This window comes from Beta vulgaris, chromosome 5 (genome assembly GCF_026745355.1).
Source record: "Beta vulgaris subsp. vulgaris cultivar EL10 chromosome 5, EL10.2, whole genome shotgun sequence".
Lineage (NCBI taxonomy): Eukaryota > Viridiplantae > Streptophyta > Magnoliopsida > Caryophyllales > Amaranthaceae > Beta > Beta vulgaris.
In genome coordinates, this window is record NC_079206.1 from 23,049,291 (window position 1) to 23,121,379 (window position 72,089).

At 34.3% G+C, this 72,089-nt stretch overlaps 4 protein-coding genes and 1 long non-coding RNA gene across 5 annotated transcripts; 3 read left to right on the forward strand and 2 right to left on the reverse strand.

The window, feature by feature from the left end:
- The first annotated feature begins 17,666 nt into the window (after positions 1-17,666).
- Positions 17,667-19,332, forward strand: LOC104893132 (F-box/kelch-repeat protein SKIP25). Its single transcript, XM_019249281.2, has one exon. It carries the CDS (start codon positions 17,901-17,903, stop codon positions 19,095-19,097), a length of 1,197 nt encoding a protein of 398 aa, XP_019104826.2. The 5' UTR covers positions 17,667-17,900; the 3' UTR covers positions 19,098-19,332.
- Positions 19,333-25,708: 6,376 nt separating this feature from the next.
- LOC104893133 (phytochrome-interacting ankyrin-repeat protein 2) lies at positions 25,709-30,610 on the reverse strand. Its single transcript, XM_010679215.3, has 3 exons — positions 29,804-30,610; positions 26,358-26,529; positions 25,709-26,225 (listed from the first exon to the last, which is right to left on the reverse strand). The coding sequence occupies exons 1-3, from the start codon at positions 29,945-29,947 to the stop codon at positions 26,011-26,013; spliced, it is 531 nt and encodes a 176-aa protein (XP_010677517.1). The 5' UTR covers positions 29,948-30,610; the 3' UTR covers positions 25,709-26,010.
- Positions 30,611-32,323: 1,713 nt separating this feature from the next.
- Positions 32,324-34,643, forward strand: LOC104893135 (trihelix transcription factor GT-3b). Its single transcript, XM_010679216.4, has 2 exons — positions 32,324-32,744; positions 33,771-34,643. Exons 1-2 carry the CDS (start codon positions 32,436-32,438, stop codon positions 34,374-34,376), a joined length of 915 nt encoding a protein of 304 aa, XP_010677518.1. The 5' UTR covers positions 32,324-32,435; the 3' UTR covers positions 34,377-34,643.
- A 1,919-nt stretch (positions 34,644-36,562) lies between these two features.
- LOC104893136 (uncharacterized) lies at positions 36,563-41,664 on the reverse strand. The gene is made up of 2 exons (XR_790032.4): positions 41,452-41,664; positions 36,563-36,772 (listed from the first exon to the last, which is right to left on the reverse strand). It is a non-coding gene; the product is annotated as an uncharacterized LOC104893136 (long non-coding RNA).
- A 9,086-nt stretch (positions 41,665-50,750) lies between these two features.
- Positions 50,751-52,599, forward strand: LOC104893316 (uncharacterized). The gene is made up of 3 exons (XM_010679413.1): positions 50,751-51,570; positions 51,631-51,930; positions 52,013-52,599. Exons 1-3 carry the CDS (start codon positions 50,751-50,753, stop codon positions 52,597-52,599), a joined length of 1,707 nt encoding a protein of 568 aa, XP_010677715.1.
- Positions 52,600-72,089: the final 19,490 nt, after the last annotated feature.

Consider the following 72,089-nt stretch of genomic DNA (forward strand, 5'->3'; position numbering starts at 1 on the left):
TAGAGAATTGCAATTGACAACTCAAAAATTCTTGGAGAACTCTTACTTGAAACGAATAAAAGGGATATTGTTTTGTCTTCTTAAAACGATGACACGAGGAGGGAAAATTGAAAGAATGGGTTTCTTTTCTTTTTAAGCTTAAAATCATTCAGTCAATACCTCTTTTTAGTAAAACCCAAACTAACATAATTGTAGTTAAAATAATAATTCTCAAGTAAGTTCTCATTGATATTAAAGCTTAGTTAGACTAATAAAAATAATTAACTTGAATTAAAACATGCTTAAAAACATGGACTATTATTACTGATGTGTTTTAAAATATACCGCAACTGCACGGTGTCTGTTGGCAGAAACTGGCAAATACGGGTCGATCCACAGGGAGAGGAGTTCTACAGATTTATGTCCAATTATCTAACTACTTCCAGAGAGGAAAAATAATTGAGGAATTAATAACTAAACTAGATTAAACTAAAACGCAGAAAAATGGAAATTTATCAATTAATTAAAAGTCTAGGGCAATCGATCGGTCCACCATGCTTATACCAGTTTAATCAATATAATATAGTTCAACAACACTTGGATTGAGGTTCAAATAAATGAAGTATTTCGTTAATCCTTGGTCAGGCATTAACAACTCCTAGATTAACATATGCCAGTACGGTCGCTCAACATAATCAAATCTACCTATTGTAATAAGCCTCCAATGAATATGATCTTTCGATTCTAATTCTTATTATCTAAACATAACTCATGATATTGCGCAATTACATGAATTAAACAAGTATAACAAATCAATAGAAATTATTCTAATTCAATCCAATTATTGAAGAACATCAAACTACAATAAAAAAAGGTATAAACATGGCTTCCCTCTCTAAACCCTAGAAATAGACTACTCACTCATGATGATATTAAACGCAATAAATATAATCAAAGTAAAAGAATTCATAAAATTAAACTAAGTAGAGAAGAATACCAAATGATTGAAGAACGATGAAAAAGCAAATCGACGATCTATATAATCTTCCAATATAAAAGTTCAACAAAACTAGAGAGAGAAAACTAAGTGTTTTGCTCTAAAAAGCGTAGAAAATAAAGTGGTCTTCACGAAAAAAACTAAAAACCTATTTATACTAATTACAAAACCGGCTAAAAATCCCGAAAAAACGCGTCCCGAGGAACCGTCCGGTCGACCGGGCGAAATCCGCCCGGTCGGGCGACGGTGATTCACAACTTACGACAAAAACGCAAATTCGCCCGGTCGACCGGGCGAGCCCGCCCGGTCGGGCGCGCAAGCGATTTTGGATCTTTTCTCGCCCGGTTGACCGGGCTAACATTCCTTGCATTTTGGTGAAAAATTGATTTCGCCCGGTCGACCGGGCGGAGAAACAGTGATTTTGCGTTAACTTGTGAAGGCTGTATCTCTCGAACCAGATGTCAGATTGGGGCGTGTGACCTATCATTGGAAATCCCTTGAAGTCTAGTTTCCAACCCAACTGGAATTTCTTGATTATCAATTGTATATCAAAAGTTATGGCCAAAATAGTGAACAGGTATCAGGTTTGACACTTCTTTCACCAACTCTTTGCTTCATTCTAACTCGAAATTGCCCGAAATGATGCATTGTGATCCTTGTGCAAGATATCTTCATCTTCAATGATTAATAGGCTTGATCTTAGGTAATCATAATCAATTTGCATCAAAGTAACCTGAAAATGATCAAAACACGCAAACGGGGAGTAGTAGAGCACAACTTACGTAATTCATTCCATTATGCACCTAAATGCTCTAAAGAGAGTTCCAAATGCAATCAAATGCATCTAAAAACTATATATAATTGTGACATATCAAACTCCCCCAAGTTAAACCTTTGCTTGTCCTCAAGCAAACAAGACATGAACATGAATATGATTGCTTCACCCCTTCATATATGAAAACAGAGATCAAAATCTTTTATAAAGCTCATAAATCATTCAAGCAGGCACAATTCAAATTCAACTGTTCAGATTACTCTATTTACCCATCGCCCAAATAAGCAATCAAATGCAGCTGCCTTAGATGACATACAAATCTCGAGAAAGCTCTCACTAGGGTGTCACTCCTCTCGACATTTTTGTGGCAGGCAAAAAATGTGCCCGATCACTCACCATCCCAACCATAATAACCCTTCCCACTCACACTCTCATGTGTTTAGAAAGGTGATAATGTCACTCAACCTAATCATGTCGACTCAAGTAGCGAACGTACTTTTAACCTTGACAAACTGACCACATCAATCCGATAGACAATGTAAGCACAAGCTCAAGAGGACTTTTTCAGGGTTGTAACGAAGCTTAGGTATGAGTATGGATTATGTATGGGAAATGTGGTGGAAAAACCAAGAATAGGGGAGCACAAGTTACTAGAAGTATCAACCTGAATATAGCCGATGACAGTGTCCCAATTCTATAAATCATAAAATTTTCAATAAATCATCTTGAAGCAGTGTGATGAATTTTTTTCTTTGCAAGCACTTGTAAAAGAAAGAATTTTTGACTTTTTGTTTGTTTCTTCTTTTTCAATCTTTCTTTTTCTTTCTCTTTACATTTTTTCTTCAATCTCATAATCACATGTATTTCAATTTGCTCATTCTTTTCTTTTTCTCAACTTTTGTACCTTAATACAATCATCTCCATCCAAAATAACTCATAAAAACTATCTCAGATACTAACTCAAGCATATGCTCCCCCAAGCTAGGTTTGGGATGAATATCAAAACAAGGGCCATGGTCATGTAATGAGGTTTAGTAACATGAAATAGTCATTAGGCTCAGCGGGGTTAAGGAGGATAAAAGTATATCACAAAAATCACTTTGAGGCTCAAAAAGCAGACAAAAGAACGCCTCTATCACAACAATTGCCACAAGTCATCATATCAATGCGTACGATGTCAAAGTCAAGATCAGTCAGCTAATGAGGAACTAACACACAAGAAAACAGAATGGATATAGAAATGAATCCATTGGCAAGAATGAATCCTCACAGTCTAACCAATTCAAGTATGCAGTCAAGATAAGCGCTTTATTATCAAAACTCATTGAGGGTCAAGGCATTTAGAGTTCACATTCCAGCATCACAATCTCAAGTGCCCAACTATCCAGATAAAGAGCCCAAATATACTTTCAAAGAACATCATGGGGCACAGGGAAGCAATCACACCAATCCAGTCAAATCGTATTTTTTGTATTTTTTCAGCAATATTTGTTTTTTTTTTTGTCTGAAAGCAAATAAATCTGGCCTAAGAAAGCAAAAAATCTACACTAAAAGGTAGTAAAAGAGAGAAAATACATACAAAAATCCTCCCCCAAGCTGAATGTGGCAATGTCCTCAGTGCCGCAAGATGAACTATAGGACTATGCTTAGAGGAAAAATTAACGTTAGTACGCTTCCGCTCTCTCACTCTCTAAAAGGGAAAAAATGAAAAAATAATAATAAAAAAAAGATAAGAAAAAAACTACGGGTTGCCTCCCGCTTAACGCTGGTTTATAAAGGTCCCGCACGACCATATTACCTCCTCAATCTCAAATCGGAGGGGCTTGGCAATGAGTGCCCCCCTCATCAAACATTTTCCTCCTGCAGCAATTTTGCTCAAGCCACTAGTGAAAAAATGAAGAAGGGCTGCGCTAAAAAAGGCATGTAGGGCTGCGCTTTTTGACAGCAGCCCTTTCAGTAGCAGCCCTTCACTTTTTAAGTAGGGCTGCGCTAGAAAAGCGCAGCCCTTAAGCTAGAAGGGTTACGCTAGTTAGGAAAAAGCGCAGCCCTTCTAGCCCAGAAGGGCTGCGCTTTTTCCTAACTAGCGCAGCCCTTCTGGGCTAGAAGGGCTGCGCTTTTTCCTAACTAGCGCAGCCCTTCCTACAAAAAAAAAAATTTATTTTGTCATTTTTTACTCATAATCTCACATTTTCTGAAATTAAACAGAGAGAGAAACGAAACGAAAATACTAAACCCAAAACAATAAAAAGAATGAAACGAAAATGAAAAAAAGGAACAAAAACTAATATACAAAGAGAAGTATACAATAAGTATACAAGAAGTATACAAGAACATTAATCAAAATAAACAAAGAGAAGTATACAAGAATAACATTAATCAAAATAAACAAAGAGAAGTATACAAGAATAACATTAATCAAAATAAACAAAGAGAAGTATACAAGAATAACATTAATCAAAATAAACAAAGAGAAGTATACAAGAATAACATTAATCAAAATAAACAAGAGAAGTATACAAGAATAACATTAATCAAAATAAACAAAGAGAAGTATACAAGAATAACATTCAAAACAAAGAGAAGTATACAAGAACATTAATCAAAACAAAGAGAAGTATACAAGCAAGAACATTAATCAAAACAAAAGAAGTATACAAGAACATTAATCAAAATATATAAACAGAGAGAAGTATACAAAACATTATAGATCTAAAAAATACAAGAACTACAACCTAATAATGTTTAAATACATAAAACAAAACCCAAATACATAATTTAAAGGAAAAAAAAATTTCGGAAAAACTTAAAATGGGTATTTGGAGGTTTAAACGAACTCGGATGGCTTTAAAATATACCGCAAGTGCACGGTGTCTGTTGGCAGAAACTGGCAAATACGGGTCGATCCACAGGGAGAGGAGTTCTACAGATTTATGTCCAATTATCTAACTACTTCCAGAGAGAAAAATAATTGAGGAATTAATAACTAAACTAGATAAACTAAACGCAGAAAAATGGAAATTTATCAAATAATTAAAAGCTAGGGCAATCGATCGGTCCACCATGCTTATACCAGTTTAATCAATATAATATAGTTCAACAACACTTGGATTGAGGTTAAATAAATAAGTATTTCGTTAATCCTTGGTCAGGCATTAACAACTCCTAGATTAACATATGCCAGTACGGTCGCTCAACATAATCAAATCTACCTATTGTAATAAGCCTCTAATGAATATGATCTTTCGATTCTAATTCTTATTAGCTAAACATAACTCATGATATTGCGCAATTACATGAATTAAACAAGTATAACAAATCAATAGGAATTATTCTAATTCAATCCAATTATTGAAGAACATCAAACTACAATAAAAAAGGTATAAACATGGCTTCCCTCTCTAAACCCTAGAAATAGACTACTCACTCATGATGATATTAAACGCAATAAATATAATCAAAGTAAAAGAATTCATAAAATTAAACTAAGTAGAGAAGAATACCAAATGATTGAAGAACGATGAAAAGAAATCGACGATCTATATAATCTTCCAATATAAAAGTTCAACAAAACTAGAGAGAGAAAAACTAAGTGTTTGCTCAAAAAGCGTAGAAATAAAGTGTCTTCACGAAAAACTAAAAACCTATTTATACTAATTAAAAAACCGGCTAAAAATCCCGAAAAAACGCGTCCCGAGGAACCGTCCGGTCGACCGGGCGAAATCCGCCCGGTCGGGCGACGGTGATTCACAACTTACGACAAAAACGCAAATTCGCCCGGCGACGGCCGAGCGCCGCCCCGCACTCGGGGCGGCGCGCGCAAGCGATTTTGGATCTTTTCTCGACCGGTTGACCGGGCTAACATTCCTTGCATTTTGGTGAAAAATTGATTTCGCCCGGTCGACCGGGCGGAGAAACAGTAATTTTGCGTTAACTTGTGAAGGCTTGTATCTCTCGAACCAGATGTCAGATTGGGGCGTGTGACCTATCATTGGAAATCCCTTGAAGTCTAGTTTCCAACCCAACTGGAATTTCTTGATTATCAATTGTATATCAAAAGTTATGGCCAAAATAGTGAACAGGTATCAGGTTTGACACTTCTTTCACCAACTCTTTGCTTCATTCTAACTCGAAATTGCCCCGAAATGATGCATTGTGATCCTTGTGCAAGATATCTTCATCTTCAATGATTAATAGGCTTGATCTTAGGTAATCATAATCAATTTGCATCAAAGTAACCTGAAAATGATCAAAACACGCAAACGGGGAAGTAGAGCACAACTTACGTAATTCATTCCATTATGCACCTAAATGCTCTAAAGAGAGTTCCAAATGCAATCAAATGCATCTAAAAACTATATATAATTGTGACATATCAATTACAAGAAGTCTATGTAGATGACATGATAATTAAGTATAAGGATAAAGAGCGATACCATACCACCCTCGAGAAGTTCTTCATGTGACTTCAAAAATATAACATGAGACTTAACCCACAAAAATGTGCCTTTGGGGTCACTTCGGGAAAACTCCTAGATTATGTCATCAACTCTGGAGGAATTGAGATTGACCCTTTAAAATAAAAGCTATCATGACCATGCCTCCACCTAAAAAGGAAAACACTAGTGGAAAAATAAAGAAGGGATGCGCTAAAAAAGGCCCTTAGGGCTGCGCTTTTTGACAGCAGCCCTTCACTTTTTAAGTAGGGCTGCGCTTTTCAAGCGCAGCCCTTCACAACGAAGGGCTGCACTTTTACCTAAAAAGCGCAACCCTTCTACAAGTGAAGGGCTGCGCTTTTTAACTAAAAACGCAGCCCTTTGACCCAAAAAAAATAAATTTTTTTTTTTTGCATTTTTTTACTCCTAAATATATCTACTCATGTTGATATTGTTTAAACAACACAAATTGTTTTATATTAAATGGTAGTTCAATCTATGTCATATAAGCAAATACTGGTTTGCATAATCCACAAAAAAAAACATCGAAATGGTAGCAAGCATAGATTTGCATAATCCAAAAAAAAAACATCAGAATCATAAACATCGAAATAAAACAGAAAAATACAACAAAGAAATGACAAACCAATAAACAAAAATTAATATCCTGAAAAGAAAAACCGAAAAAAACTGCATCAAAATTACAAAAAAAAACATAGATCTATAACTCGAAAGGGGCAAACGACAGAAATGAATACAACATATATGTATAACAAAAAACATCAGAAATGAATACATCAGAAATGAATACAACATATATGTATTGCTTAATTAATTTCACAATATTAAAGAAAAAAAACATAAATCTATAATCTATTAGCCCTTCACTTAACAACGAACAGAGGAGGAAACGACGGTGGTTGAGGGAGAAGGTGGTTTTTGCGCACGACGGTGATTGAGGGAGAAGGTGGTTTTTGCGCGCGACGGTGGTTGAACGAACGACGAACTCGCGAGCCTCGCACAGATGGACAAGGTGTTTTAAATGTCGGTACATCGACGAACTCCACACACACAACTCGAAAACGAATGAGAGAGTTTGAAGGCTTTCCAGCAGATTATTCTCGAAAAAAAGAGAGGAGAGAAAGAAGAGAATGGGAGAGAGGGAGAATGAGGACGGCTGAGGGAGAGGGAGAGGGAGAATGAGGACGGCTGAGGGAGAGGGGGGAGAGAGAACTTAGGGTTTTGAATAATTGGAGAAGGAAGAGAATTGGTTTGGACTTTGGTGTATTGAGCGCGCGAATTCAAGCGAGTGAAGTTTCTTTTTAATATACAAAAGCCCATAAAGGGCTGCGCCTATTTTACTAGCGCAGCCTACTAAGTCAGAAGGGCTGCGCTTTTTTTTACAATTGCAGCCCTACTAAGTGAAGGGCATCGCTTTTTTACAAAAACGTAGCCCTTCTGTTATGTAGGGCTGCGCTTTTTTAAAAAACGCAGCTCTACAATAAAGAAGGGTTGCATTTTGAAGAAAGCGCAACCCTTCTTGCGCAGTCCTTCCTTTTTTCCCCTAGTGAAAGCAAATAAAACGATTCTTAGGCAAAATTCAATAGCAAAATTCAATGCATTAGTAGGTTTATCTCCAACTGACTCTGGTGTGCAAGCCATTTTTAGAAAGCTTAAAAAGAGTGTTGCTGCTGAATGGGATTAGGTTTGCCAAAAAGCCTTTGAAAAAATTAAGGAATATCTATCCAATCCACTTGTCTTACCACCTGCTTTACCCGACATACCTTTAAGACTATTTGATTGTGATTAAGATCGCGGTTGAGGCCATCTTAGCGCAAGAGGTTGATGGGAAAGAGTGTGCCATTTACTAACTTAGTAAAAAACTCTTGGACTATGAATCCCGTTACACCCCTTAGAGGAGCTATGTCTTGCACTAGTATGGGCCACTAAGAAGCTTAAACACTCTATGCTCACTCATACTATCCACATAGTGCCCCGACTATACCCTCTCAACTTCTTATTCGAAAAGCCAACCCTTAATGGTAGACTCTGGAAGCTTGCATTGATGTATCAGTAGCAATAAACTCATCATCTCCACCACAAACTAAAAAATTATCCTTAGTACTTCCCAAGTACTTAAGGATTTTTTCATTGCCATCCAAAGCACATCTCCTAGATTTGACTGGTATCTGCTGCATATACTCAAAGCATATACAATTTCGGTCCAGTGCATATCATGGCATACATAATGGATCCTACTGCAGAAGCATAGGAAACATTAGTCATACGCTTGACCTCATTAGGACTTAAAGAACACTGAGTCTTGCCAAGTGTTATGCCATGTTGCATGGCACGGAATGAAACCTCTTTTGGAGTTTTTCAGCTTGAACCTTTGCAAGAACCTTATCAATATAAGTCTCTTGACTAAGTCCAATCAGCCTTTTCGATCGATTTTTACAAATCTTTATTCCCAATATGTACTCTGCCTCTCCTATATCTTTCATAGAGAAATAGTTTTTAAGCCATTCTTTATCTGACTCAAGCATGGTTTTATCATTTCTTATGAGAAGTATATCATCCACATACAAGACAAAATAAGTAATACTACTCCCACGTAACTTCTTGTATACATAAGATTCCTCTTCATTTACGAGAAAGCCAAATTTCTTGATAGCCTCATCAAATATGAGGTCCCCACTCCTTGATGCTTACGTTAGTTTTAAATGGATTTCTTAAGCTTACATACCCTCCCTGGATTTTCTAGATCTTCAAAACCTTGAGGTTGTGTCATGTACATAACCTCGTTCAAGAATCCATTCAAGAAAGCAGTTTTGCCATCCATCTGCCATATTTCATAGTCATGAAAGGCAGCAATCACAAGGATTATCCTAATGGATTTCAGCATGGCTACTGGTGAGAAGGTTTCATCATAGTCAATAAAATGAATTTGTTTGAAACCTTTCGCCACCAACCTTGCTTTGAAAACATTAATGTTATCATCATTTTATGTTTTCAACTTGAATATCCATTTGCATCCAATGGGTTTTACCCTATCATGCAAATCATCCCAGTCCCATACTTGATTTCCAGACATGGAATCCATTTCAGATTTCATGGCCTCAAGCCATCTTTCGGAGTCTTGACTACCCAAAGCGTCATCGTAGCTATTAGGTTTTTCAGATTCTAAAATCCTTATTTCAGAAATTTCAGTCAAAAGGAAATTAAGATATCTCTTTGACAGAATGATGGTCCTACTAGACCTATCTTGGGGAACAACTGTAATCCCCCACAATTTTAAAGAATTTTCATAAATATATTAAAGTATTTATGTGGTTATATTTAAATCCAAATGTGTTTGGAAAATGATTTGACTTTTAAAAAGGGTTGACTATTTTAAAAGTCGACTAAAAATATTTTTCATAGCTTAATAAAATTTGTAATATTTTAATTAAGCATGTTTTAATAGGAGTTTAAATTATTAAAAGCATATTTGAAAAGAAAGCTTAATGGAATCGAAAGCCCAAAAGTAATAAAAAGGGAAAGGATTATTTGATGACTAAAGTCCTAATAAGCCCATCTTGTTAGTCATCAAAGTTTTAATTATTGAAATCTCTTTTCCTAAGCCCAAAAGGATTAGCCTATTTAAATATCCTAAAAACCCAAATATTTTACCCTACACTCTACTTTCTCTCTCCTCCCTTACACGTGATACTTTTCTTTCTCTCTCACCCGCCGACTTTTTCTCTCTCTTCTTCCCTTTGTGCGTGAGTTTCATATTTTCCTCTCAAAGATTGTTTCTTCTTCGCTAAGTAACGTTTCTTGTTGAACAAGAAACGTCACAAAACCTTGATTGAACCAAGAAGGCTGTCGTCGTCCTCGTGTTGCTGCTGTCACAGCTGCCGGCACCCTTCCCTCCGCTTGTTTTGGTTGTTTTTCTTTTCTTCTTCTCTAAGATTCCATTAAAGTATTAGTTTTTATATTATTTTATTATTTATTAGCATGTTTATGATTTAAATTATTATTTTATATGGAAAATATATTTCGGTTGTCATATATGTAAAAATAATAAATTTCAGATTTATTATTTTCAGTTTTTATTATGAAAGATATAGTTTTTAGGGTTTTTAACCAGTAGAAACTATATATTTAAAGTATAAATATGAGTTTTGGTTAGAATATGATTTTATATGTATTAAATATATTTTCAGAAGATTTATAAATTTTTATAAGTGCTGGAATTTCAGAAAGTATGTATTTTAAGGGTTTTTAGATGATTTTAATCACTAGAATAGTTGTACTATACTAGGGATTAAAAATAACGAAAGTTTAATACATAAAAACGATTTTAAAGACGTTTAAAAGGGTTTGGGACGTTTTTAAAGTTGCTGTAAATTTTTAGTTCAAAGTATTTATTTTATTATTTTATTTTCTAGGCGGAGAATTCATAGTAGGAGACTTTTAGAGCGTAAAAGTGGCCTACCGATTCGTTTACACAAGGTACGTACATAGTCTACGTGCTATATGGTCTAGAAACATGCTTTAGGGATGTTTTATTTATTAGTATCATGTATAGGACTCTGTTGTTCGTATATATGATTACTGGAATTGTTTTACATGTTATTTTGCCTATGTGCTACATGTGAACTAGAAGTATTTATGAGTTAATTCGTGAGTGAATTAATGTAAGTAAGTTGAATCATGTGTTACATAGATTCATGAGTATTATTTATTTATCTTATAAGAACCGTGGATCTTATTTGGTAAGTATGAGCTATATATATATATAAAGATACAGTTTACTATTGGCTAGGTTCAACAGGCAAGTTAGTAAAGAATAAAGGAACTTAAAGGAGTCTTGGATGATAAGTTGTGAACACTTGTTAATTCTAAGATAAAAAGGAGTTTTGTGATGTTTATATGATTATTAGTTATGTGTTATGTGCTTGGTTGGTGTCAACACAAGTATTAAAATGAATGCAACGTAAAGTGAAACGAGAGTAGGTTATAGACTTTAGACTGGTGCACGTCTAGAGTTGGACACTAAGGGTTGGGATACATAGTCCGCCGTGATATGTATTTTCCTAGGATTGGATTGATCACCTTTCCTTTTTAGCTCAAAGGTTCCTCGATATCGCAGGTCAATTGGAATATGTGGTAGCTCCCATATCTCCTACTTCAGTATAGACAACTCGTCCCATAACTATTGCATTTAAAGAAGAAACAAAAGTTTAGAGTCTAGTTCAGTAACGGCCCGTTTGGTAATCGTTAATAAATTGTGGTAATGGGAATGAATTTCAAGTGTAATTTTATTAGGGAAGCACTCTTAAAATCTCCATGGGGACACATTTTTTCTCCATGGGAAAGCAATCTCACCCCTAAACTTGTGTTTTTGTCTCCAAGGGGAAGCAATTTTCATTACCACCATACAAGGTGGTATTGGATGGGAATGGAAATTCAAGAAGGAAAGTGGACACTTTAGGACAAATTAGCATTACCATGGGAATGGACAATGATATTTTTCACAAATTTACACACAAATTCATTCCCATTACCATCATTTATGACCAACTACCAAACGGGCAGTAAGAGTCGTCTGCAGATTGTTATATGTTTATTATTATCTATTCCTGCAAGTTATGTTTTTGTAGTATCATGTTTAGGGTTATGTATGTTTGATATGTAGTACTCAGCTTTGCTGATTACGTGCTTGTCTGTGTTTGTGATCATGGCTTTGCCTATTGATCCTGTGGTGATCCTTCGGGGGAGCAGAGTCAAGACAGCATTGACATTACAGGTTCGAAGATGCATATCATTGGGGAATCTGGAATGGAGAGGCTCTTGTGACATTAGTTTTATTTAAGTTGTTTTTTAGGAGTTTATATTCTCAGACAATAGTTTAAGTTGGTGTGTTTAATTTTGACATTGTCATTTGGTTTCATAAGTTTTAATAAGTTTTCCGCTGCAAAATTTTGAGTAAGCCGAAACGTTATCACACGGACGATAATGCCTAGGAAATTCTCTAAGGTTTATTATAAAGTTATTTCTAGAAAAAGAGAATTATCGGGGTGTTACAACAACAATAGAAGTTTCTACCTCATTAGGTTGAGGGACTTCGCTTGGAGTATCTTCACGTGGGACGATAGGAGGTACGTCAATTGAATGCACGCCTCCTAAGCATTTTCATGATGGACCGCCTCTAACAAGGTGTTAACGTCATCCAGTTCTTGCTCATCTCGAATTTATCTGAGATATACATTACTCCCACTTGGTTTTCTGGAAATCAAGAAAGACACCATTACGAGCAACAAACACTTTGTTTTCGCTTTGGTTGTAGAAGTAGTATCCCTTAGTCTATTTTGGGTAACCCAGAAAGAGACATTTATCGAATATGGGTGAAAAGCTTATCAGAGAGTAAACGTTTTACATAGGCTACACAACCCCATATCCTTAGAAAAGACAATTTTGAAACGTTTTCAGTCCACTTTCACATGGTGTCTTTTCCACTGCTTTGGATGGTGCTAGTTAAGTGTGAATGTCGTTGTTTCAAGAAATAGGAAGATCAACAAGACTCATCATGGATCGAACCATATCCAGTAGAGTTTGATTCCTTCTTTAATATTCGTCATTTAACTGTGGTGTTCCTAGTGGAGTCGCAATGCCTTAATTTTTCTTCCCATGTTGGTTTGGAACTCCTTGAATTTTTCAAAGGATTCCGACTTTTATCGCATGAGGTAAACATATCCAAATTTGCTTACATGAAAGGTAAAATTTATGGAGTAATTATACCCTCCCCTAGACAAAGTACTCATAGGTCTGCACACATCCATATGTATGAAGGCTAAAAGTTCACTGACCCTTTTAGTTAAACCGATAATTTGTCATTTTCCCCATCAAGAAGAAACTCACAAGTATCAAATGATTCAAAATCAACTGATTTTAGAATTCCATCATTATGAAGTTCTTCAATGTGCTTCGAACTCATGTGGCCTAATCGAGAATGCCATAGGTATGTAGGGTTTGAATCATTTGCTTTATGTTTCTTGTTGTCTATGTTATAGATGTGGGTTTCCAAGTTTAGGATTATATAAACCATTTGATAATTTAGCAGAGACATAGAACATATCATTCAAATATGCAGAACACCAAATTTTCTTTATGGTAAATGAAAAACCATTGCCAAAACAGGAATCGAAATAATGTTCATTGTGATAGCAGGAACATAATAACAATTATTAAGTTTTAAAACTAATCCTGAAGGTAAAAGAAGACTATATAATCTTACTGCCAATATAGCAACTCGTGCTCCATTGCCAACGCAAAGATCTACTTCTCCCTTTCCTAAATGTTCTACTTCTTTTGAGGCCTTGCATATTACAGATAATGCGCGAACCACAAGAGGTATCAAATACCCAAGAAGCAGAAGTTGCTAAGTTAACTTCTATAACATACATATCTGAACTAGAAACTCCTTTCTTTTGATCCTTCAGATACTTGGGGCAATTACTCTTCCAATGACCAACCTTGTTACAGTTGTAATAATAGTGCTCATCATCAACTTTTGGTTTTGGTGTAGTCTTTCGCTTTCCAAAAGTTTCATACTTGGCAACTTGTTTGCTTTCGTCCTTCTTAATAACAATGTCAATCCTATTGAGCAATTTCCCTTTACTAATCGTAAGAACATCCTTATGTTCTTTTCCGGCTTTGTTAGGGATGTTCCGCTCGGTCTTAGTTAGCATTTCATGCGTCTCTTGCATCGTTGCTTCCTCTCCATGTCCCTTTCACTTAGCTCGCAACATAATGTTCAGCATTCAATTTTTCCTTTGAAAGGATGGAGCGCAAATTATAAGTTTATTTGTTGGTGGTGTTGTTATTGTTAATAGACATGATTATTACAACCAATAATAAAGTAAGATTCAATCAATGTTTATCAAGAAAGCACAATTAACCAAATTTTAATTAACTACTACTCTTACTCAAAATGAAAGTCCCATTGAATAATGAAATAACCAAGATCTCCTCCCAATACAATCAAATGGATTTTGGCCCTGCCTTCAATTTATATTAGTTGAGGTAAGTAAACATTTTACTAATTATAACTAATTATAATTCTTGGTAGACAGGTTACTAATTACTTGTTTTTCCTATCTCTTAGCTTCAAAACCCAGAATTTTGCCTTTTAATGATTTTATTGAGTTAAACCAAACATTAACATGTTCAAAAACTACCCTACTATCCCCGGATAAAATGAGCAGCACCTTGCTTTGGCAGGATCAATTATTCATTATCTAAGGTATTATATGTGTTATTTGAAAAAGCAATTAAAATACAATATTAATTTTGAGGACTTAAGTTTACTAATATGGTCAATTAATAGTGAACGCATGAATCAATTAACCACAAACAAACTTCAAATGATCTTTCCTATGGCCCCTAAACTTAGGAAAATAATTAATGTTCATGAATCTTTCCTTGAATCTCCATGGAACACCATCCTTGAAACTCGATCCTTGGATCCTCATGCTTGATTACATAATTTGAATTAAATAAATAAAGAAAATTTAAAGTTGAAAAAATACAAATGATTCGCTGATTGTATTTAATTTACATTCAAATATTACGATTTGCATATCGTACCCTAATTTGGGGTATACTAGTCAAAACATGGAAAATATAATATCATACATATTATATATTAAACATCCACGGATTTATAATATCATAATAAAATAAACACAAACTATTTACTTATTTACAATTAATATGCAAATAAACTTTCCATCATAATTATAAAACTTAACAAATTTAATCTAGAAATTATCTAGAAAACTTTATTATTTTAGTTCAATTACTTATTTAAATATAGCAGTAATCTTTATTTATTTTTTTTGAAATAAACATTAATTCATTGATTCAAAGTCATACGACATCTACAATAGAAGTCAAAACTAAACAAATACAGATCAAAATGAAATAAATACAATTCTAATATGACAAAACCACGCTCGTTGAGTAGATTTAACAATTCTGAAAACCCTCGTCTTTCACATCGTTGTCTGATGCAGCCTTCTGCAAAGGGGTCTGTCGATCTTTTGTAGTTTTGAAGTAGAATCGAATTCAATTCAAGTGATTGCAAACGAAGTCTTGACATCTGTTGCAACTCCGCACAGATTTCGATCAACAAATCAACATCTTGAATTACACAGAAACCCAAAAATAAATTCTCTAGACTCTCACATGGAGAGAGATAAAACCCAATATATGGGTAGATATAACCCAATATATGGGTAGAAAAACTCTCCGTTAGAGAGAGACTAAAGTTTATTAAAAACATAAATATAAAAAACTAGTAATGAAAGGAGAAAAGGGGCTTACCACCGCCCAAAAGGGTGGTGGTGGTAGCCCCTAGATTAAAAATTAGGGTTTTGTGGGAGAAGAGAGAGAAGAGAGAAAGGAGGCGGGCTTGATTTATTTGATAGTAAGTTATAGCAGTAATCTTTATTAATTAATTGATTTGCACTATTGGAAAGTTTTGGAATTATGCTCAACTTTGAAAAATCATATTTTGTCAAAAGTTTTTTAAAAAAAGAAATTTAAAACAGTCTACCCTATCTATGACCATTGACCAACAACATAAGGTTGGCAGTCAACAGCCAAAAAGGCCCAAAATCTCACCAACGAACGCTGGGTTTAACGACACCCCAGCCACGGTAACAATGCCAGTTCGTGGCTAGTATTTCACACACACCACTAACCAACTCCGACAGTCACGCCAGAAGCCGCTGGTCAGGGCAAGCGCCGTCAGCACACGCCAGCAGAAAACCCACTAGCATGCGCCAGAAGCCACGCACGTCATACATGCGCTGCTAGTTGCATTTCAACACCTAAGCAACCCTTGTTCTTTCCCACCCCTCGCCGACGACCCAAGCCCAGATTCAACCCTTCCCTGCCGCATTAGACCGATGGCAAAATCACCTACTCACTAGTTGAGAAAATCACGTCAGGCGAGGAGAAGCGCGCGCTTCTTGCCGCCTTTGAGAGAGGCGCAAGGCGCACTGTGTGGCCGCTTTCAGTATAGAGGCGCAATACAGAGAGGAAAAAGTAGTTCTGAGTTGAGAATTTGGAAAAAGAAACAAAATTTCTTCAAATTCAAACATACTTGGCTTTAATTTACCAATTTCGAGCAAAAGCCTTTTGTTAATTGCATTCAACTTCATCAAATTCAATGAATTCCTAATTTCGGAGGAAACCCTAATTTATGATTTGGTGGCAATTGATCTCACCACATCGCCGGAAGGGACAGAGGAAGCCGGTGGGATATCTACCATAAATTCCGACACCACATCTCTCAATCTTCTTTCACTTCCACAACTGCAGAAGGGACCCACTCCCTTAATTCTTTTTTTTTTCATTTGCTAAACGCCGCCCTAAAATATCCTACTAACGCCCTGTATAAATACATGTATATGTATTTGTGTATTGTAATACCTTCACTCTCATCACCACTCTCCCACTCTCTTTCACCCTCTTCACCCTCTCTGATTTCTAATTAAGATCTCCCGACGACGAGAATTCCGGCGACATGAATTCCGGCGACAAAGATTTCGGCAAGAAGAACTAGGCGCCACACCACCACCAGGGCACCACCCTTTCTCTCCTGATTTTTCTTCACGTTTAATTTTTTTTTTAAAACAGGGAGGCGTCCACCATGGACGCCCCACCACCGGTGGAGGCGCCCATGGCAGGCGCCTCACCATGTGGTGGAGCGCCTGCCATGGGCGCCTCCACCGGTGGTGGGGCGTCCACCATGGACGCCCCCTTAATTTTTTTTTAAAAAAAATTTACTGTAAACTGAAAAAAAAAACAGAAAGGGTTGAAAGAAGGTGAGGGTAATCTTTTTGTCATTGGAGGAGATGCTTGGATTTGATAAAAAAATCAAGTCTTTCTCATCTGCAGAATGGTGGAAATCCAAACATGACTAGATCATATCTGAGTTAGTTGTATATTTGTTGTCTGTTGTGCAAATGCTTTGAGAATGATCCCGCAGTGGTGGTATGTCGGGGTAGGTGTTCCGGCGGTGGTGGTGCAGTGGTGTTCCCGCGGTGGTGATGCGGCGGTGATTGTGTGGTGGCACCGGTGTCTGGTGGTGAGTGGAAGAAGGTGAGAGAGAAAGGGGAGGAAGAAGGGTAAAAAATCTGAAAAAATTAGGAAGTGAGTCAAGGGGAGAGACTAGAGAGAGAAAAAATACAAATATATAAATACGGTATAAAAATACTGTATTTAGGGCGTTACTAGGAAATTTTAGGACGGTGTTTAGCAAATCCTTTTTTAAAAAAAACTTATTAGTTGATACTTGACAGTAGTATACTTTACAACTTCACGTGCTTGGTGATTAAAAAGGTTGCCAAACTAAAAGCTTTTAAAAGCAGCACGCTACATACCAAAAATCATCAACCAGCTTTTTTTTTTTTTTTTTTTCTTGTCTTTAATTAGAAAAAGTATAAAGGGAGTAGGTTGAATAAATTAAGTCCACCACTATCCTTTCGCACCTCCTTCTCAAGTCTCAACTCTAACTCTCAAGTCTAACCACATCCACATGTACATGTACATGTACTCTATAATCTCTATTCAACTTTCAACCCTTTTCTTCCTCTCTCATTTGCCTACCCTTTAAAACATTTGTCCCCCTCAAAAAACCAAAACTCAAACTTTCATATATATGTCCACTAAAAGCTTAAAGCTTTCCTACCATGGAAGCCCCCACCACAATCTCCAACAAGAAAAAAGAACACATATTAATGAGCAGCAGCAACAACAACAACAACAGCAACTAATCCCAGGTCTCCCAGATCACATAGCACACTTAATCCTCTCTAAAATCCCACCTTCAATCCTTTATTCAGTTTCCCCTTCATGGAGAAAATTCATCTATTCTCCTCTTTTTCCTCCATTTTATTCTCTTTTCACACTTTTAATTCCTAACAATGTTATCATCAATTCTTCCCCATCAAACCCACAACAATTCCTCACGCCAATTTCATTCTTTTCATTTGATCCCATTTCATCTCAATGGCATCCCCTCCCTCCCCCGCCTCCTCTCTCTCTCCTCCTTCGCCACCCACCTTTCATTTCCCGCGACCTCCCCGTCCAGTCTGTCACAGTAGGTGACAGACTAGCCGTAGTCGCGGGAACTACTCAGGATCTAGCTCCTGCCCTACCCCGCCCTCTCGTGTTCGATCCCCGAACACGAGACTGGGGATACGGCCCCGCTCTTCCAGTGCCCCGTCGATGGTGCATCGCTGGGGCACTAGACGGGTCATTATATATGGCAAGCGGGGTTGGACCCCACTTTTCCACGGATCTTGCTAGATCCGTGGAGAAATGTGACATGTCCCAATCCCAACTGTGTTGGGATTGGGACAAAGTTAGCTGTCTTCGAGACGGGCGATTCTCCCGAGAAGCAGCTGATGCTGTAGGCTGGCAAGGGTGCCTCTGCATGGTTAACGTAAAGGGGGATGCAGCCAAACAAGGCGCTGTATACAGTGCAGAGAATGATGCGTGGAGTGACATGAAAGATGGAATGGTAGGCGGGTGGCGTGGGCCAGCTGCTTCAATGAATGAACAAGTGATATATGTGGTAGATGAGTCTAAAGGAGTTGTTAGGAAATATAATGAGGAGAGAGATTGTTGGGTGGATGTTTTGGAGAGTGACAAACTACGTGGGGCCCAACAGATGGCGGCGCGTGGTGGAAGACTTTGTGTTGTTTGTAGAGGTGGGACTGAGATTGTGGTGGTAGATGTGGTGGTGTCGCCGCCTAAAATATGGGTGGTTGTGCCGCCGGAAGGATATAATGTTGCCGCAGTTCATATTTTGCCTAGAATCAGTGGGTCCTACTCAAATTTCAACCTTCTTTAATGCCCTTGTAGGCTTCTACTTCTGTACCATACAAAACTTTTGGAAAGATCTTCTGATTTTTATTTTTTTTGATGTATACTTTCGATATGTATTGTTTTTTGGCGGTGGTGTTGAAATTTCGTAGGGGTGGGTTTATTATGAAGATTATAGGAAAGAAAAGATCTGGGATTTTTTGTTGGATGTATGAGAAAAAAATTGCATGAAAAGGAAATATGGAGTTTGATTATCGAAGTCACACGGAAGTTCCTCAAATTTTTATGTAAAGTTTGTCTATAGTTCTCATGTGTATATTGTCATATTTGTCAACTATTAAAAGTCAAAAAAAAATGGAATAGCTTACATTTTGCTTGCAATACTTAGGGTTTGTTCTCCCCAACTTATATTCAATTCATTTCAATTCAGTTCGGTTCAGATCAGTTCAGTTTAGACCATTATTTCAGTTCAGTTCAGCTCTTGACAATACTTTTACTCTCACATATCACTATTCATTTCATTTCAGTTCAGTTCAATTCAATTCAGTTCAGTTCAATTCGGTTCAGATCAGTTCAGTTCAGTTCAGTTCAATTAAGTTGTTTTATGCAGAAGAGAACAAACCCTTAGTTCTCATGACTTATTTTCGATTTAATTCAACTCAACTTAATATGCTAATTATTTTCGTTTTTAATGTTACTATTACTATTGCTATTATTATTAATATTACAATTATTTTTATATTATTGTTATTATGTATTACAATGTTTTTTATCATTATGATTATTATTACTATTATTATTTTTTAGTGTTATTATTACTATCATTATTATTATAAATATTTTTTTATTAACCACCACTAACAACAATCTAATAAAAAATAATAAAAATAAATAATAATTAGTATTGATATTATTATGTTAACAATTATTATTATTTTAGAAAATTGAACATACAGTTCAGCTTATTCAGTTTTATTTCAGTTTCTGATAGTCCAAAAGAATGATGCATAATTAAATTGGATCTTCTATTCTATAATTTGTACAACCTTTTTTGACTATCTCATATTGTATCATTTTCTTTTAGCAATGTATCGAATTGATTAACTGCATGAGGAGAGAATTGAGTTTTAGTTTCATTTTGGGGATCGTTTCTAAAATAATTTGTAGTAATAGATAGAAAGCCCTGGGCAATAAAAATAATAATGGCTCCATTATTAATAGATTAAAAGTATAAATATATCTTAGAATTTTAGTTTTATGCTATAAAATAGAATGATAATTACACATTAACATCATTTTTGTGCAATAGTCTAAGACCAAAAATGAAAAAAAATATTTTATACAATAAGTTAAGAACTAATAATAAAAAAAAATAGCATTTAAGGGCCCTAAATTTTCGAGTCCTGTACGATTAAACGTTCTCAACACCTTCCCTATTTAAAGGTGTTGTTAAGTGTTAAATATCTTACAGTAATGACAATATGTAATAATAAAAATAGACACTTCAATTCAAGTTTACTTTTTGATGATGGAGTAATTATTATTATTTTTTTCTAAAATAAAACTATTGGACTACCCCATCTTAAAATAGACTTCCTATATTCTTTTTATAGGTAGGTCACAAGTAATTTATTTCTTTTTACTTATGAAAAATGTTACCCCATCTTACCAATGTTATGCGTAATGCTCCCTAACTCAAACTCTATTACGTACTCTATCTCCGTATGATATATTATTTGCCAAGAATAATCTAAATGACCTATCTCTATTATATATGTCAAGGGAGAGCTATGGTGTCCCTCTTAAAAAGACTATTTAACCCTTCATTCAATAAAACATATTACCTATTAAGATTTCGATTTTCTCAATCATAACCCTTCATAATTCAAAATATATATATCAAAGGAAGTTCAAAGTAGCTAAAAAAAACTTCTTCATCAAGTAATTTTTATATTTTGTATTTATACTACATGATATTTTGATTGTAAATTACATTCTTCACAATTACATTTAGATGAAATTTAATAATAATCGTAAAAATAATCCACGCATGCATCGCGTGCAAAGAAGGCTAGTTAGAAGTATTTAAATGCGTTTCCAAGCCTCACATAAATTATTTGTTTCTTGAGACTATTTTTTTTCACCTAAGAACATATTTTCTAACCGAGATTGTCAAAATTCATTATAATAAAACTACCTTATTCTCATAACAATAAATTATAATCGCTACATTCCATAAAGTTAAATCTTTTAAAAGTTTGATAATAGGTTCTCACCCTTATATATAAAAGATAATTTTGTGAAATTTTTATTAGATTTGTTTTCATTTTGTCTTTTTACGAAACTTTGTTATAGCACCCATAATTACTTCCGGTTTAGGTGGACTGCTCGGCAAATATATTCAAAATATCAATTTTTATAATTTCTATTGACACGTGATACTAAAAATATCAATAATCAAATTTTTCTTATTACATATTACTTATTATTTACTATTTATTATTTATTATTTATTATTATTTACTATTTATTATTTATTATTTATTTTTTATTATTTATTATTTATTGTTTATTGTTTATTGTTTATTGTTTATTGTTTATTGTTTCTTGTTTATTGTTTCTTGTTTCTTGTTTATTGTTTATTGTCTATTATTTATTGTTTATTATTTATTATTTATTATTTATTATTTATTATTTATTATTTATTATTTATTATTTATTATTTATTATTTATTATTTATTATTTATTATTTATTATTTATTATTTATTATTTATTATTTATTATTTATATATTTATTTTTATTTATTATTTATTATTTATTATTTATTATTTATTATTTATTATTTATTATTTATTATTTATTATTTATTATTTATTATTTATTATTATTTATTATTATTATTTATTAATATTATTTATTATTTATTATTTATTATTTATTATTATTATTTATTATTTATTATTTATTATTTATTATTTATTTTATTATTTATTATTTATTATTTATTATTTATTATTTATTATTTATTATTATTATTTATTATTTATTATTTATTATTTATTTTTTATTTATTATTTATTATTTATTATTTATTATTTATTATTTATTATTTATTATTTATTATTTATTATTTATTATTTATTATTTATTATTTATTATTTATTGTTTATTGTTTATCTTTTATCGTTTATTGTTTATTGTTTATCTTTTATCGTTTATCGTTTGTCGTTTATCTTTTATCGTTTATCGTTTATCGTTTATCGTTTATCATTTATCATTTATCGTTTATCATTTATCATTTATCATTTATCATTTATTATTTATCATTTATCATTTATCATTTATTATTTATTATTTATTACTTACTATTAATTATTTATTACTTATTATTAAGTATTTATTATTTATTATTTATTATCTATAATATATTATTTATTTTTATATTATTTTTATTTTTTATTTATTATTATAAAATTATAAAAAAATAATAAGTATTGATAATATTATGTTAATATTTATTGATTATTATCGATTATTATTATAGTAAGTATTAATAGTATTATTTTAATACAATTCAGTTCAGTTCAGCGTAATTTAGCTCTGTTAAATTCAATCAAAATAAGTTTATTTCAGTCAAAAATCAGAATAAGTTTAAAAAACAGAGCTTGACTATACTTAAGTGCTAATTGCTAAAGAAAGAAGAATCAATTTGATTGGATTGGTAATAGTTTGGTGGTTGAACCAAACCAACATAATTGCTCTTTATGTACGGCTTACTGGAGCTACCACATCCTAGTGGAGTGGTTGCAAAGTTTTGATAGTAACTATGCATGGCCTCATGGGCATGGAACAAATTTGACAGATTCTAAGGTTAGATTAGTTTGCGTTGGGAATAGATTCTTATCCACCATAAATCCAAGATGGCAAAATTCCAATTGCTTACCCGCTTTTGACCATGTTTGTCTAAATTTTCAACCTGTTTTTAATACTATCTCTATTCATATTATTTGTAACAATTTGACATAAAGTGTAAGTAAAAAATATCTAATTGTTGCAAATAATATCAAACGGAAGTAGTAGTATAATTTATTAATCTTCAAACTATCCTTTCAAACAGTAGTCTTCAAACTTATGTGGATAAAGTTAAGGATGAAGGTATAGGCAATATTATTGTTTGTTAAAAATTCTAACTAGTTTTGTAATATGTATGTCTATTATGTTATATTTTCTTTTTTAATCAACATTATTTGAATTTTATGCTTGTCCGTATAGAATTGTACTACTATCATTTTAATTTAAATAAAAAATATATCTATAGCAATATAATCACATTTCTCTTCTTTTCTTTTTTTCTTTTTTTTTTACATCAAGAAATCGTACATTAAATAAAAACGGAATTACAGCCTAATACTAATACAACTACATCTACAACAAGCAAACAAACTTAACAAAACTTTAAGAGTTCTTACAATACATAGAAAACAAAACCAACAAAAAACGAGAAAGAGTCGTATATGACGGAGGGCATCGCTGGTCAAAGTTAGTGATAGTGAAGATAAAACGTGGATCGCTAATGAATGTGGTGAGAGGAACGATTGTCGTTCACGATTCGGACAACAAACAACCATAATCACATTTCTAATGCAATAGACTTAAACCAAACAAGGGAAATTTCCTATTTGCCTTCTTCCACAACATTTCACCCAACATTTTTTTGGCATCGTTTATGGGAAAACATCGAGTATTACTGTATAGTCTGTATTAGAATAGGAACACTCCTTTAATGTTGGTTTACTCAGAACTCTTGTCACCTTCACAATAGACAATAGATCAAAGCCGTAATCACCAACCCCATGAGGTGATCTCACTACTAAATATGACTTAGTAGTATATAGGAAGTCATACTTCCTAGAAAGTTATTTTTTCCATGTATTTAAAATTATTTAACATTTATCATTTGAGATATGACAATATGCTCTTCGTTGACATTTATGAGATGTGAAATTTGTATGTCCAGCTAATACAATCAAACTAGTTATTATGCTCGGGTTATACCTCGGGTAAGAAGAAATTTCATTTATTAATATAATACTTTATGATAATAACACTAAATACAATTTAGTCTAGTGGTTAAGACTTTAATATATGTACTTGAGGTATCGGGATCAAACCCTATATTACGCGATTTCTAAATTTTTTTTATATTGTACATGGATTACATGAACTAAAACTCCCTAGAGAGAGCGCCATGTGGCACAATTTCTTGTTTATACAAGCCTTTTAATATATTTACTAGTTATTAGACCCGGACTATGCTCCGGGTAAGAAAAAATTTCACTTATTAATATAATACTTTATGATAATAACACTAAATACAACTTAATTAGTCGAGTGGTTAGAGCTTTAGTATATGTACTTGAGGTCTCGAGATCAAACCCTATTCTATCCAATTTCTTAATTTTTTTTAGTGTACATGGATTACACGAACTAAAACTCCATAGAAAAAGCGCCACGTGGCACACTTTCTTGTTTTCGCATGTCTTTTAATATATTTGTATAGATTATATAGATGGAAGTGTAAATGTGGAAGTCATATAATAGTCTAGTACTCCCTCCGTCCCGCAATAGACTCTTAATTTTTCCTTTTCACGTTTGCCAATAAAATTTTAGTACTTTTGTATCATTAATATTTAGTTACATATTATTAAAAATAAAAAAAATGATTCTCATAATGTACACCATGAAAAAAGACAAATAAGATCTCGCACGATTATGCTTTTTTCTTATATACTGGAAAAAAATTTAGAAGATTTTCTTTACTTATACATAGTACCAAAATTAGAGACGCAAAATCTATTAAGGGATATAGGAACTTATATAAGATTAGGATTAGCCAAAGTTCATTTAGTAATCATGTTAATGATTTTAGTGTCAATATTAATTCAATTTTTTTTTTTTTTACTATCAGTCATGGCATTAAATTAATGATAAAGATATCTTAAATTATTTTAGTGTTAATAATGGCTTATTATTTCGATTTTTATCTTGATTTATGCTCTTAGTTAGCTAACAAGAGAGTGACAAGAGCTAAATAATTTCAGCTAAATTCTAATTTATGCAAGTTCATGGATAGTTACTTATGCCAAAACACATTCACTGAAATTATTTATGAAACGCATGGGTAGCTCAGTGGAGTACCATTCCACGTTCCAAAACATTGTCCAGGGGTGTGTCCGGTAGGCTAGTACATAACAAAGGTTCAATTTCAAATCAATTATCTTCCCTAATAAAAAAAATATAAAAAAAGACAGTATTTAATTTTCGGACCCAGCCTAAACGTAGGTTGATGGTGAAATCTTCAGTCTTCACATTAAACCGAACTGTTTTATTTAAAAAAAGGATTAAACTGAACTGTTAATGTGTTCATATTCGAAGACTATATCATCCCAACTGCAATTCAGTTGCAACTTGAACTATCAACCCACCACCTTTCAAAAAAAAAACTATCAGCCCACCAAAAACAGGAACTCTTGAATACGGTTTCTGCCAACCTCTTCTGACAAAGACATTCTACTTAACAACAATCCAAAACAAGGAAAATTCTCAGAAGATCTGGAGATAAAAGTTCATTTGAACTATAACGAAATCATCAGATATTTATTCCACATAAAGTTCGTATTTATTTCATAAACATACAAATAACACACACCAGCAACAAATTTTAAAGCATGACACGAAGACTATTATTGTCACAACTTACAACCAAAGCATCGAGCTTAACAGACTGACATATATAGCACACCAGATAGCATAGCACAGTACAGCATCGCATAGCATAGCAAGTTACAATCATCACTGCCAGGCGCCAGCATATAATAGACCTAAAGACAGGCTAAAAAGCTAAACAAGGGTGACAAGAATAAAAGTGGGAGGGAGCTTCAGTTTTCTGAGCTATATGATGTCTCTCCAGAAGATGATAAGCCTTCTTCCAAACGCTTGAGCTCTTCATAAGCCCATTCAAGTCCCGGGCAATAGTGAACTGGTGGGTTGAATCGGCTGTCATTGATATCAGGTGGCAGGAAAGCACCATTCTCAACCAGAAATTTAACTGCTTCCCTATTCCTTTCTTTAGCAGCTAAATGGAGGGGAGTCCCTGTAGCCCAAGAGAAAAAAAGAAAACCACAAGAAGATTAGTATAGGACAAAAAGAAAAAGTTCCCAGGGGAAACTGACTTTAGTAAAAAGTGAAACTAAAGGATAAAGGCATGGCTGAAGAGAATACTTACATCGACAGGGACCCTTAGTTCTGGCGTCAATATTGGCACCCCGCTCAAGCAGCACATCCATGACTTTGAGATGGCCTCCTTCAGCAGCGAGGTGAAGAGGCGTCACCCCATTTAATTTGGTACCCCAGGCAGCCACATTTGCATCCATACCCTCATTGAGCAACCGTTTAACCTGAATTTAGCACCAAGAAATTAAAAAAAAATTGAAAGTACATAGGAAAAAAGTTATTCAACTGAACAGATGCTATGTGAAAACAGAAGCACCATAAACAGTGTATAGTAAAAAAACTGCCTTCCAGTCATAAAGCAAATGTGGGAAGTTCACAATAAAAAGGTCATGATACGCAGCAACAGCTCAAGCATTTTCTAAGGTATTAGCAAAAAAGAGAGGCTACCTAGATTGCATAGCCTATTGATCTCAGCCCTAAATAACATCACGAAGAAGAATGATTCCTCTAAAGGACTTGAAGCCAAAAAATATATCGGAAAGGATCTTTCCTGGTTGGCTGGGATCCGAAGGGGTTGTTCTTCATCAGCAATTAGAGATCATGGACATATCATCACAGTGATGGTCTTAGTTTTAAAAAGTGCGCCCAAGGGCACCAACTCACTAGTTGAGAAAATCGCCTCATCAAACTCAGGCGAGGCGAACCAATAAGAGTATTAAACCACCAAATGCTTGTCACAATACTTCATATGATTACTACCTATGTATTCTCTATATAGTTCTAATCACTTCCATTATAAAAATGGCGGTTGCAACAACAATACCAAAGCCTTACTCCCAATAGAATCGGGTTGGCCGCATAAATTGAGGGATCGCCCACATGGAGAACCAACCTCCATTTTGTTTCGTGAAGTGTTATATACTCCAGCAAACCTAATTATTTCATATCATTCTTAACTCCTTCAAAGCATGTCTGCTTTTGCATCCTAGGACTTCTAAACTTTTCACAATTTCAACTCTCCACTACCATTATGGTAGCATTATCTAGTCGTCATCTCACATGTCTAAACCATCCTCACCGGTTCTCTCCTATCAAATGCCCAATATAAGCAAATCCAACCTTATTCAAGATATCTTCCTTCTAAATCCTATCTCTTAATATGTCCCCACACACCCATCTCAACATACGCGTCTTTGCCACCATCATCCTCTTAATATGAACCTTCTCAAATGCCCAACGGCCAACACTCAAACCCATAATCTATGCTACTCCGACACGGATACGGGTGTTGTATCCGAGTAGGGATTGGAGGATCTGACACTTTACTCCAAAAATTTGGCCGATACTCTGACAAGGTCAAGAGAGTGTGTTGACCAATATTTTCGATACGTCTATCAATTAAAGTGTCGAAAAAAAAATTAGACATTTTTTTTTCATCAAAAAAGGAAAAGAAATTATTATTCTCTGATAAGTATCAAGTTTAGAAGGAAAAAAAGACTAAGAATCAGTTTCTTCTTATAAAATGTAAACAATTTTGAAACATTTATTATTTTCCTTTCTTTGTGACTTTCTTGTTTCTTACCTAGGGACCTACAATTGTACTTTCTTGAAAATCAACCTATAACTTACTGACTAAAGTTAAAGGACTGAATCAAGAAGTCAAAAAAGCAAGAAATAGGAAGTTGAAAAGTGTAACTTTATTTCACAAAAAAAACTTTTATTAAAAAACAATCAACCACCAACTCATTGCTCAATCACTCGAGAAACAGAAAATATAGAGTGAAGACCGAAGATGCATGACCAGTGGCATCGTTGCCACCATATGGAAAAAATTCCTAACTACCCAACACTTAGAAATCACACCAACCGCGCCTTGTCCTCCTCAATAAGCCCCAACAGTTTATCTCTTGATTTGGTGAATTATATATCCAATTTCCAGACCTAGGGTTTACCATTTGAACCCTAGATCTGAAATTTTCTTTCCTCTTTTGCTAAACTCGACCCTTGATTGCCGACACTTTATGGATACGTGTATTGACACCCATTCCTAGGCGTGTCGCGTGTCGTGTCGAGTATACACACGACATACTCGAGGTGAAGAGAGTAACATAGCCCATAATATAACGTTGTTCTATTAACTATCTCATATTTCGTTTAACCTTAGAGGTATGCACCATGGCACAAAACCCGAAGTTGCTCCTCCCTAAATGGTGCCTATGAGTTTTAGGTCTTGGTCAAAAATTCCATTTCTCTATAAAATCAATCCAAGACACTCCATCGTGAACAACTCCTAACAATCAAATGTTACTACATCTAAATTTACCAGATTTGTTTGCTCAATCGCACTAATGTGAATGATCAAGTGGATGAGATAAATCGAGTGGTCTCAATTGGAGATGAGATTACACGTGCTTATGGATTGAAAGAGCGCCTAGAGCGGACGAGACCCGCTTTTATAAGAAATTCTCCACATACAGAGAAAACAGATGTGCCCTTATTAGCACAGCTTGGGGAAGTTCTAGAACGAACTCCTCTGCCGCAATCGTTACACTCAGCTAAAAGGACAAGGTGACATGTGTGCCTCTCAATACTAAGATACCACTCCATGCACTAAGTTTTGCTTTTTGCCTGAACACTAGAAATTCTAATTTGAGACCACTAAGTCAGACCGTACTACTTCATTGGGGCACGGAAGGGAAGAAGGAGCCGACAAGGGCCCCCTTTATAGATTCTCAAGTCCTTTTGTAAACACATCCACTTTCAATGCTTTCTTAAGCCTAGCGCCTTCATTACTCTAATTTCACGTTAACCACATCTATATTCTTGTCTACCAATACATTACAAATCACAAACAACATAACCGTGAAATATCATCCTATATAGATCATGTTATTTCTTCGATTAGGGAAGTTCAATATCCCGCTAAATAAGTTACATTACAAGCTTCATTACGAGCAAAAAATATGATATTACACGCAATTCACAATGCTAAGATCCCAACGATACAATATCTAGAGACTTCTATGCGCACTTGCTTAATTCATCACTTAATTTCTACATAATCGCGACAGTGCCAACCAATTTGATCAACCAAGGTAGCGTAAAGAGACTCCCGGAAAAACAATGGTGTGCAACGGTTAAGTGGAGCAACAAGGCCTCTCTATCCAACACCTAACCCTCTCAATTATTTTCATACAAGTGAATTAACTTACGTCCCTCAGTCCAAAAAAGGTACTAGTGTTGACTGGCAGCTACGTTACTAATACACCATTACTCAGTTTGCAGGCTTCTGTATGTATAACTAAGCAAATCAACTTTGGAAACAAACTACCAATACATCCTAGAATACTATCGAAAAATGTACCAAAGAAGCTGCAATTATCATTCAGTATGAGAAACTTCAACAAGAATGCAACAAACAGCAATTGAAGTATTCATGCAGATTCAGTAAACTCACAATCAAAGACTTCAGCAAAGGGCAGACAAAAAAATAATTACCTCCTTAACGTTGCCCTTCCGAGCATTGATGTGGAGCGGAGTCCAACCCCTATCATCAGTATCCAATGTCGACCTCAGCGACCGCTTCCTCGACAGCCGTCGCCCGGACAACACCAGCTGCTCCCCTTGAGGTGTAATTAGCATGATCACTAATTACTATTACCCTTCAAAAGCAGAATCCCCTGTACTCCGGAAATAAACCGCCAAATAAGAAACCCTAAAACAGACCTTTTTCTCCTTATAACTCAGAAACTCACTTTCAATCAATCAAGAAAAAAAACCAATGATCGAAAATCGATATATCCAGATGACAATATCAACTGCTTTACATGATTTCTTTTTCCCGACAAATTACTACACGAAATCAAATCAAACTTTGAAAAGTGAAATAAGTCAAAAGAAAAACAGGAAGCCGAAATTAGCGAGAAAGAGCGAAGTAATTAGCCATGTTGTATGGAGAAGAAGGATTCAATCCAGGACCAAAAACACGAAGATTGTTAACAAGGATGATTGAAGAAGCCGTGACCCAAGGAAGCTGAGAGAATAAAGAGATTATGAACATGATAATTTTGTGCAAAACCCTAATTTGGGAAAATCGGAAAAATTTAACTAACAAGAAAGTAATTGAGATGAAAATCAAACAAATCCTCGATTCTTTGATGTTTGCATAAGTGATTGGTGGAGAAAGAAACAGAAAAAAGGGAGGTTTACGACTGTGATTAAGGAAGGAGAAACAAGGGTTTGATCTTTCAATGAGATAGATTCTTTTCCGCAGGAGAAGTAACGTGTTTTACGGCTGCTGCGATCTTTATATTATTCTCTAAACTTTAATCTCTATCCTTTAGTTGTGGCCTTGTTTGGGCTTTGGCCTTGGTACGGGGTTTCTAGGATGAGTCCGGCTATTTGGCGCAACTGTTAACTGAATCACTATTAGATTATAGAACTCTTTTTCTTCGTTTTTTAAATACGTTATAAATTGGCAAATAATGGGTAAGATCTAAAACAACGTTTGCATATCTGTACATCAAATACATTCATTATTATGTTTACTCGAAAACTTCATTATAAACTAAAAACAAGCCAGAGAAAGTATTGATACATACCAGATTTTGGATAAGATCACGTAAGGAAACTCACTTCAAAAAACAACAAGAATATCACACAATGAGTTTTTAATGGTGGTTTTAAGTCACCTCTTTTATAATTGATAAATTGCAACTATTATGAGTTTTTCCTATCAATTTCGTATATGTATAGAACTTACAAGAACTTTTCCTATTAGGATTATGCAAACTACCACTAGACTTCTAAAATAATTAGAAAACAATATAATTTAAAAATAAGTTATTTCTTTTCCTAAGTATAATATCCTAGTTATATTAAAATTCTCAAAACACAAAAACCTCTTATTTCAAAACATATCCATAGTAAGTCCTTATTCCAAAAAATAATTAATAGACTACTAATTAATATCGGTTATTTCACCAAATACCCCCGACAAATAAAAAAATTCACAATATACCCTCAATGTTTCAGAGATGCACCGTATACCCTTGAGTTTTCGAAAACGTGCACCAGATACCCTTTTGCCTAACTGTCGTTAACCCATAGTTAGCTTTATTTACAATTTTGCCATCATTAACCCTAATCCTAATTAAACCTAACCTAATCTAACCCTAATCCCACCCCTAAACCCCAGCAGCTCCCCCTCCCCACCCCGCAGCCGCCATCCCCCACGCACCCCGCCACTACCCGCACAACAGTAATCCCTCGCCACCCACGCACATCTCTCTCTCCTAATCAAATTGCGCGAAAATCAACAAGGGTGGGTAGAAAGAGTATGAAAACCGGCAGGGGTGGGGGGAAGGGGTGCGAAAACCGACGAGAGCAGGGGGAATGGGTTCGAAAATCGACGGGGATGAGGGGAAAGGGTGTGAAAACTGACGGGGGTGGGGGGAAGGGGTGCGAAATCCTACAGGGGTGGGGGAAAGGGTGCGAAAGCTGCGTGGGAGTGGGGGGGGGTGGGTGGTTGCGGGGATGGGGTGAGGGGGCAGCTGTGGGGTTACGGGGTGGGGGTGGCGGTAGTAGGGGTGGGGTGGGAGAGGGGGTGGCGGCTGCAGGGGTAGAGGGGTGGTGGGCTGGGTAGGTTAGGGTTTGGGGTGAGGGTTTAGGTTTAAGGGTTAGATAGGGTTAGGGTTAGATTAGAATTAGGATTTAGGATTAATAATGGCAAAATCGTAAATAAAGCTAACGGAGAAATAACGGACGTTAAAAAAGGTATTTGGTGCGCAAAAATGAAATGTCAGGGGTATATGATGAATTGTTGAAACATTGAGGATATATTGTGAATTTTTTGATTTTTCAGGAGTATTTGATGAAATAACCGTTTATTTAGTATATTTATTAAATTGTGTAAAGCAACTACACTCAAAACCTATTCACATAAACAGTAAATTCGCCACGATTAATTTAAAGAATACCTATACAAGAGATGTCCAACTACCGGATATGGTAATTGACTAATGGACAATCAGTAGTGCAAAAATAGTCGCTGAATGAATTGAATGCAGAATTCCAACATTTATTGTTGAAGAAAACAACTTTTAACTTTGAGAGCAGTAAGACAACTAAAATGAGAACCCTAGCTACATTACCATCTTCAAAAACCAGTAGTGATCATTGTGATATGAAACCTCCAACAACAACAACTTCATTACATTCGAGTGGAAGCCAATACCAAGCAAACAACAACACACAATGGGGGAAACAGGAGACACTGGAGTTGATAAACATAAGAGGCCAACTCGAGACAAATTTCAGCACTTCTAAGCGTAATAAAGCGCTTTGGGAAAGCGTCGCTTCTTCCCTCAAACAAAAAGGTTTCTTTCGAACCCCTCATCAGTGTAAATCCAAATGGAAGAACCTCGTCAATCGTTACAAGGTTTCATTTTTTTCTTCATTCTTCAATTAATTTCCCCATATATTCATGTATTTTTATTTGATTAAGTGGGGATTGCTAATAAGTTTGCTGAAATAGAATTAAAGTGTTAATTTGATGATACTTTAAGTATTTTTACATTGGCTTTGCTAAATTTAGTAGTTATATAATCAAACTAACAGTTGTCATTATTCTGGGAGTTTCTTTGTTTGGGGAAAGTTTATGATTTTTTGAAGATTTCACTAGCTAGTGTGAGATACCCTATGTTTGATGGTGTTCACCTTTGGATTTTGTTCTTATTTCATAATAAAGATTGACTGCCAATGTTATCAACGTTGATGATTTTTGGGAATTACGACGAGGGTCTGTTCTCCCCGGCTTATTTTCAGTTCAGTTTAATTCAATTTAGTTCAATTCAGTTCAGCTCAGCTGTGGATAATACTTTTACTCTCACATATCACTATTCATTTCAGTTGAATTTAGTTCAGTTCAATTCAATTCAGTTAGTTCAATTCAGTTCAGTTTAGTTTAGTTCAGCTATTTTATGCCGAAGAGAACAGGCCATGAGACGCAAGCATTTGAGGGTTATTGTATTTTGGTATCTAGGATTATTTTTTCAAGTAAATTTACTGGCTTTCATGATCATATCTGGATACAAATTAGTTTCCGAACTTCGTTTTCCCTTATTTGGTTCCTTGCCTAAAATTGGAGAGCAAGGGGGAGGGATGATGGAGAAGTGTACAACATATGGTGGAAAATCAACACTTTCCTCAAATAAGAATATTAGAATAATATTCTTCACTATCGTTGAAACTAACTTTTGCCCCAAAAATGCAGCCTAACTATATATTTTGTCCAACAAGAGCATGCTTTGGCATTGTTGTTGTTGTTGTTGTTGAGTAACATAGCACAATATGGACTCCCTTCTATTCATAACTTGGCCAAGAGGTCTTGAACCGTCCCTATGTTCTGTTTTATACTATGTTTCAGCAGAATAATGAAAGTGTGCTGGCTGCCTTTTTGGTACAGGGTAAAGATACATCTGATGCTGTAAACGGAAAGCAGTGCCCATTCTTTGAAGAACTGCATGTCGTTTTTTCTGAAAGAGCCCGAAACGTGCAGCAATCTTATATGGAATCCCAACAGGTTGCTTTACAATCAAGGAAGAGAATGAAGAGTTACAGTGGTGATCAGTTTTCGGATGACGTTTCTCAGGATGATGATGATGATGAAGGAGATGATAGCTATCAGGACGGCCTCATCAGAAGCAGTAATGCCCAGAAAAGAAAAACCGACAGAAAAGAACATTTATCTGCCGGTTTGATGTGTAGCAACTCCATAGATATTAGTAGTAGCAGCAGTATTCAGGAGATGCTTAGAGGGTTTTTCCTACAGCAGCAGAGGATAGAGATAGAGTGGAGGGAGTCTATGGCAAGGCACCAGCGTGAGAGAGAATTGTTTGAGCACGAGTCGCAGCACTCAATGGAGAAACTAGAGAGAGAGAGGCTAATGTTGGAGCAAGCATGGATGGAGAGAGAAGAGCAAAGGAAGATAAGAGAAGAGGTTCGAGCGGAGAAAAGGGATGCCCTGCTGACATCTTTGTTGAACAAGCTCATCAGTCAAGAGAATTTATAATGAATTTCTATCATGGATTCATTGTATACTGTATGTTTCTCCTTTCACTTTGTACTAGCAATTGAATTCTGAATAAGGCACTTGCAGTAGATTGGAGGAGTTAGGAAATGATACTTAGCAGCCATAATATAGGAAATTAGGAATGGTAGGATAATGCATGTGTAGAATATATAATCCTTAGGCGTGTTGGAATGACCTATATACACATAATTTGTATACTGAATTTCTGAACGGGTCTAGATAATTCGCATGTGCTATTTCGCCTGATCTGTTTTTGCAAATTCTTGTATTAGACACTTTGACAATTTAGATTAAGAAGACTTAACAATGGAAAAATTATGCAGTAATACTTAAAAGTTGAGCAATGTTCATAAAAAAGAATATGTTTGACCTAAAACCGTTAGATAGAAGACAGTCTATTCCTTAGATTATGCTTCTATATGTCATTTTAGATAATCAAATGGAGACGTGGTTGCAGTCATTGGATGGTGGGGGAACTAGGGGGGGGGGGAATGTTTTGTTCAAAGGAAATGAAAGAGTGATGGCATTGTCGGCCTTTCAAGCGAAAGCGTATACTCTCCTTACTATTCGTTTGGTAAGAGGTCATAAATAGTGGATGTGGGAATGTTAATGTATTATAGTGTAAATTTGTAATAGAAAGTCAAGATATTCATTTTCTTCCTAAAATCTCATTACTATCCATTACCACTTCAGGTGGTATTGGGTGGTAATAGAAATTTATAAAGGAAAACACATGATTTTTGATAAAGTTTCATTTCCATGGTCATTAACATGATGACTTTTTTACAAATTTATACTAAATTTCATTACCATTACCACTATTTATAACCACTAACCAAACAGACTGTTAGAGGAATGCTGGAAGCTAAGAGTACGCATATCACCATAATAAGATCTTGTCACACTCAGCTCAACTCATTCATGCTGCTAACAATCAACAAAGGTTGACACATATTCAAACTATCCTTATAGATATAAATAAGTTGCAGTGCAGTTTCTGGACTGAATTTTGTAAAGTAGGTAGAATGTTGTTCAACAGGCCCATGACTTAGCTACTAAAGGGAGGACTGGATTGTTGACTTAGATGTTTGTGTTTGTGTTCTTATTTCCAAAAATATAGAATTGTAATTTGTAATGTTAAGTTTTCACATTATGCCAAAGCATTCACTAACTCTTGTACCTAAAGATAAACATAAGTCACTCTTTATTAGTGACTATTATAGAAATCTTTATTGGCTCGCTAAAAATAAGTGTTATGCAACTGTTTCAAGTTCGAGATCTATCAAATCAAGTCATTCTATTATTCTTGTCATTTGTCAAGTGGGTTAGATTTGGGTCACGTGACTGAAATATTTAAAATTTATTCTTAAATTGTTCAATAATATGCAAGTTTTATGATTTTATGTTTTCATATGCTCATACCTTGATCGTATGCTTTTTATAATTTGAGTAGAACAATCGGATAAAGGTTTTATTGAAGTTTCATAAACTAATAAAAAGGCGATTTGAATCAGAGTGGATCAATAAAAAATTGAATTAAAATTCATTTGGATTAATAACAAATCGGGTTAAATTTAGGTTGCATTAATAACAAACCGGGTGAAAATCCGGTTGAAAGCAAGTCACATTAAAGTCAAGTCTAGATACATGTATTATGTTCAACCGAATCGTTACCGGGCTTATACAACTTCAACCACATCTCTACTTAAGTCATTTTAAATGTTGTGCTTTTCTCCTATCAAATATGGTTCAAGTTCACATCTTTAATTCTCGGATCATATAGGATGACATCTTCATTTCGAATCAGGTTAGAATAGGGTGATCATTTTTTATGGATCTAATGGGGTCAAATCATACTCGAATTCAAGTTGGTTCCTTAGATTGGGTCAACTTTTGATGTCTCTCAAGTCTCTTAACTTTGATGGAAATATTCTGACTTGATTACACCATTAGTCAACTATTGCTTTTCTTTTTCTTTCTGATAACGACTTCTTTAGAAAAAAAAAATTGGTTTCTAACATGTGTTAATTTATGCTTGATAGAATTCAATGGCATAAATTAACCCCAGCTTATAAAACTTGTAAGTTCTTTCAAAGAAAATCGGCTTTACTTTTACTTTCAGCTACAAGATAAACAGCACTGGCGTCCAGGTTCCCCACAATATATTAAACAGGCAATAACAACCATAATGTAACTGTATATAGATGGAAGCATATTCGGGTACAATTTAAACATTTCACCAGTATCATGAGCAGTTTTCTACACCATGAAAACTGGATTTGACCAATATGTCAACTTGAATTATTTGGTGGCTTTTCCTTGGGATGCTTCGAGCCATAGTGATCAACAAGCTGCTTGTCATTAGCTAGTTGTGCCTGCAAACACCAAAAAAATAAACACACGCGCACGCGCAGTTGAGGACTTGAACAGTTAAATCAACTATAAACATAAATTGCAAACTAAGAACATTAGCTACATCTACTTACATGAGCCAAAGAAAATTAAAAAAGAAAAGAAAATGATGTCCAAACAGTTTAATCAGTCAATAAAGAAACCAAAAGGTTCAATACATCCTGACTCCTTAACAAGACGACAGCTCATAAAAACATTCACAACTTAAATTATAGATATGGGAAAACACCAGATCAAGGTTTGGAGTGCCCCAAAGAAAGTCAGAGATGTAGAGCACTCAAACGATGCAGCTTGTAGTTAAACACCACTGAACCTTAGTTGATTAGTGCTCAAGAAGTGGGCAAGAAAGCAAATTTCACGGTTTGGAAAGGATAGAGAAGGTTAGAGGTGGATCAATTCCAACATCTTTTCTCCATCCTATGAAATCTTAATGGCCTTGTTCCATATTTGAGTCAGGCTGAAAGCATCAGCACCCATGAGAGAAGGAAACCAGACACCAACCAGAAAAACTACAAGTCTCAACCCATCCACCGAGCACTCACTGGTAACCGGTGTCAGCTAGCAAGCTTAGGTAGCACAGGTAGTAAGGTACAGGCTTAGTTTTAAAAGGAGCAAGGAGCACGAATCCCGTAAGCGAGGCGCACCTTTGGTGCCAAGAAAACTTATAAATAAAACATAGAAGCATTGTAATATTTAAAACCACATAAATATCATATAAAGACCCATAAAAGATATAAGAAAACATAGTTCATTGCTAGAGTACCCCACCAAGTCAAAGTACTAAGTAGAAAGAAAGTAAACAAACTTTTCAAGATTCTCCATCAACAAAGCTAGAATTCAAATGATTCGCGAAAAAACTACAATTCAAATGATTCCTAAAAAAACTACAATTCAAATGATATTCCAAAAAACTAATTAATGTAGGAACAATATATAATATAGTAATAAAGAATAAAGTGAGACAGAAGAAAAAATAGGAAGGGAAAAAAAAAAGACGAAATAAATCAAGTGAGAAAAAAGATAGAAAATTGGGAAGAAAAAAAAGAAGACAGAAGAGACGACAATCACGAGATAAATATCTCAAAAAAAGGAAGAAATGAGACAAATCCCTCAAAAAAGAAAAGAGACAAGATAAAGAAAGGAAGAAGAGAACAGACAGAAGAAGAGAACGACAGAAGAAGAAGAAGAGAACGACAGAAGAAGAAGAAGAGAACGACAGAAGAAGAAGAGAAGAAAACCGACACAAAATGTAACTTACCTCGGACAGCCGACCAACATCGAGGAGATGGAGAGAACATTGCAATCACTGGTCAGAAGCAGCACGTATATCTAGGGTTTCCACAGTGGAAAGGCAAAGGAAGGGAGCAATTAAGACCCCTTCAAAATCCTAAAAATGTTGATTTTTTTAGAAAAGAGGTGGTGCACTGCACGCGCGCCTCAGCCCCAAAGGCGAACGCCATCTGCACCTTACGCCTCTTGAAAAGGCGCACAAAGCGCGCGCCTCCTTGCGCCTCTCGTTGCTCGCCTCGCCTGGGTTGGTCGAGGCGTTGTTATCCTTACATAAGCTCGCCTTGGGCGCACTTTTCAAGACTAAGGGTACTCATCATGTATGATGAGAGTTGGCAATAGACCAGCCAACATATCGAGCCCACATTCCTGAATGTGCCGACGATAATAGACCATCCAAATTTCCTTATTTGGTAATATCTTACGTCTATCTATCTCCTATCACATGAGTCCTACTTTTTATCCATCTCTATCTCTCTCCTCTTCACATGGATTTCTTAGAAAATGTGCCAAATGGGATATGTTGCAATTATTATAGAACGGAGGAAGTATAAGTTAAAAAACTAAAGGATAAGGTGACTATAATCGAAATAGTATCTATAATAGCTAATCACAAATAAATGCAAAACTAATACTTCCTCTGTTTAGAAATAGTTGTACCATTTTAATAGTGTTTACCATTCATATCTTACACTTTGATTGTATTCAGTGATTTATATTTTATGAAAAACATACTTATATGAGATTTTGTTAGATTCGTCTCAATGTATATTTTTTGAGCATCAACTTTTTATAATTTTTAGTTATTCATTGTTAAAGATATTAATGTTTGAAATCATGCATCGACAAGCGTAAAACATGAAATGGTGCAACTAACTATGAACGAAGGAAGTAAATATTAAGACCCTCAAAGCTAGACAAAAAAAGGTGGGAGAGAAAATGCATATAAGCGCCTAGAGTAACCACCTTAGAAAGGGGAAAGGAGGAGGATAATCAAAGGCCAACAGCACCTAGAATAAAGGGTAAAATGAGATCTCCTACTTACAATCAGCTTCACAGCAGCAGCACAACTTATCAAGGGACAAACGGGAAGCTCTAAATGGGCCAGCACGGTTTCACTTCCAATTCTTAGGTTTGGCCTTTCTCTTGCAATGACAAAAGATTCTATTCACATTGTCTAGCTGGAGTTTTTGACTTGCCCAAACAGAAACCAAAGACCAAATGGATGAAAGGTATTTTTGTTCATATATAAGATTGGAATTCCCTTTCTATCAAGCTCAATTATGAGGGACTAATTCGATCCACAACCAGGGTCAAGCGATAAAAATATTCTACCTCCAAAATATAGCTCATCATCCCAATACTAAAGGATGCTTTCAACCAATTACATTCCTATTCCAATAACTATGTCTGACCTCTTTGTCCAATGAGTCTGATCATCTAACATCATGAATAGTACACCATCATTGAAGGTAAAATCAATCAACATAACGGTTAGACAACTCCCAACAAAGTTTTGAGGTTCAGATAGATCTCTTAGTCGTTAGACAAAGGGAACCACAAAGTGGGAGAAAGTCAAAATAGTCCATATTGGACCATCTGCCATGACAAATTCTTAATATTAAAAATTCAATGAGATGCAAAAACATAGAAGTCAACCAGCCAATAAAAACATCAATTAAGCACAGTAGTTCACGGCAGTTTGATGTTCCTTATAGAAGAGGATCTTAAGAGGAGAACGTAGCAAATAGTTACCATAAGATATGATGGCATAACCACTGCCTTTGTCAGGAGGACTATTCCATAAGGTTATGAAAGGAGACACAAACAAGATATGAGAAACTTCAAGGTGCGAAACTAAAAATTAATAGAAAATTGGTAAACAATATTAATGGGAAACACCTCTGCCTATCAATTAGGACAAAGAGCCATCAATATCACTCATTAATTCAACAGATATTAGCAACCCTGTCCAGCATCCCATAAATTACAATCTTTTTCTCTATAAGAATGCAGCAGACAGCATATAATATTGATGTCCTATTGGAGAGATAGAAGAACTCAAAATATATTACCACTTACATTTCCCAACCCTTATATTAAACAGGAAATCTCAAAAGATATGCACAGAAAGGAAAGTGAGAACTTCCCACTGCCTAATCCGAATATAAAATCCGCCATGAAACCCATCTAAATTTAACTACTTGATGAGATGTTTTACATAGATCTAAACCTTCGTGCTTTATTTGTGTCTTTTCCCCCTTCTTTTCTTCGTCCTGCCCTTGTGGCCTTGCCTCTAGTCTCGAACAACATTATCCAAACATTACTCCAAAAAAAACCAATCATTAACAGTATACTTCTATCTACAAATATTACATTTCTTAACTATAAATGATACATCTAGTTTTTGCTTAAGGTTGAAGATCAAAATTGACAAGCAATCAATAACATCTCACTCTCACCACTTCAATTAGCCCTCTACCAGACACCTTGTCATCAATCTCTCTCAAAAAAAGAACCAGCCATAACTTTTACATTTCGAAACAGCAGCCCACTGATTCTTTGACTTACCTATATACTCCCTCCATCCGGATATAATAGTTCACAAATACCATTATGAAATCTTCGTAAAACTTGTCACCTCTTCCAAATAATGTTTCTGTTTGAAATGCTGAAGAAGCACTTCCTTTACAAATTTTATCACACCCGGGTGTATCGTGAGCATGGTAAACACAATGCTATTTTTATTCTCATTGCTCATTTGAAATCAACCAGATGAGCAAAATATACTATAGAGAGTTACAAATGAGAAAGTGAACCTAAATTAGTCTTGGGTGTACCATGCACTAATCCACATGGTAAACCCGGTTATATGATGAATGACTCCACTTACTTGAATTGCGTAAAAGCTAGACAGCGAGTATTATTTTCGAGCTCTTTCAGCAGCAAAACTAGTGTCGTAGCCATAGTACAATGTGACGAATATTTACTAACAAAAGGAGTACAACAGAGACACAACAGATGACAAAAACACGAAAACAACTGTTCTTCGGTTCTTACACTTGCCACTAAACTGAACAAAATTGACCAATCAAGTGCCCCTTATTCTTATCAGATTCACATTAATTCCAAGCTTTATACAATTATCATTACAGAACAACTCGAATACCCGGAAAATCTCATGTAAAACCCAAAACTGACAAAACCCCATAAGACCCAGAATCCGAGATAGGTTTAACAATTACTCTAAATCAAAATTCAATTAGGAAAACTATATAGCTATATGAATACCCACATACTGTAAATGTTTTATATTGAACAAAAAGAAATAGAAAAATCGAAACTTTAGACGAACCTTACAGATGGAACAGATGACTTTGAGGCCAACAGCACGAGCCTCGAGTTGGGATCCCTTACCCTTTTGATTCTTCTCAGCGTTTTTTTTCTGAGCTTCGATCTTTTGCTTCCCTCTTGTCATTTCTTCTTCCTATCTCTCTCTCCTCTCCGCCGCAAACACAGTTATGATCGATTGAAATTTGTTAAAATAGAATATCATCTTTTTTTTTTAGTAAGGAATAGAATATCTTATTTTCTTTTAGGACATAAAATAGAACATATTTTATAACCGGTTCTATCTGGCATACAACTGCTGAACTGAATCGAACTCGATCGAATTGAACTGAATTTAACTGAATTGAATTGAACTGAATGAATGTAATAAATATATAAATAATATTTAAACAATAATATGAATATTAAATAATTATTATAATGATAAGTAATAATAATGAATAATTAATAATGAATAATAATAGTATTTTAGATATTTTTAAATGATAGTTGTAGAAAGATATTAATAATCATAAATTAATAATAATAATTAATGATAATAATGATAGTTAATAATAATTAATTTATACGTCATTATTTGTATTGATATATTAATACTTGATGACGATTATATAATAACAATAATATCTAAGAAGTAAATTAATATTACTCTTTTCATAATTAGATTTAATAATATAATAATATTTAGTAATAAAATTAATGATTGGGTCGGACCGCACAAAATTGCATCATAAATCGTTTTGACGCGATTTGATTGGTTTATGGGCTAAAAAACGTGGGTTTATTTGTGCTTTTGACCTAAATCATGTTCCTCCTAATAATTATAGTAATAATAATGAGTAAAGCTATAATAAACAAAATAATATATAGAAATAATAATACTTAAATAATGATATAAAAATAATTAATAATAAGAGTAATTAGTAAAATAAATTAGACCAACATAATAATAATATTTAACAAAATGGTTATAAAAGAATGGAGTTGAACTGAACTGAACAGAACTGAACTGAACTGAACAGAACTGAAGTAAACTGAAAATAAGTCGGGGAGTACATGCCCTTAGTTGTTGGGGTTCAACAATATAATTGCAAATTAGATGGTAGACAGTAGACACGAGTCTACCATCTAAATGATACGCATCATTTTATATAATATTGTTTTGCATTATAATACAATGAACAAACTAAGCAACATGAAGATGAAAATAGAACAAAAGAACAGCACACGAGACTCAATGAACATCTGAATCAACAATGAGCAACAACAAGAAAAAAAAGATGAACATAAGAGAAAATATTTGAAGAACAACCACTAAATCTAATAAACAGACAACGACAACACAATGAAAAAAAATATCTGCAATAAACAATCTAAGAAACATAAAGATAAAGGTCAACAAAGGAGAATCGTCGAGATCTATGTTCATTGGAGAACAGTTGATGTACACTAGTTTCACATGTTCATTGTAGAACATTTGATGCGTGCACATTAGCTTCACGAGTTTTATATATTTTGGAATGCGTTATCTACCAATTGCAATATAACCGGTGTTATAAGAGATCGCCCCTCATTAATCTCTATTATACTTCCTCCGTTTTTTTAGATGATCCATTTTAACTTTTAACACTATTCACACGTGTAACTTTGACTATCTTTTGTGATTTACGCTTAAGAAAAAATACAGTCATGTGGATCCTGTTAGATTCGTCTCAATGTATACTTTCATAATATCAAGTTTTTGTAATTTTTACTTCTTGATACTTAGAGATATAAAGGTTTCAAATAGTGCATTGGCATGTATGCTCAAGGAAATAAAAAAATAGGTATTGTAAGTGAATGGGGAGTCCCTTACACAAGCATGATATTCCCTTAATGAATTTAAATTCCAATATATATTAAATAATCTTTTGTTCTTCCTACTTGCCATATATTAATAGACCACTTACTATTAATATAGAATTAAGCAATGATCCAAAGTCCAAAACCGAGAACGGACTATATTTTTTAATATATTCAGTGACCAGTTTATCCATTCAATTTTCATATTCTTTAATCCATTTAGTGACTAACTTTATCCATTCGGTAAGACTGACTAATTACTTTTTAGAGTTGCCTGATGTAGTTTGAGATTCAAACGAAAACAAAGGAATAAGAATAGAAGGTACATCAGATTGGTGTGAGATGTATATGGATGAAATTGGATTAGCATAAGATAAAATGGACATGTTAGCACAATGTAGACTTTAAGTTTGTCTAATTTTATGTTAAAATTATTAGACTGTCTTTTTAAATAATTTATAATTTGTGTCAACAATATTTGTATTTGTTACTTTTAATTTGTTTTGTAGATGTTGTATAGCTTTAGAAATTATGAGTTATTTTTTTAATTAAGATAAAAAAGGATTTGATGTTCAAAAAATACCAAGCTAAGCTCAGCCTAGTGGCTGGAATTATGTATTCCATCCTTGAGGTTGGGGGTTCAATTCTCACTAGGGGAATTTTAAGGGTATAAGTTTCTCTTACCCTCCCCATTCTCTCAAATAAGGGTGTAAATGAGACGAGACAACTCGTGAGCTACTTGAGATCGACTTGGTCAAAACTCGACTCGCGACGTTGATGAGTCGAGTTAAGCAACTTGATACTCGACTTGGAAACTCGTGAGAAACTCGAATACCCAATTATCAATAGCAAAATACCTAAATTCAACATTTTTTTTACCTTATTGTTGCTTTTAACATGAGACACTTGCAAGCTACTCAAAATCTACCCGGTCAAAGCTCGACTCGGTTAAAGCTCAATCAAAACTAGATTCGAGTGAGCTGGACTCAACTCAAACTCGACTCAAAATGCTAACGAGGCGAGTTGAGCTATCTCAAACTCGAACACAACTCGCAGCATTTACACTACTCTCATAATGTCGTCTCGGTTAGGTGGGGCAATTCATTGTAAATTTAAACTTATTTCACTATGTACCCCTTAATGTTTTTAAATAGAACTTGTCATTTAACGACTATAAATTGATTTAAAAGAATTAGTCGTTGTGTATTGCTTGATTTCTTTATATATTTATGACCCCCACCTAACTCTTTTACTTTTTCTCTCTTTTGCCATCTCTCTTACTTTTCTTAATGAGTTCTATCTCAAAAACATATTACTCAACCAAGAGTTTATATACATCAGGATTCAAAATCGAATTAGTAGATGTGGGAGGAAATTTGCAATAAAAAGTTATGGTTCAAATTTAAACCCACGAAGGTTGTACTTTAAGTGTGATGTTTGAGATACTTTCAGGTGGTACAAAGGTAGTGTTAATTAAGAAAATTGGAGGCAGCCACTATGAAGCACAAAGCATGAGGAGCACACACTTTGACAGAAACGATAAAATATTATTATTGGAAAGATCCTTATTTGTTTAAATATTGTTCAAACCAAGTAATTAGAAGATGTATACCTGAATCTGAATATCATGATATATAATCCTTTTGCCATTCTTATTCTTGTGGTGGACACTTTGGAGGTAAGAGAACAGCCGCTAAAGTACTTCAAAGTGGATTTTATTGGTCGACTTTATCTAAAGATTCACATCAATTTTGTCTAGCTTGTGATAGATGTCACAAAAGAAGTGTTATATCTCGTTGTAACATGATGCCTCTCACCCCTATTTTGATTGTTGAGATTTTTGACATATGGGGTATTGATTTTATGGGACATTTTCCACCATCTTTTGGCTTTTTATACATATTAGTTGCTGCTGATTACATATCTAAATGTGTTGAAGACAAAGCCACTAGGTTTAATGATCATAAATTAGTTATGGAATTTGTTAAAGATCATATCTTCTGTCGATTTGGGGTACCTAGAGCACTCGTTAGTGATGGGGGCAATCATTTTTTTCATCGTTATATTGACTCGTTGCTTAACAAGTATAATGTCATACATAAAGTATCACCCTCAAACTAGTAGCCAAGTGGAGGTATCTAATCGTGAAATAAAATTTATTTTGGAGAAAACAGTTAAACTTGATAGAAAAGGTTGGTCTTTAAGGTGGAATGATGCACTTTGGACTTATCGTACTGCATTTAAGACCCCCTTGAGTTATAACACAGGGCTTTTCGGGCTGTTAAGGATTTTAATTTTAATTCCATTTCTCTATACAGCTACTCCGCTACTTATTTTACTTTACTCACATTAAGTCATATACATTAGGATTTAGCAATTAGGAATGCATAAACTGATTGTTTCCTATTCAAGTCAATAAGATCATGAAATATTTCAATTATTTTATCTCTTCTTTTCCATATAATACTTGGACCAATACATGATTTTCTTTTAATTTTACGGGATCGGGTCTTATATTAGGAGGTCTAGGAGTATTATTATTTACCAATCCCATTTTTTTCGGCCTTTTCACTAGAATTGGTTCTCGTTTGTATATCTTTATTCTATTTCCTAGCATACTCTCACTTTTTAAATTCTACACAACTTCTTATTTATGTGGGAGATATAAATGTATTAATAATATATTCTATAATGTTCATGAATGCTCCTTGTAATAGCTCGCATTCTTAACCAGATTTAATTAAAAGCTAAATATATTTTATCTACTTAATTATGGGATAATATTGTTAGTATAAATTTTTTATGAGATATATGCATATTTTTTTAGTTTTTTTTAGAATACTGTTGTAATACCCCATAATTTTAGTATTTATTTAAATAAAAAAATATTTATTCTATATTTATTTTCTAAAATAAATATTTTAAGCAAAGGGTATTTTAGTATTTTTAATGTTTTTTAATTATTTTGGTGGGAATATGGTGCCAAAATTGGATTTGTTAAGCTTTTGGTATTAAATCCTAGTCAAAAAATTTCAGAAAACCAAACAAAAAAAATTTTTTTTTTTTTTGGGGGGGGGGGCATATATTCCTACGGCATTCATGGTTGATTGGAGGAAGTTTTGTTTTCCTATAACTTCCAAATTTATGATGGAGGTTACAAATCTTAGTTTAATCTCCTAATTTATGGTGAAGGTTACAAACTCTTTAATTTTTGAAATTAAGTACTACCTATTCTACTCCTATAAATACCCCATACCTTAAGCCATCTTTTTCACACAAAAACTTTGAAGAATCCATACTCTTTTACTTCAAAGTTCTTCTTTCTCTTCCTATCTATTCTAGTTTTATATTGCTTATTCAAGTTTCTATTTTTTTTTGGTTTAAGAAAAATATTTTCATATTTCTTAATCAAAAATATTATGCTCATGATAGGTCATTCATGTTTAAATTCATGATTAAGTTCATGTGGTAAATTGCTTTTTGGTTGGTTATGAGAAAGCTCAAGTATAAGAATAAGTGAAGATACTAGTAGACTTTTGTGCAAGATCAAGGTACGTTATGTAGCTAGATCTTTTAAAATATGGTTTTATGTGATAAAATTGTTTATTGATTTAATGGTTGGATTGGTTTAGAAATTTGGTTTGAGATGGTTACAACATTTTATTATTCACTCTTAGAAGTGAAAAGAAGAAATGATTTTATCAATCATTTTTATATAGAAGTTTTGTTATCCTTTTTTGGAAAATTAAATTATTTTTACAAGGAAAGGTTGATCGGTTTTTATGAACTTTGAATGTTCAAAAAGTTGTTTATGAGGAAAAGAGGTTTATTTATGACTTACAAGTCATATTATTATTATTTCCGCTTGATTAATATCAAGAGATTTAAAGTCCACTTGTTGGCAATTATATTTACCCCTTGATATAGCTCCGTGATGGGATGACTACTTTGGGGGGTGTGCACACTTAGCAAAATAGAAGGAGAGATAAGAAGAGGAATTGTTTTCAGGATTATTTTTAATCCAAGTTGTTTGGAAAGAGTTTATTCTTAAAAGGTTATTCTTGAATTACTATTCAAGTGTTTGGAAAGAGTTTGTTCTTAAAAGGTTGTTCTTGAATTATTATTCAAGTGTTTGGAAAGAGTTTATTCTAAAAATGTTATTCTTGAATTATTATTTAGTGTTTGAAATAGTTTACTCTTAAATAGTTATTCTTGAATTATTGGTGATGGAGTTTTCGAAATGAAAAATTGTTATGAACTAACAAATGTGTTACTTATCTAGTACATTTCATACTCAGTTTTATACTGACGCGTATTTCCTTTTTCCTATTTGGCTTTGCCCTGTTTACCTTTTTGGTAAGCAGTTTTGCAGGTGAAGCAGGGATTAAAGGCTCTAAGGGGAAGTATGTGTTCCTCATGTTTAGATAAATTGACCTTTGAGATGATCAGGACACATGTCATACCTAATGACCTTACATACATCCCTTCTTACCAACGACCACTCCAGAAAAGGTCCCGAAGTCAAGGACCAAGAAGAAATAATGAATTTAGGCCACAATTTTTCTCAAAAGAAAAAGAGGTAGAGGTAAGTCAAATCCTAGTTCCTAAGATTCTCACGAGGAAGAAAAAACCTAAGAGGAATCAAGGGGAAACAAGGCTGAAATCAATTGTAAGGATAGCTTCATCTCAAGATGGTCAAAACTTGCAACAAAGAAAGTCATAAAAGATGAAAGAACTAAGCCTTAGGGCTGCTGCAGCAAAAACTCATATTATTACGCAAAATGTGCAAGAGTGTCTTATAGCAAACGTTAGGATTGATGAAGAAGCTCTTCAAGCTGGTATTACAAAGTTGCTGCCTCCAGAAGAAAATCAACCCAGTCCATCAGCTCTAGAAATAAATACCCAGCAACATCATGAAAAGGATTATCTTATGAAAGAAGCTGAAGGGAATGATGTTAATGAAGAGTATGACTGAGAATTTGGATCTGAAGATCTGGATTTGTTGGTATCAGATAGTGACTTATTGTTAGATGGAGATCCAATGATGCATAAGTCTCAAACAGGAGACCAGGAAGGTCAAAACATGCGATGTAACGTAATCATGCTACCAAAGGAGTTCAAGATACCAGAGGACCAGACAGCATTACCGACCACTGTAAATTAATGACTTCTTCTCGAAGTCTATCGTCTTACTTAAATCCTCCACAAAAGCAAATGCCTAATAAAACATCTTTAAAAGTTGATTTGAAAAAACTAATCATAGATAAGATTTTTAGATTAGAGGGTGTTGATAATAAACATACTAAAGCTTTATTCTTAAATGCGGATTTTGAGGGGATACGCTTGGGTAAGGTATTGGTAGATACTGGAGCCACTGTCAATATCATGCCTTTGTTAGTATTTAAAAAGCTAGCAAGTCTAGGAAAGATTTGCATAACATCTAATCAACATAACTGGTTTCTCCGGTCTATCAGAAAAGGTTGAAGGAATGACCATTCTAAAGATTAAAGTAGGTACTAAAATTACTTTCACTGGTTTCTTCATAGTAGAAAAAGGTATTGATTTTAATGCCATACTGGGAAGAGATGGTTACATCATAATTACGTTATTCCATCATCACTCCATCAGGTTTTAATACTGTGGAATGGTACCTTTGAAATGGTACAAGCAGATGAGGAAGTTTGTCTAATTACATCTCCTGCATCTGTTTTTATCAGGGACTCTCCAAAGTCAGTTCCCAACATCAAGATTGAGGTTGCTCTACAACTTGAGTCACAAACTCACCAAGAGATAGAAGACTAAAGTATAATTCTCATCGAAGAAATTGAAGATGCATCAGAAGTTGAAGATATTCAATCAAAATATGAATTTATTCAACAGGCGTCTCATTATGATTAATCACTAGCTCTAGTTAGTTTGTAGAGTTAGAGTATATTTTTCTAAAAAGCTTATTATGTCTATAAGCTTTAAAGAATTGTGTAATGGGTTTACCCCTATCGGTTATCAAGTTATGAAAGATTTAGTTTTTAAAAGATATCAGGAAGATTTTCTTGACAATTTAGTATATATTGCTCCACCTTGTATGATTCTGAATCTCTAGAAGATGAAGTTAAAAAAGTATGGGCTAAAAGTGAGGATATTAAAAAAGAAGTTCATGATCCTCTGGAGGAAGTAAATCTAGGGAATAATGAAAATCCGCGTTTCACTTACATAAGTCAGCTTCTCACTAATCAAGAAAAACATGAATTGATTGAAATTCTAGAAGAATTTAAAGATTGTTTTGCTTGGGAGCATCATGAAATGCTTTATATTGATAGGACATTAATAGAATATAAATTACCTATCAAAGAAGGATATAAGCATGTGGCTCAAAGTCCTAGAAGACTAGCGCCAGAATTAACAGAATCTATACAAGAGAAAATAAACATACTTCTCAAGGCAAAGTTCATAAGGCCTTGCCAGTATGCTGACTGGATTTCTAACATAGTCCCAGTAGTTAAGAAGAATGGCAAGATAAGAATTTGCATTGACTTTAGGGAATTAAATAAAGCAACACCTAAAGATCAATACCCTATGCCTGTAGCTGATCTTCTAATATATAGACGCAACTTCAAGATATGAATATATATCTTGTATGGATGGGTATGCAGGTTATCATTAATTAAGAATTGCACAAGAAGAATGTAATAAAACAGCTTTTCTATGTCCAAAGTCTCTAGGCTTATTTGGATATGTAGCTATGCCATTTGGTTTAAAAAATACTGGTGCTACATATCAGAGAGCCATGGATGTAATTTTTAAAGATATGATTGGCAAGATCATGCAAGTTTATGTGGATGATATCCTCGTAAATCAAATGACTTTGTTAGGCATAAAGAACATTTGATTAAGTCATTTATAAGGATGAGAGAATATCACCTAAAGATAAATCCACTTAAATGTGCTTTTGGGGTTAAAGCCAGTAATTTTCTAGGATTTCTCATCCATAAAAATGGAATGTAAATTGATCAGAATAAGGCAAAAGCAGTTCTGGCAGCTAAGCCTCCTTCCAATAAGAAGTAACTACAAAGGTTCCTTGGACAAGTAAATTATGTTAGGAGATTCATGGCTAATTTAGCTGGTAAAACTAAAAAGTTCTCACCTCTCTTAAGATTAAAACATGAATCAGAGTTTAAATGGAATAAGGATCATCAAGAGGCCCTTGATCAAATTAAACAAGATATGGCAAATCCTCCAGTATTGATTCCTCCAAGACAAAATGGAAAATCATTAAGGTTATATGTATCAGCTTGTGAAGATTCCATTGGCAATCTCCTTACTTAGGAAAATGAGAAGGGATATGAGTAGCTATCTTCTAGCTGAGTAGAATCTTGCATGATACAAATCAAAGATATACCATGGCAGAAAAATGGTGTCTATACTTATATGATGTGTCTGTTAAGCTTATTTATATATTATTTCATGGCCTTCACGGTAGAAGTGGTGTCTCCAACAGATGTCATAAAATACATGATATCTCAACCTTTCATAAAAAGAAGGTTAAGTAAATGGAGTCTACACCTACTGCAATTCGATTTAGTATACGTGCCTCAAAAATCAGTAAAAGGTCAAGCTCTAGCTCATTTCCTAGAAACTCACCCTTGTTGTGAATCTGGGATCATTGATGAAGACGTTCTCCCGTGGACATTATTCTTCGATGTTTCTAATACCAAAGAAACAGTAGAAGCTGGAATATGTATTCTATCTCCTGATGGGGTTCCAACTAAAGTAGCAATAACCTTGAGAGGTCCATACACAAATAACAGGGGTAAGTATAAAGCTCTATTGATTGGACTAGAGTTGTTATTGGAATTGGGAGCTAAGAAAGCTAACATATATGGAGATTCTCAGTTGGTTATTTATCAAATGACTGAAGAATTTAAATGTATTTCATCTATATCCCAGGAATATAGTAAGAAAGTACAGAGATTGTCTAAACAATTCAAAGTAATTTCTTTCATACATATTCCTAGAAAAGAAAATGGAATAGCAGATCAGTTGTCTCAAATAGCTTCTGTTAGAGAGGAGATACCTTCACCAAATGAAGATATCATCCTTCAAGAAAAAATCATGGATCCTGTTAATGGAACTGATATAGAAATGTTAGAAATTATATTGGAAGTCTATAGAGTTTCAATATTAAGAGAGGATGAGGATTGGAGAAAAGAAATTATTCAATATCTCCAAGATCCAACTGGGATAAAAGTGCCTAATAGAGTTAAAATGGCTGCAACCAAATTTTGTATGCAATTCGAAGAATTACATAGAAAGGATCCATAAGGACTACTTTTAAAATGTGTAGATGTTGGGGAAGCTTTAACTCTCATGGCAGAAATTCATCAGGGGCTTTGTGGTGCTCATCAAAACGGTCTAAAAATGAGATCGTTGTTGCATGAACATGGTTACTATTGGCCTACTATGAGAAAGGATTGTATAGACTATGCAAAAGGTTGTAAAAGATGTCAAAAGTTTGGACCCATTAGTAGGGTTCCAGCCTCAGAGCTGAAGTACATTCTTAAGCCTTGGCCATTTAGAGGATGGGAAGTAGATGTTATAGGAGAAATTAACCCTGCATCTTCAAAAAAAGCATTCATACATCCTAGTAATTACTAATTATTTCACTAAATGGGTAGAGGCACAAGCCTTTGTTAAGATCAATACACATATTGTGATAAATTTCCTAGAAGAAAAAATCTTTACAAGATTTGGAATCCAAGAAACCATAACCTTTTATCAGGCTACATTGTTGGGAAATCCTGATTTGTTGGATTATCTTACCCAATTTGGGATTACTAAGTTACATTCAACACCATATTATGATCACGCTAATGGTCAAGCTGAGGCTACTAATAAAATCACAGTAAAGGGAATCTCAAAAATGGTGGATAATAATCCTAGGAAATGGGATGAATTGTTGCTATATGCTCTATGGGCCTATAGGACCTCTAAAATTGAAGCAATAGGAGTTACTCCTTTCAACTTAGTTTATGGACATACTCCAGTAATCCCTGCTGAAGTAAATATAAGGTCCTCTAGAGTAGCCCAACAAATGGGATTATCAGGAGATGATTACTCTCAAGCAATGGATATTGAGGTAATGGATGCTTTAGAAACTAAGAAAGAAGCCTTAGAAAAAATTAGAATCCAAAAGGAGAAGGTTGCTAGAGCCTATAATAAAAAGGTAGTGCTAAAAGAATTTCAGGAGAATGATAAGGTTTGGAAGATGTTTCTACCAGAAGCAGCTTATAAAGACCCTAAACTAGGAAATTGATCACCCAAATGGCAAGGTCCTTTCATCATCCATAAGAAACTATCTGGCAATGCATACCTATTGAAAGATTTAGATGGCAATGTGAAAGATAGAGCTTTAAATGGCAAATTCTTAAAAAATACCATCCCTCTATCCAGGAACATCATGATCCTGTGTTTCAACAAAGACATGGAAAATTGTTCCAAACATCAAGAGATTACTAAAGGTACATTATTACAAAAATAGTATTCTTAAACGTTCCAGCATTGTCTAACAGCTAAACTAACATTTTTTATAGCTGAGCAAGCATTACAAAGTTTCTCCTTCTGGAGAATTAAGCTCTGTTGGACTGCCATTTCCTTAAACATCTCTTGCCTCAAAGTGGCGAGTTTGGCGCGTCCCTGGTCTAGCTTTCCCTTTTCTTTGTCAATGGATTTCTAGAGGGAATATTTCTCATTGATAATGTTGATTTCTTCTTCATTAATCTCCACTAAACGATTCTGCAAGGAGTGCCTCTTGTCAAATTGAGATTTCAGTTGTTGGTCATAAAAGTCTAAAGACTTTTGAGTTTGTACAGTGAAACTCTTAAAAGATTTGGCTTGGACTTCCAAAGAAGTCTCGTCTTCTTGGAGTTTATGAACTGAAAACTTGAGGGATTGAACTCCTATCTTGGTATTACATTGCTGAAAAAGAAGAGTTTTCTTTACATAGTCGAGGCAAGGTATCCAATATTCAAAGCCTTGAAGTATCAAAGATTCCAAAATCTGTTTAGAGCTTGTCCAGAACCCTGATCATATGGATTTTCTGAAAGACTGAGGCAAAGCTTTCATATCTTGTCTTCTTGCTTGATGTGTTCAGAATGTTCATCAGGATTGTTCATAACACTGCTAGAAGCAGGTTGTTCTCTTACAACAATTGACAAGTCTTCATTTTCTTCTTTTCCTCCATTAGAATTTTTCATCATACTTGCTTCTTGATTGCTTCCCTCTGCATCATAAAAAAGAGAGGCCAAGTTAGCAAGATAGTGAAGTCTGGTTTTATGAGGAAGTGGATTTAAATAGAAAAAGTCTAAAGTGAATTTATGAGGAAAAGAATGCAAACCAGTTCTAGAAGAGGATTGTGAAGATGAAGAATGCTTTGATGGAAAGGTGTCCAAAGATTCAAAGTTGCTCCTCAAAGGCGCAACATCCAAGGGGATGATGTCAGGTGGAATCTCCTCTCTGAGAATAGAGGGGTTTGCTATGACAACTTCTGAGGAAGGAGAAGAATCAGGAAGCTCAACATTTAGTGGAATTGAATCCATGAGTTCTTCATCTCCTTGAAAGAAGGGGTTTTCTTCAGCAGATGTCATATTAAAATTAGCCTCTTCTTGGGGGCACTATCATCTTCCAGAACACCTTGTCCTACCAAAGTAGGACTAGTTGTTGACTCAACTGGGGGGCAATCTTACTTGATGAAGAGATGATGGGCTCATCAGCATGTCTAAGGTTGGATTTATTGAAATGGACACCCTCCATATTTTGTCCTGGATTAGCTATTGGGGGAACGTACGCAACAGTTGAACTCATAAATTTGGATTCTGAAGGCTGTCTAAGATTAAGATTTGCCGGCATATCAAAAGATGAATCATCAAGATCTTTATACTTAGACTTTATTGGACCATGTGAACCTGTAATGCATAATAGATTATGCAAAGACAGGTTATTGCTAAAGATAAAGCCCAATATCAAGGAATGTAAATAGATATATACAAACCTGTTTTAATTTCCGAGCTTGATTTTTGAAAAGATTTGAGATATGGTCTTAGCATTCTCTTCGTCAGAAGAGACATTAACATGTTGGATGACAGAAGATGTTTCCAATGTGGGATAATTTCTATATGAATGTCTCAAAGGTCTTGGAGCTGAAGGGGAACTAATGTCTTTCGTCTTGGAGATCTTTGGAGTAGACTCAAATTACTCCACTAGCTCAGGAGATGAAGTGCTTTTGGAAATAGAAAGACAGTTATAATCTCTCTTCCTAGAAGCTCTTTTGAGAGGATCAACTTGTTCAATTGGTTCCATGGTCTGAATATCCTCTACAGTTTGGACATCTCCATAATAGACTCCTTGATCAATGGCAGCATCACATTCATCTTATGAAGGAATTGGATCAGGAGTTTGCTTCTCCACAACATTCCAGTATAGCTTGCCATGCCTAGAGTCTATTTCCTTTCCTTTGGGAATCTTCGGTTTTTTCTTGCCAGCTTTTCCTAAAAAGTATTAAAGGACAGAAAGAAATTAGATAAAACATCTTCTCTTTAAAGTTATAATATAACTAAGAAGATAGATTCCTCACCACCTAAGAAAAGTTGATCTTCAAAGTATGCTATAGCATCAACACATTGTTGATCATTTGGGAAGGCATGATCCCACGAAGTTCGGAAACCTTGAACAACTTTTGAATCCATTTCCATGGAGTGATGGACATAAGAGTGATATTAAGAGTATTGCTTCGAAGGGCTATACCTTCTTCAAAACGACCCCTTGACGTCCAAGGATCATTGCGAGTCATGATGTAGGGTATGGCTACCATCTAAAGTAATCCAAACTGTCTAGCTACTAGTTGTGGATTATAAACTTTAAAGCTAAAATGCTTTGATAGACATTGACTATATAATTTATTGTATTCTTTCACATGATGGAAGATAGGGATGTCAATCCCATACTTACACGTGGGAGAAGTTCCAGTGATAAAAGCAATATCAGCTAAGGTTATAGTAAATGGTCCCCATTTGAGTAAGAAACAATTGATGGCAGGATCCCAACAAGCCAATAAAGCAGTATAGAGGGCTCCATCAAAAGGAATAGTCTCATAAGAAGCTAGCCTCAAGAAAGGGAGTATCTTGTTCGTGGTTCATTTTTCATGAAAGGGTTACATGCGCATAAATCATGCCCTTGCATCCACTCCTGAAATCCAACCCTTAAATGGTTTACTGGATAAAGGCCAATGTAAACGGATAGCTGACCTTAAGGTGAAGGGAAGTGTCCTGGGTTTTCCATCTTCTAAGATGATGTGATCCAAGAATTTGTAACATTGCTCCAGAATAGGCTGACGATGTGGACTCCTTAGCTTAAAAGGAAATCCAGGTCCAATAGCAGGCGTTTTCTCCTCCAGGGGTGTATCAGGGGTATCAGAACTTTTATTCACATACTAGCACACTTGAGATTTATAATATCTAAGGTTCACTTTTATGGCGTTGCATAGTTGGCGAGCAGCTTCAGATTGCATGGAAGTGGCCTTTGAGGCCAGCGCCTCAGTAATTTTGTTTTCACGGTGAGTCCTTGCTTCTTTAGACATGGTAAATTAAATTCAATTGAGGTATGTGATTTTGCGAAAGAATTAAATTTGTCTGAGAGATTTTAAGGTTCTCTGAAATCCTTAAAAGGGATATTAATGGAGAAGACAACCAAAAAATGGAACACGTGCATAAAGCATGTCAGTTTTAGTTTGGGTCATTTTTTGATGGGCCAATTTAACTAATGTAATGTCAAGTTCTAAATATAGAGGTTTAAAGGTCACATATGAATCCATTTTAAATGAATAATTGACTAGGAAGCCCAAACTTTAAAATAACCGGTTAAGGCCCACTTTTAAACAAAGAGACACAATTTTTGACTTAACAGTTTTTCAAGAGATGGCAACTTTCCTTACAAAAGGGAAGGATGTAATGACAAAGTTCATATCCATCTCACGATATTCAGAAACCTCTCATCTCCCAAACTTTTTCTCTCTCTCAAAAAATCATCACGGATTCCCAAACATCCTCCTCAGAACTTTCCCTCTTAAAGGAGGTTAACTCCCCTAAGTTAATCAACCGTGGCCCCAGGGGCCAGCCCTCTCCCTCCTCCTATCATAATAGAGGAGTCAAAGGAAGAGGAATGAGAGGAAGAAAGATACTCCTCCTCTGAAGAGGAGGAAGAGGAATCAGAGGATGAGAGGGAAGACCCCTTCTTATCAGAGGATTATTCCTCTAAGCACTCCTCATCTTCTCCATCGGATGACTCTGATGGGGATAATGTTGATGATGAGGAATAGGAGGAGGAGGAGGAGGAGGAGGAGGAGGAGGAGGAGGAGGAGGAAGAAGAAGAAGAAGAAGAAGAAGAAGAAGAAGAAGAAGAAGAAGAAGAAGAAGAAGAAGAAGAAGAAGAAGAAGAAGAAGAAGAAGAAGAAGAAGAGGACGTCCCTTCTCCTGCCCACCAATAGGAGGAGGAAGAAGATGAAGATGACCAACCTCCTGCAAAGAAGAGGAAGGTCCATAGAAGCAGTAGCAAGTCTGGGGCCAAGGACGATTATGGCCCGGTAGAGGGAGACACCAAGGGCAGTGACTTTGAGGTTGACTCAAATGCTTACAAGCCTGCATCTCCAAAGCCTTAGTGTTGCCCAGACTTAGGAAATTAATATTATTTTTCTAAGGTAATTAAATATTCTTAAAATCTCTAATTTAGTCTAGTTTGTACTTTTTATTTTTAATGAATATAAAATATATTTTTGTTTATCTCCTGTGCATTTTATTTATTTAATGCAATTTCAATTTTTATTTGCATTATTCATTTATTTATGCGATATATATTTGTCCAATCAAAATATTAGAGTTTAAATATTAAATAAGATGAACGGTTCATAAAAACTATCACATCAAATAATGCATGTCAAATTAATTCCCATTAAAGAGACATATAAAATGACTCTTGGGAAACTAAACTTGAAATCTATTTAACTTGGAACATGATTACTTCTAATAGTAATTATGAGGGTTCCACTTATATACTTCATTAATATTAATGGTTTAACTCTAAAAATTTACAAGTACAAATTAAGAGTTAAGAGGTACATAATGGATGATCCATGTTTACCTACTTTACCCACTAAGGACAAAAATTGGGGATATGGGATAACTAATCAGACTTAAGATAATTAAACAATTTAATTAGATATACTTATAAAATAAACGTGACACTTGGTTATCCCTTATAAATAGGAATAACTATTTTGATAAACGTATTATAAATATATCATTAAGTAGTTAAGTTTGATCACTACAATAAAATCCCTCTTTTTACACAAAAGTTTTTCATTCCAAAAATAATGGCCAATCCTCAAGTTGATGATATCCCTAACTTTCCTGGAGAATGTTGGAGGCATAGATTCAACATTGACATTGTTAAGGAAGATTGGGAAGAATTGAAAGAGATTGAAACCAAAAAATGGCAGGATAAGGTGCTCAAATACTTTGGGGAGGGTTCAAAGATCCAACCAAGAGATTTAGAGAAGAAAGAATCTAGCGCGACAAATGTAGGAAGTAACATAGATTTCCTAGCTGCTAATCTGTGGCCCCTACTAGGAAAAAATGATTTACTCAATCTTATGGTAGTTTGCAAGCTTGGGGAGAAAATATTGTTAAACATATTTTTTCTCCGGATTTAGCCTATATATACCATAGGTCAATCATCTGTGAGAGCAGTCTAGGGGTGTTCATAAGGAAGTATGGGGTGGTCTAGTTGGAGAACGACACTAACTTTAGAAAGCTAATCCACTATAAGTGCACTTGTCGTTTGTGGCAAGAGCATATGATGGATAAGGGCTTCCCTATGCCCTTAAATGAAGAATACTCGGATGATGATGATCCAGATGTGGACGAGAATGAAGAGCCAAAAGTCATCATTAGCTTTGCCCATCTTAGGGCAAGTTAGAGTATTATAGTAGATGTTGTATGTCATTTTATTTAGTTTATTAAACCTAGTTTATCAACTATTTTGCTCAATGTTCGTATTTTTTCTAAAATACTATGTAACTTTTGTTGATAATCAATAAAATGCGCTTTTATTTCATCTCAATCTCAATATAGATTTTTACCTTATACGTACCAAATTACGTATTTATATTCATGATACCCAGTTATTAAACTCAAAATGTTTAAAGTATATAATGAATTACAAAAGTAAAAATCTAGGCCCTAAGGTCTATAACATGAAGTCATCATTTACCAATAAATTGCTCAAGTTCTCTTCTAAAATTCTCGAAAAATGATCCAAACACTTAGTGGTTAATCCTAGGAGTTATTATAAAAAATGACCATTATAAGAAACAAACCGGCTATTTAAAGAAGTTTGTGCTGAGAGATCTTATTCATCATTCTATTCCTACCTTACAAAGGTAGAAAAAGCCTTTCCCACCATTCTCCTCTCATCTTATAGAACTTAAAAAAAGATGGAGTTCAACAATCATGAGAATATAGTAGGCGATCTTGATGAAGATTGTTTCAACCACCATTAATCCTTGGATATTATCCAAGAGGACAAAGAGGCCTTCATAATAATGAAGACACAACAATGGGGTGAACATATGACTAGGATCTTTGGAGATGATCCAACTGTCGAGCCAGAAGATCCAGCGCTGGTAGAATCCAGCGCTACCAAAGTTGGCGACAACATGGATATACTGGCTACCTTTATTTGGCCAAGACTGCTAGATAGTTCACAAGATGAACTACTACTAGTTTGCAAGAAATGGGGGAAGAAAGTCGCAAGCGCCTTCAATTTTCCAAAACCCCAAACTCTGAATTGGGACTATGTCAAGAGTTTGGTTCTCACATGTACCCAAACCTCGGTTAAGGTGGTAAGGGTGGAACCAGGCCAAGATGAGATAGAGGGAAGGACAATGCACTTTAAGTGCGTATGTCAACTGTAGGAGTTATGGGCCTTAGGAATTTTCTTCCCTTGGATGTACCTAGCCCTTCTGAATCGAAGATACACTTGGGATAATATTTATCGCAAGATGATCTTCAAGGGAAGGTTTAATTATGGTCCTGGAGATGGCTACTATTTCGCTGTCATAAGGTATGCAGCAGGCTATGAAATCGAAAATGAAAACTACTATGCCATGGTAGGGCTTGTTTGCAGAGAGCATCTCCAGAGGATTCCTATAAGAGCATTCGATTAAATTGTAATATTTATCTACAAATAGATAAATTTAGCATATAATTACTTCTAAAAGTAATTTCTCAAATGTAATATAGAATGATAAATTATTAATAAAATAACTATATTTTATTGCATTAAAATAAGTTACCACGTATCCTTTGATGCTTACTTTTCTCTCTAGATAATTGCCTTCTAATTAAGCGGTTAAGAAAATAAGTGGATAAAAGTTTAAGCCTTCGTCTATAAATATGTATGTGAAAATAACATATGTGAAGGTCAGGAAACAACATATATGAAGGTCAGTAATGAATTTTACTTGTCTATTTATGTTTCGTCCAATATCTCCAACATATGAACATTATCCCTCCAAATGTTTAAATCATCATAAATCATTGGATATTATGTCTGGAGATAAGAATAAATTCATAAAGGAAGAATCCATTAAGTGGAATACTACGATTGATAAGTGCTTTGGAAAAAATTCTAATATACAAAAGGATCCAAAACATGTAAATAAATCTAAGGCCTTTCAAATAGGGTCATATTTAGATTTAATGCAAGCATGTATATTTCCAAATTTTGACACAAATGACCAAGTTACTTCCTTATTGGTGTGCAAATCTTGGGGTAAAGCCATCATGGAAGAAGTTTGGCAACCAGATATGTCTTGGAGATATCTCAGAAGACTCTTCGTTAAAGGAATTACAAATAGTATAAAAGTCTTTTGGATGGTGAATGGATCATCTTCAAGAGATGTAGTCCAATAATATGTACATGCCAAATATGGCATAATCTTATGGTCCTTGGTGCAGATCCCTATTGGATATTATAAAGTTATCCCATGGGATCATATCCTAGACAAACTTTCCTAATGGATTTTACTTTGGTTAGAAGACAAATGGAAGGAATACATGATAGATTATTCTTTTCAACCAAATTTAGCCACCCAAAAGAGAGATTTGTCAATCACCATAGAATAATGGAAGAAGCTACTTTCAGGATGTTATTAAACAAATTGGATATAGCCATTGAGCATATTCCTCTGCTTATAATTTGTGGGTTTTGAGCATATCACCTCACAAACCGGGGGGGTAATTTGTTACTATCATTTTTATGTTTAGATAACATTTATTGCAATACATTGCATCAAGCCTCAAAGGATTTAATGTTTAGTGTTTATGTAAGTGTGGAGGCCCAATTACACAATGAAACCCATGATAAATAGTCAACAAAAGTCAAACAGCTAGTAGCCCATAAAATAAGGCCCAGCATTCAAGAATGGTCAAGGGATGAAAGTCAAGCGACGCCAAAATATAGACAAAGACGTGGCTAGAAGTTAATTTTATTATAGAGCATGCAAAAACGTTAAAAGGATTAAATCACTATGGCGTTAGAAGATGGCAGTTGCGATTTGAATCATAAATGATTCAAATCACTTTCCTCCAAGAAGCAAGAAAGTTACACATAGTTATGTAGTATAAATACAAGAAGGAAGATCAGAACAAAGACAACAAACACAACACACAACAAAAATGTAATTTACTTTCTTCTCTAGCGTAGCTTAACCTAGATTAGCCAATTACCCCCTTGAGGGGTTATAGTTAGTCCTTAGCCTAGAATTAGAGCATGTATTGATTAACAAGTTTGTTCAATCTCTAGTTTTAGTCGAAATCCATGGAGGTATTCATCTTCATGTTTGTTCTTTATATTGTCCAGCCTGATTTATCTTCATGTGTGTTATAAAAAGATTATGTCTAGAGATTTGTGATATATATGGGAATATTCAGCTTTAATTAATAGATTAATTATTGCATTAACTGACTCCTTTAGTACTGATCGCATGAATTTTTTAGGCGTTGTAGTTTAATTACGTTAGGCTATAACAAAGTACGTTAGCAAGATTCCTTCAAAAAAAAAAAAAAGTACGTTAGCAAGGTTTTATCTAATTAAAACCGGTAACCTCCAGGGATTAAGACTCCTATGACACTCAGTATCTAACTATTGGGTGTGCATTGACTTGTTTGCAAAGTCATCCAACTGATTCTGCACCAACGCCATGCAAAGGAAAAATTGGTCTTCTTAGTTTTTACTCCTATTTTCAAAAATAATATTTCAAATAGTTTATGGAATGATCAATTTTGTTATATTCAACTTTAAGTCAAGTTTTTACAAATAAGTTCTGTATAAATTAATAAAGAATTTAGTTTAAGTGGAAATTAATTAAGATTTCTTATTTAGTTTATTGAATGAGTTGCTAATTTCTTCTTATTATTATTAATGACGTATTATTGGAAGTGAGAATGATCGTTTTAGGTCATTGGTGATAGTTATGGAGGTCAAGTGATAGTTGAAATTATTGGGTTCAATATTTCATTGGAAATCAAAGATTATTATTATTGGAGTTTGATATTGATGATTGAATCAAGGTACACATTGTCCATCCATTTTTTGTTAAAAAAAATGTAATTATTATATGATTTTAGTATTAACGGGATTGCATTTGAGTAATTGATAAGAATTTGTGATATATGTTAATGATGTATGACTTGTGCAATTGATTGAGATTTTATTTTATTTTATTTTATTGACGATTGATTATTAGTTGAAAACCAAATGGTAATAAATATAGTGTTATGGGTTATAGATTAATCAAATAAGAATAGCCTATAAATTATGGTTCTAAACATGTGCTTGTTGAATATAGGACACGTGTTCATGATCTTTTTTAAGTTAATGAGTAATATCCAAATGTGAGAGATGGTTGTATGACTAACACTAGTAAGTGTATTATGAATATATATATATATATATATATATATATATATTCAAGGCATACTAATTACTAAGTTCATCTTTTCAATTCGTTTAATATACAAGAAAAAATTTATATTTCCAGACTATAGTTCTTAATAAGTATCTCCATCCCATAAGTACTTTAGATGATTCCCTAAGTGAATTATGCTATAACGGAAGAACTTTTGGTTCAATTAAATGGAAATATTATGTATATATGTTTACTTACAAGTTGCAAAAGTAATACTAATTTAACTGATTTTATCATATATATAACAATATCTTTGCTAAAATGATTAATTCGTCGATCATTTTTTTTTTTCCTTTATGCAAAAACTTTGAAATTTTTGCTATACTATAATTAATAATAATGCCTTAGGAATATGAGATGGATTCATCATTATTCATACTCATGTATGTTTATGACTAATTCTTATTTCACCGAAACATATTTTTAGGTATATTCGGAGAATTTTCTGCAAAATTCTTATTTCTCAAAAGAAGTTTGTATTGAAATTTTCTTAAGGTTAGTTTGAATAATCATTTGATTTGGACTTCATCTGACAAAGTTATATATGTTTAAAGTATTTAGAACTAATGTTAATTTATTTCCAGATTTTTAGAGGAAGATTTAATACTGATATTGAATGAAATAAATTCCAAATTTATCCAAGCTAAAAGAGAAAATGTTTACCATATATGTATGACTTCTAAAAGCTGAATCTGCAAAAGATTAAACATATTTCCTATTGCTTATTTTCAAAGCAATTTTTTTATAGGTATTAATCATATTTTCTAAAGGTAAAACATATGAGTATTTTATATAAATTTTAAGATGTTAGAAAGCTCTTATTAGTCAATATTTTCGATGTCTTGTAGTATGTTATATTCAATTTGGACAAGTTCATGGAAGTTAAAAAAAAAAACAAAACGACAAGAATTACTTCCCAATTTTTTTTAACAGTTTTGTTTTTCCAAGTTGAAAGGTTAATTTATTATTACTAGTTATTAAAAGTGATTATTAGTCCCAAGTGTTAAGTAAAAGTGTAATACTCAAATAAAATTTTTATACTCAAGCCCCAATCTTTGTTAAGAGTTAAGTTAGTTTTATCAAATTATGTGTACCAAATAAACCTTGCTGGAGTTTATTTGTATGATCTATATATACTTCTTCAACACAATATTCTTAAATGACTTATTTCTACCAACAGAACTCGAAATAATGAATATAATTGAGAATTTGTATAAACTTACTATGTGCAATGTGTAATGGACCAATTTTTTTTGGGGAAAGTAGCCGTGAAACGGTGAGGAGCAACAATTGTAGGCGAATGTGTGCTCGTAGTTGCCAATTACTGAATTAAAGATTGCAGCTGAATGTGGTGTCTTGTAGCTGATAGGGGCATATCCTGAAAGGAGGTTGACGACCCCACAGTTTAGAGACAGTCGGTCGTGGTGACCCTCTCTAATCGTTTTCACTTTCCCCAATAAAAAATAATTTGACTTAAATTCTATAAATGCTTAAAGAACGAGCATCAAGAACGTTATTGGACATGTGAGTCATGGTACATGGTGTACAATAATGTTTTGTTATACAAGTAAATACACAACCTGACACATTATCATGGTCTTTGGGCGAGATTTTTTAGCTTGTTGAATCATAATGGTTTAAAGCTTTGTTGTATAAACGTTATGAGTTATCTCTTTTATGTGTTATATTCTTAATGTTTATCTGAAATGTGTGATATGTGTTGAAATTTTGCAAAATCTACTAAAAATAAATAGGTTGGACAGTGTGTGCTTAACTTTCGCTGATGTTGTTCTCGAAACATGTCCTGGTGGGGGCAACTTTCCGTCTTAGTGATTTTTACAAGTATCATATGATCCATGATTGAGTCAATGACAAGGGCATTCCTTAAGTATAATAGTAAGGTATTATTTGGTTCATGATTCTGAAGTACTTTAGAGGAATTCGAGTTGTGATTACGTTAGGTATAAATAAAGGGTTGTCATATTGGAATTGTGTATTTTTATTCAAATATATATTCTAGTTTATGGTCATGTAAGTTAATGGTGTCCTCTTTCAGGATGAGAAGATAAGTCTTGTCATGATCTCAATTTAAGCTTGATTACTTAAAGATTCTCTAATATTAATTAGTAGCTTGGAAGGCCGAACTATTACCGGTGGTATCAGAGTATGGTTGTTTTTTGGAATGGTCATGATATTCATATTATGGCGTACAAGTTTAGGATAGGTTAATAGGGTTAGTTAAGAGTTAAATAATATATGAATTGTCTTTTGAATTATAAGGTTAAAGACTTGAGTAGGATTCGATAATTAAGGAATTGATTTATTTTGGATTATTGAGTTGTTAAAAATAAAGGTCGGTAAATTGGGTCTTAAAGGTTTTGGCAATTACATAAGTTGCACTTGGGATATGGAGATATGAAGGAGTTTCTTTGATTTATTTTGGATTATGTCTTGATGATTTGTGTTTGATTCGGTTATTATGTGCAATATTGAAAATCAGAATTTAGGAAATTGAGTTGTTAATTGATAAAGTTTAATTGTGATTGGTGATATTTGTTATAAGTGTTAAGTTTATTTATGTGGCTGATATAAGTTAAATTTTTGTAATGATTTTTAAGATAAAGTTGAGTAAGAGAGTGACTTATTGGAAAATTAGGCAGTTGGTATTGAAAAGTGATATTAGAAACACAAATATCAAATGAGAGATGTAAAAGCTCGGAGTTATAGTAAGAATTGAAAATGTTTGAGTTAACGGTTTGGTATTGGTTGCATTGTTTGAGTTACGAGGCATATACAGGGTGTTGATATGATTTTAAAAATTCTAACTGAGCTAGTTAAACCTTAAATGAATATTATGTTATATATCTGAGACGTTGGAGTGGTGATTGTTAATTCGATCAAAGTGTAAATTAGTTATTAGATATGAAGTATTGTGAATAGGAATTTTGAGACATGTGAAATGTATTGAGAATTTGGAGCCATAATAGTGAAGTTATGATTTATGAATAATGAAAATATCGATTTAAGACTACTTGGTTAATATAGTTACTATAACTAAGCATTTGAATTGGTGACTATAATTGATAATTTGAGATAAAATTAAAGTTATGTTGCCTTGTGGAATATGTATAATAAATTTTTTTGATTTACCTCTTAGCTGTTGAAATAGTATAGTGGGCATATGTCGAATAATTAGTAGGCTTAGCTACTCAATGGGGGTAAAAGTTTAATGAATATTTTTAGTATTGAATTTAGTTATGAGATGTGGAAGTTTGAGAATTGTTAAGTTATGAGAATAATGTCTTTTTAGAGTTACATGAGTTTGAAATTGAAGTAATGATTTAAAAGAACTAGTATGAGTGTGCTTGGAATTATCATGTATTCTTGATTTTAAATTAGAGTTGTGGTTGAGAAAATGTTAAAATATCGATTTGGGATAAAAAAAAAATTTGATTTTAGAGTATATGAGCTACATCATTTTGGGATTATGGAGGATTAAAGATGATAATAAGTGATTATTGTATTAAATGGTAATCAATCTTTAGTTAAACTATGAGTTTTTCGTTAGTTGATTTTTGCTGAAGATATTTTGTGTGATCTACTTATTGTGACATAATATAAGATCTATTTTTTTAAAAAAATTTTGAGGATGAAATTTATTATTTAAGGGTGGTATAATGTAATTGCCCGCATTTTTAAGTAGTTATAATTAAAAGTTAAATATAATGTATCTATTTAATTATGCGATAATATTGCTATTATGAAAATTTTATGATATATATACTTTTTTTAAAGTTTTTTTCAGAATACTTTATTTTTCAAATAAGTAATGACTTATATAGTTTTTTTTTTTACAATTACAACTTTTATTAAACTCATTCCTCAAATTATAGTGTGTAGCTATTTTGAGTTTTATTGAAACAAGTCAAAACTAGTCAATTTCTATTTAAGGAATGAAAATCAACTCCTTATTTTCCATATATCACTCATTCTCTCATTATCTATCCTCTCTCGAAACTTCATCTTCATTCTTTCGATACTCCATATAAAAGCAACCCTTGCTTCTTCAAGTTAATCTAGTCAAACTGCATCTTCATTCTTTGGATACTCCATAAGAGCAACTCTTGCTTCTTCAAGTTAATCTAGTCAAAATTCATTGCTCAATCAATTTTCCTTGCAAATTCATTTATACTTCGGAAAAATTAATATGAATAATCCCACCTTTAATTGATCTTTCTCACCTTTTGATAATCAGAGAATGATCCCACCTTTGAGGTATGTCTGCCCGAAATGGGTCATTACTTGTTGGTAACCTATATGTACAAGTTTAGTATCCTATTTTTGCAATTAAAAGAAAATTTAATAAATGTTTTACAATTAAATTATTAATTAAACACCAAAATCTAACTATTTAATTACAAAATAAAAAAATCTAAACCACTACCCCTCCCCTTCCCCCTCCCTTTCCTCTTCCACTAGTGACCAGTCCCTACCCCCAAAGCAGAGTACTAGGGATGGCAATTGGGCGGGGCGGGTGCAGAGGATGGTCCCTCCACACCCGCACCCGCGTAACATTCTCATCCCCCATCCCCGCCCCACCACCCATTGCGGGGGAAGATTCCAGACCCATCCCCGCCCCACCACCCATTGCGGAGGAGAATTTCAGAACCCCCCCCCCCGCCCCACCACCCGCATGGGTACCCACACCCGCGTCGTACCCGCATTGTACCCGCCCCATCCCCGCCCAATTGCCATAACAGTAGCTAACTAGTTGTCCCTGTATTCAACATAATGTATCATGAAAAGATTTTTAATCACTTTTGTCACAAAATAAACTATGAAAAAATGTCAGTGGGAATCCATCTTTTAAGTTCAACTTTTATCATTATGTGTTAGAACTTGTAAATTATTAAGGATATTGTTTAAAAGATAATATTATATCGTTATCTTTCTTTTCTAATGCTTGAGTCTGTACTATATATCACATATACCACTTTCATTGAATCAGAAATCTAGAACACATACATCTTGAACATAAATGAGAATAACAACATATTCATGATAATTAATAAGACTAATGGCCTCTAAAACGTTGCTACTAATAGCATAACTATAGATTCATCGAAATACATATGATAAAATCGAAGAACTTGCAATATTAGGCAAAAATAATATTACTGCAACAATGAAAAAAATGAGACGAATCGAAAAATAAATAAGAAGAAATTCAGAAACCTAAAACCATTTAACTTCAATTCGTGATAGCACCAGCCACTAAGCAACACCGAGCAGCACCAAGCAGGAGTGTAGCACCAAGCAGCACCGAGCAGAACCGAGCAGCACCGATAAAAAATAGAGCCTCGAATTTGAAAAAGAAGAGGTAGTCACAGTGGGTGAGAGACTGAGACTTGAGAGTTGTGAGAGAGGAGGGAGAACCGAGATTAGGAGATTGGAGTGGCTGACTGGTTAAAACTTAAAACCCTAAAATTATGACTTTTAGAATTTAGAGTTTTAGACTTTTAGTTTTCTCATGTATGGCCATATGGGTTGATTGATGGGTTGGGTCAAAGTCCTCAAAGCCCATATGGCCATATTAGATATTACAGATTTGTAATTTGTAAAATAAAATTATTAGAAATATAAGTAGTAAAGTAAGTACTAAGTACATAAATAGGATTTTTATAATAAATATGCGGGGAAGGATGGGGGTGGGGCGGGGAGGGCGGGGATGGGACGGGGCGGGCGGGGATGGGGCGGGTCTAACATAAAATCCACACCCGCTCCACCACCCATTGCGGGGACAATTTTAATCCCCATCCCCGCCAAACCTAGACCCATCCCCGCCCCAATTGGGCGGGGATGGGGCGGGTCTCCTACTTGACCCGCCCCACTGCCATCCCTACAGAGTACAAACGACATGTCAACATCTACTCGAATTTAATGAATTGAGGATGAACTTGTCAGATCTTTGCGACTTATTAACAATGTATGCGATTGAATTGAGGATGAACTTGCGAGATCTTTGAGACCCATATCATTTTTTTTCCCTATTTTGCAGAAATTTTAGTGTTTTATAGGTGGATTTTGGATGTGAATTTGTGGATAAAAGAAATTAAAGGAGGAAAGGGTTTGGGGAGATTGAGGGGATGTGTTGAGCAACTTGTTGCATTTTTTTTGTTGGTTTTGTGCAGGAGACATTCACTCGAATTTGTACTTAAATTTATAAAGTGCTAATGCTCCTAATGAGCAAGTGAATTCTTTTCATTCTTAGAGCTATTGGTGTAATCCCCCATAATTTTAAAGGAATTTATAAACATATTTTAGTATTTATATATTTATAATTTAGTTTTAAAATGATTTAATTATTTAAAAGGGTTGACTATTTAAAAGTCAAAGGAAATTATTTTAAGGATTTAAGAAAGTTAAAAATATTTTAATTGATCATGCTTTGATAAAAGTTTAAATACTAATTTATATTGGAAAAGAAGTCTAATGGACTTGAGGAACCCAAAATCCTAAATGGATAAGGAAAAGGAGTCATATTGATGATAAAAGTTCTAATTTGTTTATCCTATTCATCATCAATTTTAGTTGAGCTCAATCTCCTTTTCCTATGCCCAAAAGTGAAACACAAAGAATATTTTTTTCTCTCTCCTCTTCTTCAAAACACACGGCCAATCCATTCTCTCTCCTTTTCTCACGTTTTTCTCGATTTCTTCTTCTTCAAGTAACGTTTCTTCTTCCACAAGAAACGTCACAAATCCTTCAAACCGTCAAGTCAGGCGTCGAACTGCTGCTGTCATGCACTTCCTGTTTCCGACACACCTCTCTTTTCCTTGGTTCTTTGTTTCTTTGGTTGATTTCTTTTCTTCTTCCTCAAGATTCCATTAAAGACTATGTTTTTATGCTTTCTTTTATTGTTAATCATGATTATTGGTTTTAATTTAATATTTTAATAAATAATCTTGATTCATATATATTATATATTACAAGAATAAAAATTCAGATTTGTTTATTATGGTAAGATTGAAGCTTTAATCATTAAAGCATGGATTTTTAGGGTTTTAATTACTCAAAAACCATAGTAGCATGTTATATACTATGAGATTGGTTTAGATTATGATTTTAATCATGTTTATACATGTTGAAAGAGGGTTTTATGATTTTTAAAGTTGTTGAAATTTCAGAAAGGATTTTATTTATGGAGTTTTAAGAATTTTAATTACTAATATGGTAGTACTATGCTAGGAATTAAAAGTAATTGAAGTTTTGATATTAAAATCAGCTTTTGAATATATTTAAAGGGGATTTTAAATAGGAAAAATTGACAAGAGAGGTCTGAACTATGGCCGATAATTTTTAAAAGGTACCAACTTTGGATTAACCTGTGGAGGTCCTAACTATGTGGGGTCCTAACTTTTATTGGTCCTTACAGGTTGCCAACCCGCAGAAACCGGTAAACCCTCACGTGACTTCATTAAAAAGGCACGTTAGGTTGCCTTGTAGCCTAAAATCTTTCTTTCTCTCTTTCTTTCTCATTCTTTTTGTCTTCCTCTATCTCTCTTTCTTTCTCTGTGTTAATCTCCAATGGAAGCGCAAAAATCTGGCAACTCTGGATCTATCAACTCCAAAAGTGAAGCAATTGTAAGATGCAACCATGGAAATATGGCAAAACTGAGGACATCGAAAAACAATGGAAGCTATGGGAAAAGGTTTTACGGCTGTTCAATGTGGCCAGTAAGTATTCTTCCCCATTTTAGGGTTTTCTGTGTTTTTTTTATTCTTAATTGCAATTTCAAGATTAATGAAATTGTTGCGCTTTTTTGTTGTAGAAGCATGATTGTGAATTTTTCTTGTGGGGGAGTGGGGCAATGTTTACAAAAGGGTGCAACCAATGTGAGGACTTGCAGTCACAGCTAATGGAACAATACACAACAGTTTCTGAGCTCGAATTAGGTTTTAAAACATTGGAAGAGAAGCTTGGAAAACTAAAGTTGAAGAAGGATAGTATGACAGTGTCTATGCATCAAATGAACGCTGAGATGATAATAATGCGTGGGGAAATGCAGAAGACAGCTAGGCGACAGAGATATGCTATAATGGGGATGGTTGTTTCATGGATGTTGTTAGCTTACTTTTGGATGTGTAAGGAGTGAAATTGACATCAGGAAGTTAGATGTTTCATGGATGTTGGATCTTTATGTAGGTGTTTAGGCTGGTTAAAGTGCCATAGATGGCTTATTTTGTGGGCTTCAATTTCATGAATGTAACAACTTATGAATGATTATGCATTTTGGATGAATGAATGAATCCTATTCTAACATACTTTGTGTATTACTCTTTCATGTATTTGTAAATATAAAGAAACAAAAGTAATTCAAGTGTATTGATTGACACACATGTAATTTAAATATCAATAACTATCAACAATGGACAATTATATCATAGAGATTGATTGTAACAACAGTTGCACAAAATAGATCAAGTTTGTTCCAAAACCAGAATAGTGTGGCCAAAATACAGAATATTGTTCCCAAAACAGAATTGGACATATAACAATTTTAGCTTGTTGATGCTTGGGTTGATGGTTGACTTGAAACCACAGTTTCTCCAATGATTCTTGGTACTCTTCCTCCCTGTGCACATGACATCAAAAAAGTGTAAGTTCAAATTGATAACAACAAAAAAGTAACACCTCTTGAACAATTATTGTGAGCTTCTTACCCCCACATAAGTAGAACCATCATCAGCTATGAAAAAACCCACTCCTGTAGGCACCTATTATTTTGGGACAGGTGAAAATGGTGAACTTGGAAATATTGAGAAAACAGAGGGAAGTCAAATGGTTAACTTACAGTGGTTGTAGCTTTCTTCCCACCTCTTGAACCCTTACCTCCTCTCCCACCCTTACCACCTCTTGAACCCTTCCCTCCTCTTCCTGCTGTGCTTGGATGTGGGTCTGAGCTGCTTGGATCAACATTTGTAGATCTCTTTCCTCCTCTTGAACCCTTCCCTACCCTGATGACCCTTCCTCCTTTTCCAGTTCTGCTTGGCTCTGCTATTGCATCCAAATGAGGCTCATTCTGAGCACCATGCTGAGTTGAAGCATCAGATGTCTTGGCCTTCTTGTGAGGTGGATGAGTAGGAGCTTTGTCTTTATTTGGACAAGTCCTCTTGTTATGGCCCTTAACTTTGCATACTATACATGTCATTTCAACCCCATGTTTGGTTAATCTCCCAGGCTTTTGGGGGTTTTCATGTGGGTCTTTTCTCCTACATATTCTTGGTCTCCCAGGACCAACTTTAATGGGTGGTGGGATGAGAGGAGAAGTGACTAGTGGCCAGTGTCTTTCACTTACTAGAGGTGGGATTGACCCAGCACAAGATCTCAGGTTATTCTCTCTGGTGTACACTAGGTCCACATAATCTTCAGCATCTCCTCTACAGAAGAATATGTTGGCTACAACATGACAACAGGGGATACCAGTGAGGTCCCACTTCCTGCATGTGCAAGATCTAGCTTCAAGGTCAACTGTTACACTATCCATATGATAGTTGACCTGAAATATTGTATTTGTTGATGGAATTGGAGTGCAGTTGGCAGCTAGATTTTTTTCCTTCTCCAATCTAGCTTGAATCCTAGGACACAACTTTGCAGAGCTGGCCTCCATTTCCTGTCTTTTAACCACCAACCTTTGCATCAGGGCAGTCCTTATATCCTCCAG

Bases quoted from the DNA above. Each gene is read 5' to 3' on its own strand.
- LOC104893133 (XM_010679215.3), bottom strand. From the start codon at position 29,947: ATGCTAATTACACCTCAAGGGGAGCAGCTGGTGTTGTCCGGGCGACGG. The intron at 26,530-29,803 runs GTAATTATTTTT...TGCTAAATTCAG, and splicing joins GGAAGGGCAACGTTAAGGAG to GTTAAACGGTTGCTCAATGA. The intron at 26,226-26,357 runs GTAAGTATTCTC...CTTGGGCTACAG, and splicing joins AACTAAGGGTCCCTGTCGAT to GGACTCCCCTCCATTTAGCT.
- LOC104893135 (XM_010679216.4), top strand. From the start codon at position 32,436: ATGAGAACCCTAGCTACATTACCATCTTCAAAAACCAGTAGTGATCAT. The intron at 32,745-33,770 runs GTTTCATTTTTT...TTTTTGGTACAG, and splicing joins ACCTCGTCAATCGTTACAAG to GGTAAAGATACATCTGATGC.
- LOC104893132 (XM_019249281.2), top strand. From the start codon at position 17,901: ATGTCCACTAAAAGCTTAAAGCTTTCCTACCATGGAAGCCCCCACCAC.
- LOC104893316 (XM_010679413.1), top strand. From the start codon at position 50,751: ATGGCCTTCACGGTAGAAGTGGTGTCTCCAACAGATGTCATAAAATAC. The intron at 51,571-51,630 runs GTATGCAATTCG...TAAAATGTGTAG, and splicing joins AATGGCTGCAACCAAATTTT to ATGTTGGGGAAGCTTTAACT. The intron at 51,931-52,012 runs GTAATTACTAAT...TAAATTTCCTAG, and splicing joins AAAAGCATTCATACATCCTA to AAGAAAAAATCTTTACAAGA.